The 58,079-nt window shown below is 44.4% G+C and overlaps 1 protein-coding gene across 1 annotated transcript; it reads right to left on the reverse strand.

Annotated features, from left to right (window-relative positions):
* Positions 1-10,782: 10,782 nt before the first annotated feature.
* On the reverse strand, positions 10,783-40,722 carry MTMR2 (myotubularin related protein 2). Its single transcript, XM_069759181.1, has 15 exons — positions 40,659-40,722; positions 37,631-37,740; positions 35,926-35,991; positions 34,673-34,767; positions 28,969-29,079; positions 28,775-28,876; positions 27,782-27,865; positions 27,516-27,665; positions 26,959-27,147; positions 18,705-18,890; positions 17,722-17,928; positions 17,543-17,635; positions 16,803-16,916; positions 15,573-15,749; positions 10,783-13,066 (listed from the first exon to the last, which is right to left on the reverse strand). Exons 3-15 carry the CDS (start codon positions 35,981-35,983, stop codon positions 12,917-12,919), a joined length of 1,716 nt encoding a protein of 571 aa, XP_069615282.1. The 5' UTR covers positions 35,984-35,991; positions 37,631-37,740; positions 40,659-40,722; the 3' UTR covers positions 10,783-12,916.
* Between the last annotated feature and the right edge of the window lie 17,357 nt (positions 40,723-58,079).

Consider the following 58,079-nt stretch of genomic DNA (forward strand, 5'->3'; position numbering starts at 1 on the left):
TGACATGTTACTACCACTCAGCGATGGGCGCCATGACGCCAGCAGCTGGCACACTTCTGCTGCAGCCAATCCATGTGGCACCACTGGCATCATGGCTGCCAAGCTGGATTCACCCACCTTTCCCAGAATGGAGGATGAGTGAAATGCTGCAATTTCATGGCAGATTGTATATATATATATATGTTATTATACATCAGTTTTTGTTTTTTTTCAGTGGGGGGATTTTTGCAGCAAATTCATCAAAACGGTGCACAATGTTTGGTGAAATTAGTGCAAATGCAGTGATGCTTTTTCTTTTTTACCCTTTTTTTGTTTTTTTTGTTTTTTTGTTTATTCAGGTGAAATGTCGCACAAGCCATTCGGCTTTAAAGTGTTCTAGCTTTTTAGTCTTTAATTGCACACAAAAAAAAATAAATAAAAATTTCTACTCCAATAAGGTACTGGAGGATAATTGCTCAAAAGTTTTGCGATATTTGGAAAAGTCAAAAAAGGATGAATTGGCCGAAAACTTAGATATGTTGAAAACCAAGACTAAAAAGGCCATGATGAACTTGGCACAAACAGAAAAGTGACTAAAATCCGTCCTTCTACTATCCCCTCCCCCCAAAACAGACCCGGTTGTAAGATTTTGCGCTTACCTGTTTTTCGGACCCCTGATGTCTTTCAAGTTCCACCCGTATTTAACAGAGGAAACTAAGACTCTGCTGGACGACTCTGGTGGCTGCTTATCTGCAGTTAGAACGAAGGATTGGACATGTTGAAATGGTTCTACCCGATCCTTCCTTTCTCCGACATCTAGGGGAGAATGGGGACACTCCTGTGCACAATATGTGGCTACTAGTTTGTTTGTTAAGGTACCATCACACTAAGCGACGCTGCAGCGATACCGACAACGATGTCGATCGCTGCAGCGTCGCTGTTTGGTCGCTGGAGAGCTGTCACACAGACAGCTCTCCAGCGACCAACGATCCCGAGGTCCCCGGTAACCAGGGTAAACATCGGGTTACTAAGCGCAGGGCCGCGCTTAGTAACCCGATGGTTACCAGCGTAAACGTTAAAAAAACAAACACTACATACTTACCTACCGCTGTCTGTCCTCCGGCGCTGTGCTTTCCTCTGCACTGTTAGCGCCGGTCAGCCGGAAAGCAGAGCACAGCGGTGACGTCACCGCTGTGCTTTCCGGCTGGCCGGCGCTGACACAGGATGCAGGAGGAGTGCAGAGAAGCAGAGCGCCGGGGACAGACAGCGGAAGGTAAGTATGTAGTGTTTGTTTTTTTAACGTTTACGCTGGTAACCAGGGTAAACATCGGGTTACTAAGCGCGGCCCTGCGCTTAGTAACCCGATGTTTACCCTGGTTACCAGTGAAGACATCGCTGGATCGGCGTCACACACGCCGATCCAGCGATGTCAGCGGGAGATCCAGCGACGAAATAAAGTTCTGGACTTTCCTCAGCAACCAACGATCTCCCAGCAGGGGCCTGATCGTTGGTCGCTGTCACACATAACGATTTCCTTAACGATATCGTTGCTACGTCACAAAAAGCAACAACATCGTTATGTGTGACGGTACCTTTAGGCAATCCCTCCATGTGTTGTGGCTGTCGAACAGCCGTGAGACATGCAGCCGCGGGGACTCGGACATATTAGTCGAGCGCACCGAAGTCACTCTGTTCGCACCCGAGCATGGCGGATAACACCTTATCCCAGGACGTTCGCTTATCACCGCTGGCTACCAAATCCCCCCAAAATTAGCGGATTTAGGCAACCTTAATCTATCTGTGGCCTCCTTCCCAACTGATGGTAAGAAAAACTGTAGGGGCATATTGGTAAGTGCCCTCCAGTGATCAGCTGATCGTAGTGGTCCCGATGCTGAGAACCTCCATCCCCCAGTGATTATCTAGAAAGAGGCGTGCAGCATAGACTCCCTAGAACAGGGGTCCCCAACTCCAGTCCTCAAGGCCCACCAACAGGTCATGTTTTCATGATTTCCTTAGTCTTGCCCAGGTAATAATTGCATCACCTGTGCAATGCAAAGGAAATCCTGAAAACATGACCTGTTGGTGGGCCTTGAGGACTGGAGTTGGGGACCCCTGCCCTAGAAGACCCTGCAGTTTCCACACAGTAAGCAACACAGATTTTGTAAAAGCAGTTTGCACCTATTAAACCGTGTAGAAGGACCCCTTTAGGAACGGGATCAGATGAGTGTACTGAATGGTTCGTTTAGGGACCCCAATGCCCGGACTGATCATGGGTGTCCCAGCTTCATACGCGTCTATGAGGCTGTACTCTCCGGTCTGAAGACCCTCAGTCATTCCAGGCATTGCTGACTATATACAGCACGTGAAATATGACCGCTGGCCTTCACGGATTTTTGAGTTGGAAAAAAAAATCTTCCATGTTTTGCTGTGTTCCTAATATAAATATCTGTCACTTACTAATGTGCGTGTATTACTGAAGATATCCCGAACTTCTGATATTCGTGCAGTGCGGGAGCTCTTATTTCTAGGAGAGTGTTTCCTACATCCACGGGTCATCAGTGGCTGACTGCTGGATTTTCTTACTCAGCCTGCCCCCTCTCTGTCTTGGCTGGGTCATAGAACGAGGCTGGCTAAGCTATTAAAATGAGCTAGCCTCCGTCATGTGAGCAAGTGCCAACGCACGGAGTACACCGCAGTCCCAGCACCTCCAGCTTTGGTCCTTTCATCTTAAAACAAAATATATGGGGAATCATATTATTTTATAGTCTGGACACATCTGAAAGATTTTTATTTTTTTTAACTGAGATATAATAAACACTAAGATCATACGAAGCATAAAGTTACAGATTTGTTAAAAATGTAATTTTACTGCTGGATATTTAAAATGGAATTATGTAAACTTTCTGGAATTTTCTAGTCATCATTTTCATGATGTTTGCTTTCACTGAATGTAAACTTTTTTATTTTTTTTTAAATTTTCATATTCCAAGGCTGGAACAGTCTTGGTGCTTTCTTCTTTCATCATCATCATCATCATCCCTGATGTAAGGTTCTCAGGATTAAGAATTCTACTTTGATGTGTCTGTATAACGCACTTTTCTTTTTTTCTTCCTGACATCCGATTCTATGTAATGTGTTCTGGCTTGCACTATGTAAATAAACCAATGTATGGATGAATGGTACATGCATAATATGCTGCTGTCCACTTAATCTTTCCTCCCTGACTATAAACTCCAAGTAGATCAGGCCAAGGGTGAAGTGTTTAGTGTCCATGTTGGTGCTTCATGGCAGTCATACCAGGGACCTGCAAATTTATTTGGCTGGTGTTTGAATTTCCACGTCCTGGGCCCTCTCCATAATATTCCAACCGCACACACTGCCCTTCTCCATAATAATCCCCCCCACATAACCACGCTGCCCCTCTCCATAATATTCCCACCGCACACTGCCCTTCTCCATAATATTCCCACCGCCCCTCCATAATATTCCCACTGCACACACACTGCCCCTCTCCATAATATTCCCACCGCACACTGCCTCTCTCCATAATATTCCCACCGCACACACACTTCCCCTCTCCATAATATTCCCACCGCACACACACTGCCCCTCTCCATAATATTCCCATTACACGATGCCCTGCTCCATATTCCCACCGCACACTGCCCCTCTCCATAATCTTCCCACCGCACACTGCCCCTCTCCATAATCTTCCCACCGCACACACTGCCCCTCTCCATATTCCCACTGCACACATACTGCCCCTCTCCATAATATTCCCACTGCACACACTGCCCTTCTCCATATTTCCACCGCGCACTCTGTCCCTCGCCATAATATTCCCACCGCGCACTCTGTCCCTCTCCATATTCCCACCGCGCACACTGCCCCTCTCCAAAATATTCCCACCGCGCACACTGCCCCTCTCCATAATATTCCCACGACGCACACTGCCCCTCTTCATAATAATCCCACTGCACACACACTGCCCCTCTCCATAATATTCCCACCTCACACACTGCCCTTCTCCATAATATTCCCCCCCACATAACCACACTGCCCCTCTCCATAATATTCCCACCACACACTGCCCTTCTCCATAATATTCCCACTGCACACACACTGCCCCTCTCCATAATATTCCCACTGCACACTGCCCCTCTCCATAATATTCCCACTGCACACACTGCCCCTCTCCATAATATTCCCACCGCACACACTTCCCCTCTCCATAATATTCCCACCGCACACACACTGCCTCTCCATAATATTCCCACTACACGATGCCCTGCTCCATATTCCCACCGCACACTGCCCCTCTCCATAATATTCCCACCGCACACACTGCCCCTCTCCATAATAATCCCACCACACACTGCCCTTCTCCATAATATTCCCACCGCACACTGCCCCTCTCCATAATATTCCCACCACACACACTGCCCCTCTCCATATTCCCACTGCACACATACTGCCCCTCTCCATAATATTCCCACCACATACACTGTCCCTCCATAATATTCCCACCGCACTCAATGCCCCTCTCCATGATATTCCACCCTACACAATGCCCGCTCTATATTCCCACCGCACATACTGCCCCTCTCCATGATATTCCACCCTACACACTGCCCCACTCCATATGCCCGCAGCACACACACTGCCCCTCTCCATATTCCCACCGCGCACACACTGCCCCTCTCCATAATATTCCCCCACACACACTACCCCTCCATAATTCCCCCACACTCACTGTCCCTCTCCATAATATTACACACACACTACCCCTCTCTATATTTCCCTCTCCATAACATTCCCCTCTCCATTTTATTCCCCACTCACGCACTGCCCCTTACTGAAGTCACAAGACCCCGTGATGTCATAAAACCTGTCCACAAGGCCTCATGCGCTGTAAAATACCTTCCTCATTGAATACAGTTGTGGTCAGTGATAATTGCATGGTGTACTTACCATTCAGAGATACCAATAAAGTGTTTAGTAAGACTGCTTGCATATACATACAGTCATGGTCGAAAGTGTTGGCACCCTTGAAGTTTTTCCTGGAAATGAAGCATTTCTTCCAGAAAATTATTACAATTACATATTGGTTATACATGTTTATTTCTTTTGTGTGTGATTTGACCATAATTTAACTCAAAACGGGATGCACTAAAGTGTTGGCACTCTCAACTTTATATCTAGTTGCACACATTTTAAGATAAATGCCTGCAATCAATCGCTTCCGATAACCACCAACAAGCTCCTTACACCTCGCAGCTGGAATTTTGACCACTCTTGTTTTCTAAACTGCTCCAGGTCGCTCATATGTGAAGGCGTCTTCTCCTAACTGCAATTTTAACATCTCTCCACAGACGTTTAATGGGATTTAGATCCAGACTCATTGCTGTCACTAAGACACTTAAGAACTTGCTTAAGAACTCTCGAGCGCTTTGTTTCCATCCATTTCTGGTGCTTCTTGAAATATATTGGGGTTCATTGTCCTGCTGGAAGAACCATGACCTAGGACACAAAATCAACTTTCTGACTATGGGCACTTCATTGTGACCCAACATCCTTTGATAATCATCAGATTTCATGATGCCTTGAACACACTCAAAGCACCCAGTGCCAGGAAAACAACCGCAAACATCTTTGAACCTCCACCATATTTGACTGTAGGTACTGTGATCTTTTCTTTGTAGGCCTCATTCTCTTAGCCTTCATTGGGGGACACAGACACCATGGGTAATATGCTGACACTAAGAATACATGCAAGTGCAGACAGCTGTATTATCGTTCCAAGTGCAATCCGACAAAAACATTGGATCGCACCTGGACCAATGTTATACTATGGGGCCGTGCATTTTTTTTTTGCAATGTAGCCCTTGGACCAAAAAACGTTGTGTACCCCTGATCTATACAATTAATATATTTCACGGTGTTGTGAATTCTATAAAGAGAAATCCTAATGATCAGCTAATAAAAAAAAACCCCTTATATACAAAAAAGGATTGGTAAAAGCAAACACCCCGTTTAATTAAAACCTTAACGCTGGGTCAGGTTAAAAATAACGAACGCAAATTGCAGTCAGACGGTAGTTTATTAAGGCTTCATCATCTCAAAAATCTACAATTGTAAGAAACACATTTCCTTATAAACGCCAGGTAAAACAGTTGAGTAACGTAGTAACAACCTCTAGAATATTACAGTAAAATCAGTGCAAAAACCTGCAATTAACCATTTGCATAGTGTTACTTAAATTCCTTAATAAATAAAGGTCATCTACGTGCAGACAGACCCGTTCACATGAGGGCGTTACGGGAACATCGTAGTATAGCGGCTGTAACCTGCCTAATGCTGATGGTCGGCTCACCCCAAAGTGTGATACATGCAGATCTGCAATATATGTTATAGGGGTTGTCCACTTATCATTTAAAAATTTTTTAACTTAAGTACATATACTTGGGGAATTTTTTTTTTGCATGTTCTTGTCATAAAAAATGCATCACGTTTTGCTTTTACAGGCTCTTGACTTCCTTGATGTGACCTTTGTGTCATAAATCGCTTCAGAAGAGCTCAGAAAATAACAGATAAGAGAGTTATAAACTCCCATTGTCAGAACGAGCTCACTGATAGATTCTCAGTCAACCCAGCAGTAACAGAAATTATAAAAGGCAAACTGTGCAAAATTAGTAATGAAATCGAATTGCGGAAATAATTTTTAGCCAAAAATACATGCATTCAAGAGATGAAAATTGTTGCCGAAAGTCAATGACGTGTCAGGAATTGCAGAACTAATAAGACGCTGTGGATATAATGGAAGCAAGAAGAGTATCACCCAAACAAAACGGTTTGCAGCACCCTGGACCAGCAGCCACGTCGGTAGTTAATGGTCGCCAAACACGAGCCCTGCAAACCGCCTATCAGGATCCCCGATGCCTCCACTGATCAGCTGCCCTGGTGTGACGCCATACCAAAATGATGACGCCATGCCAGTCCTAGTAATCAGAGGAGGAGACTGGGATGCCGGCAGGTTAGGAGGAAGCAGCCATAGACTACCGACATGGCTCCTGCACTCAGCGGGTGACTTTCACACCACACGGGCACCAAGCTTATTTCCACTTCTACGTACCTAAACGTGCACAGCAGGAAATAATATCCATATAGAAAATCAAGCCGTGGGGAATGTGGTGTGACCGTGCCCTCAGGATGTCAGATCTCCCACCAATCAGCAATTTGGGGTGCAATCTCCAGCATAGATTCATGTGGTCCGTGCGCATTCCTGTCCGTTTCTTTCATGCGTTGTTATGGCCGCCCTGATATAAATGGGTCTGTCCCTTTAATGCTTTTTTTAGTCATTAAATATGACACTCGTCTCGATAATGCCCTGCTGAGGGGAGCGCTCCCAATTTTTAAGGCACTTTTTAGTGATTCGGTCAATATAAGTGATTGGGAGTAAATGAGAGGAGCCATTATGGCACAGTCTGGGGTCGCACAGTTCTGTGAATATATCTTCATGACCAGTGACCGTTCAACCCTGCACCAACAAAGTGGCATGTAAAAGTTTGGGCACCCCTGGTTAAAACTCAAGATGACACATTTCCTTTGTATTTCAGGTAAAGTATTAGAGCTTGTAAATGCTTTTTGTAGTCAGACAGGAAGTTTTCAATTCTTGTTTGAGGGATTTTCATCCTTTCTTCCTTGGAAACTTCTTCCAGTTCTGTGAGATTCCTGGGTCGTCTTGCATGCACTGCTATTTTGAGGTCAATGATGTTCAGGTCAATGGACTGTGAGGGCCATTGTGAAACCTTCAGCTTGCACCTTTTGAGGTCGTCTATTGTGGATTTTGATGTGTGTTTAGGATCATTATCCATTTGTGGAAGCCATCCTCTTTTCAACTTCAGCTTTTTTTTTATAGATGGGTCATGTTTCGATCGAGAATTTGCTGACATTTCATTGAATCCATTCTTCCTTTTACCTGTGAAATGTTCCCTGTGCCATTGGCTGCAACACAACCCCAAAGCATGATTGATCCACCCCCATGCTTCATGGTTGGTGAGATGTTCTTTTCCTGAATTTCTGTGCCCTTTTCTCCGCACATACCTTGCCTTGTGGCCAAAGATTTCTATTTTACCCTCATCGGTCTACAGGACGTGTTTCCAAAATGCATCAGACCTGTTTAGATGTTCTTTTGCATAAATATGAAGCTGAATTTTATGGTGAGGATGCAGGAGAGGCTTTCTTCTGATGACTCTTCCATGAAAGCCATATTTGTCCAGGTGTCTCTGAACAGTAGAACAATGTACCACAGCTCCAGAGTCTGCTAAATCTTTTTGAAGGTCTTTTGCAGTCAAGCGGGGTGGGGCGGGGGGTGGTTCTGATTTGCCTTTCTAACAATCCTACAAGCAGCTGTCGCTGAAATTTTGCTTGGTCTTCTAGATCTTATCTTGATCTCCACTGTTCCTGTTAAGGTACCTTCACACTGAACAACTTTACAACGAGAACGACAACGATCCGTGACGTTGCAGCATCCTGGATAGCGATCTCGTTGTGTTTGACACGCAGCAGCGATCAGGATCCTGCTGTGACATCGCTGGTCGGAGCTGAAAGTCTGGAACTTTATTTGGTCGTCAGGTCGGCGTGATTTGTCATGTTTGACAGCAAAAGCAACGATGCCTGCAATGTTTCTTCATAGAGGGAACAACCAGCAAGAACGATAAGTACGTCACTGGATCGCTCCTGCATCGCTCTGGAGCTGCTGTGTTTGACGTCTCCTAGCGACCTAAACAGCGACGCTGCAGCAATCGGCTCGTTGTCTATATCGCTGCAGCATCGCTAAATGTGACAGTACCTTTAACTGCCATTTCTTAAATACATTTCGAATTGAGGAAAAGGCAACTTGAAAACACTTTGCTATCTTATTAAACCCATTTCCTGCTTTGTGGGCCTCCACCATTTTCAGATTACCAGGCAGCTGCATAGAAGAATCCTCGGCTGCTGTTTTTTGGCACAAGGTTAGAAGAGGTTGGGTTATTAAAAAGCTGGGGAATTTGCATCACCTCGCCTTTCCTATCGATGATACTACACAAGCCTAACAGGCTAAACCTTGGTCAAAATTATCTGAGTACACAAATCTTCAAGGGTGTCCACACTTTTGCATCAACTCATTTTCCTTTCCTGTAATTTTTAAAATGTAAAAGAGGAAAAAATATATATATTTTCCCCCTAAAATACAAAGGAAATGTGTCATCTTTAACTTTAGGCCTTTTAGAGATTATTTCATCTAAAACTTGCTTAACTGTTCACAATAACAGTAATTTTGACCAGGGGTGCCCATACTTTTACATGGCACTGTATGTTGTGCACACAGATGGTGGATTAATGAGGGCACCCCGGAAATCCAATGATCATTATCAGACATCATTTCGGCTCTGCTCGCTGCACATTTGGAGTCTACGATCGATCGGCATCTATGGCAGTAAAAGCCATTTAAGGCATCATTCAACTGTCTGAGGACAAATTAGTGTCTTTTGGGCTCCGTTGGGGGAGGGGAATAGAAGTCAGTATAACTTATTTTTTATACAAGTAGAAAAATATCCTTTTTTTATACAGCCGTTTTTTTTTGTTTTTTTTTTGGTACAATGGCATCCTATTAGCGCTGTATATGAACATATGCCTATTAGAATACAATTCAACCCAAAGTCAGGAGCTCGTTATAATGTGAGCTCCAATTGTGGCCAGAATGGAGCCGTATCTGGATGCAGATACCGGCTGAAGAGATAAAAACTGACTGATTTAAAGGGGTTATAGGAGACGGAAAAAGAAAGGATCAGCTTATTTTCTTATTTTCACATGGCGCAATACTGGAGCCGGCCATTAGACAAACGGGGGCGCTTTTTTCTGAAGAAAAGCAGATGCCATTTCCAATATCATATGAGCCCTTTAAAAGGTGCAGTCGTGTCGCAGGCAGCTTTTACCGCGCCGTGTGAACCCACTGATCAGACTGGTGTCGGTTTAGTAGATGCAGAGTGAGTAACGCCATCGTCTCCGAGATGCAGTAGTCAGGACACAATAAATAATGTAAGGCAGCAGCAGTCACAGATTATGTCACTACGTGGGTTAGAGAGCCGTGGCTGGGAGGTTCCCTGACGTGAGACCTCCCCCGCGGCTGTACATTACCATAAATAAGTGTTATATGAGAACCGGATCTTTGGCTATTATGTGTTAGTGTAGTTATTACACTTATATAAGGCACAAAGGGGCTTCTCCGGCTACGGAGTGTAAACACGGTGTCGAAAGGGCGGAACGTGGCACAGGCGAAACCACTATGTAGAGACCCTGTGAGTCACGCCGCGCCCCTCAGACCCTGCACGATGAGTCTGCTAATAACCTTCTGGGTCTACTGCTCCCATTTTGCAGAGTTTCAGTGTTATTACCATCTCCATTAATGAATATTGTTGGATAGGGCAAGCACTTTTGCAATTTACGGCTTCTTAAAATTTTCAGCCATTCTTGAGATGTTAACACTTTTCATTTCAGTTGTTTACAAACAGACCACCGAGGCACCGACCACCGATGCATACTACTCCAGCAATCCTGGTCAGCTTTAAAACAAGTACTTACAGGCTCAATAGAAAAGAGCGTGTAAGCGATGCGCATCTTCTGCTGGCTAACAGCAGTGGTCGGTCTCCGAGACAACAAGCTGTAAACAAAATATAAGTGTTAATATCTCAAGAATGGCTGAAAATGTTAATACATAATCGATTGCAAAAGAGCTTGGTTTTACAAGCGCTATCCGACAATATCCATCTATAAACATGGGAATGACCCATTCAAGGAATTGTCAGGTTCTTGAGCAGCAAATATTGATACCAAATATTGCTAATACCCTTTTTCCAGCGCAAATGCTCCTGCAGCCCTTCACCGTCTTCGTTTATAAGATGCTGGCAATGACTAATCAACACATGACCGCTGCAGCCAATCGCTGGCATGTCATACCAGAGGCTTTTACACAAAGACAGCAGTGGATCTGCTGGAAACTGGAGAAGTTTTTTTTTATGTGAGATCATAATATTTGCATCTTTTTTTTTTTTTAAAGAACCGACAACCACTTTAAGATAACGGCACCGAAAAAAAGATGGAGCAGCGTACTGCCTGCTGTAAACGTGTGTTATCTGTAGAATTCCTACACCACAATTTAGTGCAAAGAGACGCTGACTGACATCAGTCGCCCCGTGATTACAGGCATCGTCTTACTCAATCCTAGTAGCTGAACCTCTTGTCTGAGGGTCTTGGTGTTTGTAGGACCCCAGAAGTGACATCATAGCAGACTCACACCCACTATACACCTACCGGATGTCCTCACTAAAGGCGGTGTATAGGAATACTCTTGTCCACGGGCCGTGTCTGGTGTTGCAGCTCAGCGCCTATTAATGAGCTATTCCCAAAATATTAAGTGACCCTCTATCCACATTATAGGGGATAACTTACGATCACTGGGGGTCTGACAGCTGTACCCCCCCCCCTCCCAGAGATCCGAGTTCCGGAGCTCGAGTATCATCTTAAATGGAGCAGAGATAGTGATGCTGGACCTCCCCGACATTCATTGTCTATGGGACTTCTGAGTGCAGACCGCTGCCATCTCCGAAAGTCATATACACAATGGAGCAGAAGACATCTATCTGCTCTTCAGCTTCATTTAAGATGGTGCTTGTTATTTGAGCTCCAGAGCCCCAATCTTGAGATCACTGGGGGTGTAACAGGTGATCAGTAAGTTATCCTGTTGATAAGAAATAACATCATATTTTGGGAACACCCTTTTAATTAGAGGTACATAATTGGTGCTTGGCAGTTACCAGATCCATCAAGAGCAGCATGCTGATGCTTTCCATCTAACTTGATTTTTTCTTCTACACTGAAGAAAGTTGGAAATGCTGTGGATTTTAGCTGCACATGTAAAATCCACAATGATATACAGTAGAGGTCCAGTAGATTTCCCACCCAGAAATTGACCTGCAGTGCAGATTGTAAAATTCAACAAAGTGGGATAAAATCCAGGGCGAATCCACATATAACACTTGCAGGCTTTCATCCAGATGTGTAGACCCCTAAATGAAAACAACCACAAAAAAGGGTAGGAAATTATAAAATGTGGGTCATCACCCGAGACCCCCACAATGAGCCAGGGTGGAGAGTCGCTCTGTACGACTATAATGGCCGTCATGTCATACTACATTTTCCAGTAGAAATCCCTGTCCATGGCTTCCCCTGGAAAAATCAGCTGTTTGCTGGGGGAGCGGAAGCGAGAGCCAGGATGATCGCCCCAAGGGAGCATTTTAGGAGCATAGTCTCTGATAACTTTACAGAGTACCACCAACGATCTCCCGCCAGAAATGTAGAAATGATGGTGTGAGCCGCAGAGTGGCTTTTCAGGGGCGGACATAGTTGGCTATGTCATTAGAGATACCCTTTAATGACTGTTAAAGAAAAGGTGGAGCGCTACTTTATAGGGGACTTGGACCTCAGCGCCTTCTCTCTGCCCTGATCCTGTAGAATGACAGGTCTGTCCCTACACACACACACATAGTGAGAGACCGGTCAATCCTGCGGAGTGGGGTACGAGTCGCTGAGACCGGCCTCAAATGTTTTCTCATAGTAAAACTATCCAGCCGGGGTCGGCCTTGTGCAGCACAGTATAAGGTTTTATAGTAAACCTGCCAGCCAGCATTCCTGTAGTCTCAGCACTAGATATGGTTGGAACCAAGCTGCAATACCAAGCACGGCCCACCGACAAGAGTGGCGCTGTCTCTGGAATTTTTTTTTTCCTTCCAGTATCTTTAACAATGCCTATGTTAGTCTGCTATAAAATGTATGTATTTATGCTCTCAACCATGAGTAAGACTTTAGAAAACTCCTTACATCGAGCACCATAGTGGTATCAAACAACGGTCTGAGTGACGGACGCCACCGACCCTCCTCGCTCGGAGGACAGCGAGCGGTTGCTCATCTCTTGCTGAAGCTCTTCCAGTTTCTTCTGCAGCTCGGCACGTTTGGCGAGGATATCCTTGCAGCGGCCATTGGTGGTGTCCTATGGGGAAAAGAGACAACAATCAACCTATGGAAGTTAACCCTTTCCTGTCCGCAGCTGTTCAGAGCCATTTGCTGCTGAAACTGGTCAGGAATTTGTTGGTTTCCTGTTGGGTCTGCTGCAATTGCTGGTGCCGATTATCCTGGACTAGCTGCTTACTCAGCTCCTCCATGCTTCTAGGCCGTGTTTGCACTGCTGCAGCTGCCTTCACCCAAGAAATACAGTTTTAGGCCACATTCACACGTTCCTTTTTATCCTGCGGGTTCTCCCGCAGCGGATTTGATAAATCTGCAAAGCAAACCCGCTGCGGTTATCCCTGCAGATTTATCGCGGTTTGTCCTGCGGGTTCCGCTGCGGGATTTTACCCCTACTATTGATGCTGCATATGCAGCATCAATAGTAGTGTTAAAAATAATAAAATCATGATGATATACTCACCCTCTGACGTCGCGATCTCCTCGGCGCTGCAGGCGGCGGTCCGGTTCCAAAGATGCTGTGCGACCAGGACCTTCGGTGACGTCACGGTCATGTGACCGCGACGTCACCGAAGGTCCTGGTCGCATAGCAAACCTGAGACCGGACGGCCGCGTGCAGTGCTGAGACTTCAGAGGTGAGTATATCATGATTTTTTATTTTAATTCTTTTTTTTTTAATACAAATATGGTTCCCGGGGCCTGGAGGAGAGTCTCCTCTCCTCCACCCCGGGTACAATCCGCACATTATCCGCATTACTTCCCGCATGGTGGGCACAGCCCCAATGCGGGAAGTAAGCGGATCAATGCATTTCTATGGGTGCAGAATCGCTGCGATTCTGCACAAAGAAGTGACATGGTCCTTTTTTTCCGCAGCAATTCAGCGCGTTTTTTTTCAGGTTTTTCCGCATCATGTGCACTGCGGTTTCTGTTTTCCATAGGGTAACATTGTACTGTACCCTGCATGGAAAACAGCTGTGGACCCGCAGCAGCAAAATCGCTGCGGTTCCGCAGTAAAAACCGCATAGTGTGAACATGGCCTTACCCAGCAATCACCTGTGGTCATTGGGATTCCTGCCTGCTCTTCAAATACCAATTGTTGGGAATCCGCTCTTTGGCAGTCAGCAGCGTTCACACAGGCAAACAGTTTCTTGTGCAAGCAGGAAGGTTTATTGAGTCCATAATCATTCAACAGGAAGTAAAGCAATCTTTTCTCCAGTAAAAAAAAAATATTACATTACAATATGCCATCCCATAGAGGGTCCGGGCTCACCCAACTGAGTCTCAGTCCTGCGCTTCCAGCAGAGACTGAGCAGCAGATCACGTCTTTTCCCTTTCATTCTCAGACACAAGTATCTACTCCCAGGCACTTATAAAATGTCACATCTAAAGCGCCATGGAATAAATGGCGCTATAATAATAAATAATAATAATATCAGCAGCACCTGCAGGATTAGATGGTGGGAATGATAGTCTCGCCCATCTCTTCTAGTCGTTCCTAAAACCCCAAACCCATACTGGTCCTATTAAACCTTTCAGCACCTATAAGTATTGGAGTCTTATGTCTCCGAGACTTGGTGATACACACCTCTCATCCAGATTCTGCCAGCTGTTTGCCTACATCGGGCTTACAGGAGCACCAAAATGACACAGATAGAGGGCTTTCGAAATTCCCTCAAGCTGCCAAGGCAGATCATCGGCACCCCGAGATGTATTGAATAGATATGGGAGAATTGTTGCAGGGTTCATGGCACTTAAAAATTAAACCGACGGTTACACTTTATTTCATAAATCAATAGTGCACATGAAAATTAAAAAAAAAACCTAAACTTTATAATATATCTTATCAGAGAAATTTGATTCTTTCTCCTACTGGACTGATCTTTCTCCCTCACCTTATAGATAGAATCTGTAAAATCTGCTTTCAGTGGAGACGGATTCCGCATTACTGAGATAGGTGACCATTAGTGCTTATAAAATTCCATGGAGAGGGAGAAGCTAGAGAAAATGATTGTTATAGTTCTCCATTGAACGTTCTGCGCACTATCTGTCATTTCCTAGCTCAGTAATGGGAAAGTTTGCATTCACTGAAGACAAATTTTACCTGTGAACTGAGAATTTTGATAATGACTGATCAATTTTGGCACAGGACAAAAAAAGCAGATTTCTCTGATAAGATATATCACAAAATTGCTTATTTTCATGTGTACTATAGATTTAGGAAATGAAAAACCACGGTAGCGCTTCAAATGCCTCGGTTAGAGATTGATAGCAGTATTTAAGTTGCACGTTTTGGCTGTACAACACAGCCGGCACCTGCACTGTGTGGAGAAGGCTCAGCTCCTGCTCTATACACCTGCACCCTCCCCATTATGTTCTGGGGAGAAAAGCTGCTAATATAATATACGGCCACTTGCTGTGCAGGGAATTACAAAACAGCCCTTATAAAGTAATTTTTTCTATCTTATTCTATTGGGTAACATTGGGATTAAGTATCTACAGGTATCATAGATAAAATAAAGAAGGATACACACCGGAAGTTTAGTTCTGGGATTCCACCTTATGTAGTATCCAGTCCACAACTGCAGATGTCTAGTGCTGGTCACAGGATACAAGACGTGGTCAGAGTAATCCACAAAGAAAGGGTTGGCGAAGTCTTCAAGTTGGCTGTTGACATAGGACCACAAAGAAATCGTCTCTTGTAGTATAGACTAAAATAAGGAATCACAGAGAGGAAAAAAAATAAATCAGAAACTGATGGCAAAAACTACTGAAAAGTAATGAAAAATAAAGCAAAATAAAATAAAAAAGAAGAAAATTGCCAGGATCAATGTTTTATGCTAAATTTGGTCCCCAAAAGATACCAAAGTGGAACGAATGCAATCAAAACGTTGCAGGATTCATTTGTAAGTGACTTTTCTTTTGTGCCTTGGCTTGTGGTGTTTGTTGCTGTATTTTATTTTTTTTGGTGACACGTCCTTCAAAATCGCGCATGAGGGTTGATAAATTTTACACAAAATCACTCTTATTTTTTTGCGCTTTTTTAAATCAAAAAGAAGCACGACCCTTTTAAAACAAGACGCATTAGTCTTCAACTACGCAAAAATAAATTCTGATTTTGAAGGACGGAGAGAACATTTTTCAACATTTTGAAAGGTGTCAATTTATTAATTAGGTGAAAGCATCTGGATAAGAAATCCACGTTCATAAAGCAGATAAAAAAAAAAAAAAAAAACTGACAAAGCCAAGCAAAAGTTTACTCACCGTAAATAAAAGAGCAAATGAAATAATAGAAAAGGTGCAAATGGAACAGGCTGTATCAGGAGCTCATGTCAGGAGGCCCCCATACACATTAATTAGACTGTTGGCTGATTCCACCGAAATCAATGGGTTCGGCCGACTGTTATATAATGCGTATGGGGGCCTGTAAAATACTTCTAAACATTAAAGACAAAAGTTTATCTACATATTTCTTAATTTGGCTACATCATAGGAGCGGATCATCAAAATAACAGAAGTGCTGCTCCCCCTGCATGACATCACATGCGATCAGTAGATCAAATGACTTATAATTTTTGTTAAAAAAATACGAAACTGCAACTTAGCACCGCTTGCATCAGTGTAGTTCAAACAGATGTGGTGGAGTTTCTGGAGGAAAGCGGCCATGTTTTCACGTTTTGCTACTCTTGTACAACCGCCCCTTCTCTCTCCTGAAATAATTACACCGATCATTTACGGTTATCGGTGACGTGCACGGATCTCACCTCTTCCACTCTCTGTTGTTCGCCGTCACAGAGAAATGTCCCAAACAAGCAGCTGTAGAGATGATCCAGAATAGTCAGGAGGAAATGCTCGTTAAATTCGAAGGCGTGCGGGAACTGAGGACATAGAAGGAAGGTGTAAGGTTAACTCTGCCGAGTGGTGGCATGGACATTTCTCATGCCGTACAGAAATAGGTTTCCCATTTACTAAAGCGAGACATTGATAATAGAAAACGGAGGCTGTGTGTGTCGTTCACAGGTACCGGCTAAGTGTAGCCAGACGGCACCGAAAGCCCAAGGGAGGCCATCAGAGCGTCCAGTGACCAAAATTAGTCCCATAAATGTGGTGTATATTTACAATGGAACCCTATGTTCCACTGCGACAGCTTTTCCTTGTGAACACATCAAATGGAAGCTATTAATGAAACCCCCTGAAATCGAGGAAGAACTTGACGACCTCTTTATTAGAGATTAATAAATCCTTTCATAGGATCCGTTCCAGCAGCTGGGTCAGTATTTCATGGCTGCCAGATAGGAGCACGGCAAATCCGCCTCCTACATGATGATGTCTGATCCAAAAAGGTAGGTAAGAGGAGGCTGTCCCGTGGCCACGGGCTACTGACATGGCTACTGGACTGGGTCTTATGAATCGTCTTCCTCATCTCTACTCATTATACTTTAGAGTAAAGTTGAGCAAACTGCTGATATCAAGGAAACCAAGTGTTTTATCTCTGGCACCGTACCTGTCGTGTCATTTGCCACACACAGTCCATAAACTGCAGGAACACTGGGGATCTGTCGGCGTCTGGATGATTCTTGTTCCCATGTCCGACCCTCTACAATGACAGAAGAAGTTGTGAATCTGGGAAGAGAAGATGGGTTATACGCAAAGGAATTGCAAAATATTATAATGATCACTCACAAGGAAGAATTTATGCCCGAAGCTTAGCCATTCTTTCTCCACTAACACTTCGAATCCTCGGATAGTCCGATAGTAGCCATCAAGCATGAGCATAGCCAACGAGGTGAGCTGCGTGGTGCGATCCCAGCCGTCGCTGCAATGAACGACTACAGAGGTCTTCCCCGACTCCACTTTGTCAGCAATTCTCAGCGCACTGGACATTATGCACTACAGAAGAAACACATTAGATGGTCTTTTTCTTTTTATCTCATAGACTCCTGTTTGTGCCTGCAGCTGTCACCAGAAGGTGCTCACTGCACCACTGAGCACCTCGTCATATCAGCCTGGGGCCTGCAGCCATCGCCCGACTCCTGCCTCCGCTGCCACCATCGCCTGCCTCCGCTGACAGAAGCATCCAGCAGCAGCGACCCTGCTCCAACACAACCGGTAAACTCCACCGCAGCGATAATTCGGATTATAAGACGCACCCCAACTTTACTCCCAAATATTGGGGGAAAAAGGGCGTCTTATAATCCGACAAATACGGTAACTCATTCTGCAGCTAGCAATACACAATGCAACACTGAGGCTATATAAAGCAAATGTTGCAACATTTTTAATGAAACCCAATCGCAAAAATGAATTCTAGCCCCAAATACAGGCATTTAAGAGAAACAAAAAGCCCCAAAATCTGGGCAACCCCAAAATCTAGTGGTGCTTTTAAATTGGTGCAATTTTTTTATTCTTTCTAAATTACATGTTGGGCTTAGGGGAGGGTTTGGGATTTTGCATGGAAATATTTTTTTTTTTTCGTTAGATCATCTCTCGGTGATATATGTTGATTAAAAGGCGCACCTTTATTAAGCCCCCAGTAATTAGCAATGGTGGCACGTGTTTGACAGTGGGGGGGCTCCAGCAGCTGTATTCCAGCGATCATACATTTATCATATATTTTTTGGACATGTGATAAATATGGTTTATGGCACAACCCCTTTAATGCCCACCTTGATATGTTCCAGCCAGTGAGTGGACTCGAGGTTAGACAGCCAGTGAGATTCCTGAATGATGGGATATGAGATCTCCTTCAGCTTTCGCAGAGACTCCCTCATGACGTGAATATTGTGGATTTCTAGGAAGACCAGCTCTGCGTTCTGGTAGGCATCCTCGCTCTCAAATCCTCCACCTTTCGACTGCAGAACAGACAAAAACAATTTTTTTTTTTTTTAAGGAAATTATAAGAGTTAAATGTTTACCAGCAATTTCATTTTTCCACCAAAAATTACAAAACCAATTTTGGTAGGGAGCACATCACATTTGAAGTGACTTTGAGGGGTCTATATGACAGTAAATGGCTAAAAGTGACACCAGTCCAAAAACTGCTGTACAATTTCTCCCGAGTATACCGATACCGCATATGTGGGGGAAAACTACTGTTTGGACGCATGGCAGTGCCCAAAAATGAAAGAGTGATGTTTTGAAGTGCAGACCTTGTTAAAATCATTTGCTAGCGCCGTTTCGAATTTGCAGAGCCCTTGAGTTGCCAAAACAATAGAAACCACCCACCAGTTTGCTATTGATTTAGGGGTGTAATTCACGTATATGAATTTATAAGGTGGTGGTATATGTAAGTTGTGCAGAGTATAAGGCTGTGTGATGGCTTATTTTTTGCGCCTGAGCTGACATTTTTATTGATACCATTTTGGGGTAGATACAATGTTTTGATCGCCTCTTATTACATTTTATTGCAATGTTGCTGCAAAAAAATCCCCTAAATCCTAGCATTTAGATTTTTTTTTCTTATTACACCTTTGGACTGTTATGAACGCAGCAAAAGCCAATATTTGTGCTTTTTTTCTTTGTTTTATTTTTAATGGGGCAAAAGAGGGGTGATTAGCACTTTTGGACTTTGGTAAACTTTTTTCTCTCAATTTTTACCTGATTTAATAGTCCCCTTCGTGGACTTGGATCGTCTGATAGCACTGCTTTGTATGGCAAAAATTACAGTCTCCTATGAACACCAGCTAATTGATTGCTTTCGCAGGAGAGTTGTCAGGACAAGCATGAAGGTCTTCAGCAGACCCCCAGCTGTCATGGCAACTTATCGGCGCCACGCGATCACATTACTGAATATCAATGGGCATTTGGAATGAAGATCTCTCATGTCGGGACGTGTTACATGCCACTGTCAGAGATTGACAGCAGCATTTAACATGTTACCACTCGTGGCTTTTAGAGGCAGATGATGACTGAATAACTCAGCCATCATCTGCAGGGAAAGATGCAGGTTCGGCGTGAGAGCCGGCATCAAAGTCAGGGACACGATTTATGACGTAAATGTACGTCAACTGCAACTGCCAGGACAGGCATTATGACAGACTGCATGAAGCACCAGACAGATGCCCTAAATCTGTCAGGCTGACTGAGATGGACGTCTGTTCTCAGTCAGCTAAAGAAATAAGTTGCCCTTCTCCTTTAGTCTGGCTCCGCTCCACGAGCTGTCAGGTTGACTGAATGGAGCAATGTGCGTTTATGATGCCTGATGGGACGCTGCTCTGACGTGACCTCTGTCTCACTCTTCACCCTGCCATCCTACTCCTACTGACTGTCATCTAAAATCTAGGACAGGGTGTGATTGATGGTAGCTGCCATCTTGGAATCCTGACAGTAGATAAAGCATAACTTTTTGTTATGCAAAAGTATTTAGAAACAGTTTTTATATTTCAATGAGTATTACGGTATTTAATTTATCAGTGTGAAAAAACAAGATAATCTTGTAGTTATGATACCTTTTAATGGCTAACAAAAATAAAATAGATGATGTTACAACGCAAGCTTTTGGGACTTCTTAGGTCCCTCCTCAGGCATAGTATAACAAAGTTATACAAAGTTTCTGAAGAAACACAAATATATGCACAAACAGCAAAATATAAAAAAAATATATTTTAGCACATATCTCGGCTGCACATTGAAGCGGATGCTTCAAACATTGTGGTTCGTACTCAGACCATGAATGTCGGACATGTGTAATTGGCTTTCCTCAGAGATCAACGACGAGAGGTCAATTTATTTTTCCCCTTCCCGACATAGCATATACTGGTACGTACAATATCGGGGTGCCAATTTTTTTTTTATCTAAGCGCCGGAGCTGAGGATGGATATGTTACACAGCTATCATCTGCTGCTAACAGCATTCAGCAGAGTAGAGCTCCCCCCATTGCTGTAAACCCTTAAAAGACAAAATCAGTCTCCGACCCCGTATAAATATATAATAATTAACCTGATAAGTTAACGCTGTTGGAAAAAAAAGTTGAAAAGCCAAAACTACGTTTTTTTCCTGTGGTCATGACACCACAAAAAGAAAAATAATGCAATAATAAAGAACAAAAATCTTTGTATCTGGCGCATGCGCGGACTCTGGCAGCGGCGGACATGTCGCGCTAAGCTCCTCTGTCCGATGGTCCCGAAATAACCACTTCCAGCAACCAGGACACAGCGGAAACACCGCCTTCGGATCACCTACACTCCCGGGAGTGCGGCAGACGGTAATGCCTAAAAAAGGCAGTGCAACTCAGCCAGCAGGCCGCTCCATATCGGAGCTCCTCTCAAGCGGCAACGCTTCCAAAATGGCCGCCGCGGCCGCCCCATCTCCGGCTGAAGCCCTGATGACAGAGGGAGACGGAGAACAGAGAGAAGCAGCCGCAAACTCAGAGACCACAGTCTTCACAGCGACGCTTATAAAATCATTGCAGGAGACCTTCCGGACGGAGCTGTCCTCTGCCATGCAAGGTATAGCGACACAGCTACAGGACGTTCTGCAGCGCACAACCTGCCTAGAGGAGAAGGTGGAGGCTATAACTGATGCATTGGAGGAGGACCATGACACACTTAAGCGCCACACCGACCGCATCACTGAGTTAGAGCTTCGGTGTGAAGACTACGAAAACAGGTCACGCAGGGGCAACCTGAGATTAAGAGGCCTCCCTGAACATATAGTCGCCCTTGAGGATACAGCGACCGCTCTATTTAAAGCGCTCCTGCCTGACTTGGATCCAACTCTCCTCCATATCACTAGAATTCACAGGGCCCTGGGTAGGCCTCGTTCGAGTGAAATACCTAGAGACGTAATATTAAAACTACACTACGAGGAAACGCGAGACCTAATTCTAATGGCAGCCAGAAACCAGCCTGCATTGCCCGGCTTACCGGATACTGTCCATATTTATGCGGACATTGCGGCGGCCACGCTGGCCAGAAGGAGATCACTCAGACCCATCACAGCCTCCCTCCAGGGAGCTCAGATTAAATACCGATGGGGGTTCCCTTTCGCCCTAAATTTTACAACTAATTCATAATTGTATGTCTGCCGGTCATTGGAGGAGGGAAAACAGGCCCTAACTAAAGCGGGAATACCGATTTCCACCGACATCCCCCCTCTACCCCAAAGAAGATCCAGACCGATAAGGGAATGGAAGGACTCCCCCAGAACAAGAAGCCAAAATGCAAGGGAAATGAAAGGAAGTTGTGACTCGTTTCGCAATTGCGGTCTCTACAATACCTGAACTTGTCCTATCTATTATTTAACAGATCCAGATGAGTATACTAACAATCTGTGCCTGGTTTACATACCACAAGTTTATTATAATTATCCAAATTCCACCTACCCTCCCCTTCGCTTTTCCCTTCCCCCCCCCCCTTTTTTTTTTTTTTTTTTTTTTTTTTTTTTTTTTGTTGTTTTACTAACCTCCCACAGGGGTTGGGACCCTCGGAGTTATTACATGCTGCCTGAAATTGGTGACCACTGGTTTACTACTTATTATGGGAACCCAGATCACCATAATACTTGGACTTAGTGTCCTTTTGACTGTACTATCTGTTTTGTTTGTTGCTGTCTTCCCCATGTCTGTCTCCTTCCTTATGTTTTCCTTTAGAAATAGTCGTTATAATTTCAAAATAACCAAACGCAGTGATGGGATAGAGGCTATTGTGACCTTAGTTTACTACCTCACATTCATTAGCAATAGACACACATTTAAACATGTGTAGAGTCCTTTCTCACAATGTCCGGGGATTCAATTCGCCTATAAAGCGCAAGAAGGCTTTTCTAGATTATCAGAAACAGAAACCTGATATAATATGTTTGCAGGAGACTCATTTCACTAACTCCTCATTCCCAAAGTACTTTGACTCACACTTCTCACAACATTATTTGTCGTCCTGGGACCGCAAGAGGAGAGGTGTAGCTATCTTTATCAGAAATAACTTCCCATTTCACTGCACTAACACATACTCTGACCCAGAGGGTAGATTTGTCATCCTCCTTGGAACTTCCCAGGGCCTCAATATATGCATCATCAATAGTTACTCTCCAGCTGAGGCTCAGATCCACACCTTTCAACTAATCTTATCAAAACTCACCCCACTCACATACCAACACCTTATCTGGTGTGGCGATTTCAACCTTACTATAAACCCATCACTAGATAGCAGCTCCTTAAGGCGTACGGACATAACAAAAGCCAATAGGAAAAAGATCCTTCAACTGATGAAGGAAAATCATATTGCGGATGCTTGGAGGGAGCTAAATGGGCCCACACGGGGATACACCTACTACTCACCAGCGCAAAAATCCTACTCAAGAATAGACCTTCACCTAACTTCTGCTGCAACCCTCCCCTCGATCCTCTTTTCTAGGCATATCCCTTCATCATGGTCAGATCACGACGTTGTCCTATCAATGTTCAAATTTGACATTGTAACCTCTAGACTATTCAAATGGAGGTTGAATGAGTCCCTGCTTACTGACCCTACCATTTTAGCAGACATTAAAAAAGACCTAAATATCTATTTTGAGGCCAATAACACTGGGGATGTTTCACCTGGCTCTGTGTGGATGGCGCACAAAAAAATTCATAACCGGATCTCTAATTAAAATTGCCTCTACTAAAAAGAAACAAAGATCGGAACAACAGTTACAATTGGAAAACAAACTTTCTAAGTTGGAACAGGCAAACCAAACTAATATGTCGCTCTACTTAATCAAACAGATCCATGATGTTAAACTACAATTAAATACGCTATTAACAAACAGAACTGAAAAAACATTGACATGGATTAAATCATCTTTCTACAGATACGCCAACAAGCCCAGCAACATGCTGGCCCGTATGCTCAGGAAAAGGGAACTTTTAAATAATATTCCCTCCATCAAGGACCCGACTGGTCATATTACGGCCCACCCAGAAGTAATATATAATACATTTCACAAATACTACCAAACGCTATATACTGCCCCCCAACACCCCCCTCCGCGACATCTTCATTCTTTTCTAGAAAAATTGGCACTTCCTAAAATATCCACCCCAGCTGCTGCCTCCCTTCAGACCCCTGTCACTGTGGAGGAGGTAACACTAACAATTAAAAATCTAAAAAAAAATAAAGCCCCCGGGCCCGATGGCCTTACTGCGATCTATTATAAAAAATTTGGGGACGTACTTTCATCCCACATCCAACAATATTGTAATGCTCTACTAAATGGAAAGCAAATGCCATCTGAATTCTATACAGCTCATGTGACAATTATCCCTAAACCAAAGAAAGACCATCTATACCCCAAAAATTACAGACCCATCTCTCTATTGAATGTAGACTTAAAAATGTTCACGTCCATCATCACTACCAGGCTTAATACCATTCTACCTGGGCTAATACACCGCGACCAAGTAGGATTTATACCCAAAAGGCAAGGCCCAGATAATATCAGACGAAATCTTAACCTCATACACTCAGCTAACCACCTCAAACAATCCCTTTTGGTGTTAGCTCTCGATATAGAGAAGGCCTTTGATTCGATCTCCTGGTCCTACCTATTCGAAGTCCTGGCAAAATTTGGCATTCCACCAAACATTATATCAAGCCTTAAATTGTTATACGATAGTCCTACGGCCTATTTAAAACTACCCTCTAATAAACCTACTCCTATCAATATACAGCGAGGCACGAGACAAGGTTGCCCACTGTCCCCCGCCCTGTTTGCATTAGCTATGGAGCCCCTGGCAGAGGCAATCCAAGTTAACCCCAATATACATGGGCCACGAGACCTGGGCAAGCAGTATAAAACAAGCCTTTTTGCGGACGACCTACTTCTGACACTCACCAACCCAATTACCACACTCCCGAACCTATTCACAGTCCTACATGATTTTGAGATGATTTCAGGCCTCAAAATTAACATAGATAAGTCGGAGGCCCTATTCATCAATACCCCAAGAGAAGTGCAGAATAACATAGTTTCCCAATTTAAATTCACTAAAAAAGATCATTACCTAACCTATTTGGGAGTAAACTTGACCCCGCATAAGTCGTCCCTATTTAAATGGAACTACCTCCCGTTAATAAAGAGTCTCCAATCAGATCTTGCTAGATGGTCCTCCATGACGCTCTCTTGGCTCGGCAGGTTACATGCCATTAAGATGGTTTCCCTCCCAAAATTTTTATATCTCTTCCGGTCCCTACCCATTCCGATACCGTCTAGAACAATACATGAGATCCATATCATGATCTCAAAATTCCTTTTGGCAGGGAAAGAGACCCCGGATCAGACAAAAAACCCTATTTAGACACAGGAGGTTGGGTGGATTGTCGCTGCCCAACTTTATGCTGTATTACAAATCGGCTCAACTAGCCCAGCTAGCATCGTCCTGCACTGACAAAAACACTCAACCTAGATGGATTGAGTTGGAGTCCTTTTTGTTGACACCTTTTTCCCTTCCGGGCCTTCTTTGGACTATGCAAAAACTCCCAAAGGGTATACACATAGCAGCCCCATTCACTTTCCATTCCTTAATCATTTGGCGAAAAGAGAGATTTAAGCATAATCTCCAATCTAAATCCTCCCTGATGACGCACCTTTTCCATAATCCTGACTTTTTGCCAGGGCTGGACCCCCGCCCGTTCTCATGGTGGATCTCGAATGGCATCCTCGCTTTGAGGCAGCTTTGCACCCCTTTTCACACGTTGCTTACCCGACAAGAGTTTACTCAGAAATTCACCCCACCAGCAAGAGAGGCACTACGCTTATGTCAAATATTTCATTTTGCTAACCAGATATTACAACATAGGGTCCCTCCGCGCCCGACTAACTATGAACAAAGATGTATGATAGACCCCTTGGGAAGAGGAACCATTTCACTCATTTACTCATCCTTAAATGACACCCAGGGAGATGAAAAACTAAAATGCATGGAGCAGTGGGAGGCTGATCTGAATATATCGATGTTCTTAGAGGAATGGCGTAGAAGTTGTATTACACTTACCAGGGGAAGTTGTCAAACTTCGTTAATTGAGGCATCTATTAAGCTCTTGCACAGAACCTATCTAGTTCCAAGTAAATTGCACACCATATACCCTAACACATCAGATCGTTGTTTTCGGGGATGTGGGGCGCGGGGCGACCTAGAACATGTCTGGTGGGGATGTTCGGTGGTCTCGGCACTGTGGAGAGGGGTGCGATCTGTGGTGGAGAGAATGTCCGGCAAGAGAGTTTTATTAAACCCTACAGTGTTTCTTCTAGGGACTAAGATACCGGGTTCTTCCAATAAATTTCACAATTTGGTTGCCCAGCTCTGCATGGCAGCAAAACTACACATTGCATCGAAATGGAAGACTCCCTCGCTTTCGCTGACGGCGGTAATGGACAAGATGAACACCATACTTCTCTATGAGCGTATCCAGGCCACGAGAAACGACACATGGGACATTTTTTACCAGACTTGGCGACCTTGGATAGACCTGGATGTTAATAGTAACCTGGAGCAGACCTTATTATTATCCTTGTGATGGTTTTGATTCTGTTTGCACTCATTCCTGTTGCAAAATGCTCAATGGCTATTAACCCCCTCCCCCCCCATCCTTACGTGTTATCCTTCTTTGTCTATGTCTTATTGTTTTAATGATTACTTTGAATAAGTTAAGTTTAGTCGTTCTTATACGGCTCATGTCCTTATGTTACATGATTTACAATTGAATGATAATCCCTTGCAAGGGACAATTACTGTTAAATTTTATTGAGAAAATAAAAATCTATTGAAACTAAAAATCTTTGTATCTGTCCCAAAATGGTATCAATAAAGCAGTCAGGTCACCACGAAAAAACACAAGTTCCTGAACAGCTCCATCGGTGTAAAAATGTTTAAAAAAATGGTGACAAGCAAATTTTATGAATGTCTACATTTTTCTTTTAAATCTTGAGCTGTGACTTACCTTACTTGCGATGGCATTAGCACTAGGTCTTGCATCAAAAATAAATATTTTGTGGGACTGTGCGTTGGCGTCCATGATGGACTGCAGATACTTCTCATCCTCCTTGCACCTCTTCCCACTGCCTCCTGGCATGGGCTGGCTGCACCGCACGATTGAAGCCTGAGTCTCTGGATGAATCCATGATAGAACCTAAGAGAAGAAATCTTTATTATAAATATCAACCAACATGGGGCTTTAAGTAACTCCTAAAACAAATGTATGCTGTGTATAGTCTGAGACTACCAGTCAAAAGGGATACAGTGCGCTGTGCCTTGTGCTGGGGGGGGGGATCTCTGAGTTTGTAGTGGAAATTGACCTGTAATTTTATGTGCTGAAAATCATGGCAAATGCGCAGCAAATTCTGCATGTTAAATAGGTGGATTATGTAGGAGATTTTGTTGCAGATTCATCACAAAATCCACTGCAGAAAATGTGCAGCTGAAAATTTCAATCTTATCAACATAACCTCCTTCCTTATAACGCCCCCCCCCCACTCAGTTTTATACTTGTGTACACACAGGAATCCGATCCTTGGCCCTGAATGCGGCCACCCTCCGTAATTCGTCATCAGACATAGTCACTGGGACGACTAGTATTGCCGGATAGCTGTCACATAGCTCGTACCGATCGTTCAGTCTGGAAATTCTCCAGCTTTCGTTGGGCAGCCCCTGCAAGAACAGGTAGAAAATGATCACTAAAAAGTTCCAAAAAAAAAATGGAAATAAAGTTCTAAACATTATTCCATATTCCGCATACAAAGGTAAAGGCAATAATAACCACTCACCTGCCTTTTGTATTCTGTTATGGGGTCATAAACTTTCCAGCCATTTTCAGAGAAAGTTTCTCTATACTCGAAGGCAAACAAAGGCTGGAAAGGGAGAATAGTGACAGGTTATGGGAAAAGAGACATTATACTTTTTTTTTTTAACTTAAAGGGACCCATTTTTAGTCGGATATAAGGAGTTGTTCACTGCCTGCACAGCTCCTTTTTAAATATTGTAAAACCTCCCGCACTGGGACTGTTCCAGTGATCTTGTTGCCATTGTTATGCCATGTGAACCCTGCAGCCAATCAGTGGATGAAATTGGGTTTCTGCGCTCTCACGTCCTCCGTTTGAGGGAAGTGAGAGCGCATCAGACTGATAGCGTCCACTGATTGTTATGTAATGTGAGCAATGCAGCTAATGTCATGCAAATCCTGGCAAACCCGGCGCCGACATTCCTACAACGGTGCCGGTACAGAAGGTGAGCATTTTTATTTTTTTTTTAATTATTATTTTACAAGGGGGATTGCTTCATTTCTTAATTTATAAAGGGTTTGTCTAGGTAGTGGACAACCCCTGTAAGAAAAGTTGCAGCATGGGAAGTAGAGTGTCCTCTAATACCATGGTTCGGTTCCCATATAGCCTCACGTTACTGCCAGCATTTCCATGGGGCGATGCACTGCGGATACCGATGATTTTGATGCCGGCACAAATGACTCAAGTGCTCTGCTCATTCAATGGCTGTTTACATGGGCTGATAACCGGGACCGAATGCTTGTCTTGTCTATATACACATTATCTTTCCCCGGACAGCAGCCCTTGGGCGGCCATCTATGCAGGGGAGATGGTGTGAGTGAGACAGCTGCAATGCTGAACCAGCACGGCGGCCCCTTCATCCTCCAAATCAGTGCGGACCCCCAAATGTCAGACCTCCATCAGTTATATGCGTGACGGCATATCCTAGTGATGTGCCCTCTGTATACAGGAGTGACCTAAAGCCCACAGCAATCCTACCAATTCGTGACTTAAAGGGAAAGCGTAACCCAGGAGACTTTCAAACACAGATTTTCGAAGGCGTCCATCTTGCTTGTAAGCAAATCTCATGTTTCTTATGTCCTTTAAAAAAAAAAAAAAAAGTGTAAGAACTGGAAAAATATCTTTCCTGGATACAGTAACCTGTCGTTTATTGCAGAGGCAGAAGGTTTTACCTTGCAAATAATTTCAACCCCATGAGAGTTCTCTCCGCGTCCGGCAGATACGGCGATCTTTTCAATGCGACTTATGATTCCGAGAGGAGCGTCCAGTATCAAGCGATGGTCCTAGTGGGAAGATAATATTTACACGGCAGACTTTACTGCCACTTGCCAGGCAACGATTGAGCAACGATGAACCCTGTGCGTCCAGAACATAGGCTGGCATGGCTATAAAAGCAGAAATGATGGGGGTCCGGCAACAAGGACCCCAGAGCAAAGGTTGTCATTAAAAATCGCATCTTCAATACAGCAAAGCTGCAATGTACACACATCCAGTGGACAGGTATGGTGCCGTAGCAGCCATTGTTTTTAAACCCTTTAAAAAGGTGCCTATATAACAATCAGAAAGACACTCATTTGAGAAGTAAACACGTACGCTAGGCTTGGCAAAGCACGCATGTATTCAATGGGGAGACACTAGTTATTTCCTATAGGAACGTGATCAGGCATGTTGAAATTCAGCATTCTCTATCTACACCTGATCTGAATTTAATGACATGCTTGACGAACATTAAAGGTATATTCTGATCTCAGCATAGGCTTTAAGTCTCCTCACCTCGACATGCTTAGGCTACGTTCAGACTAGCGTTGTGCTAGTGTGCGTCGGGTTAGCGTCGGGCGACGCAGCGGCGACGCACGCGTCATGCGCCCCTATGTTTAACATGGGGGACGCATGCGTTTTTGTTTGTTGCGTTTTGCGACGCATGCGTCTTTTTTGCCGCAAGCGTCGGACCAAGAAAACGCAACAAGTTGCATTTTTCTTGCGTCCGATTTTCGGCAAAAAACGACGCACGCGTCGCAAAACGCAGCGTTTTTGCGTGCGTTGTGCGTTGCGTCGCCGACGCAGCGGCGCACAACGCTAGTCTGAACGTAGCCTAATCATGTCACTCTCCACAAGGAGAAACGATACTTCTTGGATCCCGGTCAGACGCCTCTCAATCAGCCAAACCAGATCTCCACTTTGCACTGATGAGGGGCAGTACCCCGAAATACAGTGTCTGCAAAATCTGTTTCTCGGAGCCTCCATTGGGGGACATAGGAACCATGGGTGTATGCTGCTGCCACTAGGAGGCTGACACTATGCACAAAAAAGTTAGATCTTCCTCTGTAGTGTACACCCCACCGACTGGCATTATACTCTTCAGTTAGTGAGAAAGCAGTAGGAGAAAAAACAATAAGGTTGAAACATAACCACAAACATGAGAACTGTAAACATGAGAACAGTCATAGAATACAGAACAGCGAAAATTAACATGGGAGGGAGCTGTGTCCCCCAATGGAGGCTCCGAGAAACAGATTTTTACGGTAAGCAACCAAAAATCCTGTTTTCTCTATCACCTCTCATTGGGGGACACAGGATCCATGGGACGTCCCAAAGCAGTCCCTGGGGTGGGAAAACAGACTTCCATCAGGTCAGAGGACTCACCACTGCCGCCTGCAAGATCCTTCTGCCTAGGCTGGGGTCCGCTGAAGCGTAGGTATGGACCCTGTAAAATTTGGCGAACGTGTGGATGGAAGACCAGGTTGCCGCTTTGCAAAGCTGTAGAGTGGAAGCCTTGTGGTGTACGCCCAGGAAGCGCCGACTGCCTGGGTAGAGTGAGCCTTTATCCCAGGAGGGGGCACTCTGTTCTTGACCCGGTCAGCCTCCAGAATAGCCGTTCTGATCCAGCGAGCAATAGTCGCCTTAGAAGCCGGTAGGCCTCTGCGTGTGCCATCAGAAATGACGAAAAGAGAATCTGTCTTCCAGAAGGCAGCCTTTCTAGTCAGGTAGATCCTCACTGCCCTGACGAGGTCCAGCTTGTTCAACGATCGCTCCAGAGGATGAGTCGGAGCTGGACAAAAGGAAGGTAGAACGATGTCCTCGTTGAGGTGGAAACCACCTTAGGAAGGAAGGAAGGCGGAGGCCTGAGGACCACCTGGTCCTGGTGGATGACCAAGAAAACGAGGTCGGCAAGAAAGGGCCGCCAACTCGGAGACGCGGCGGACAGAAGTGATGGCCAGAAGAAAGGCCACCTTCCAAAATAGAAGTGACAGGGAAACCTCCCTGAGAGGCTTAAAGGGGGCACCCCTCAGAACGTCCAGCACAAGATTTAAATCCCATGAATCCACTGGGGCCCTGTACGGAGGGACAGCATGGGCTACTCCTTGAACAAAGGTCTTAACCTGTGGCCGAGAAGATAACATCTTCTGAAAAAGGATGAAGAGCGCAGAAACCTGGCCCTTTAGGGAACTAAGAGCAAGGCCCGAATCCAGTCCTGCCTGCAGGAAGGCCAAAATGGAAGGCAGGGAAAAGGACATGGGTGAAACGTTGTTGGACTCACACCAACAGAAGACTTCCAGGTACGATAGTAGATCCTGGAAGACAAAGGCTTCCTAGCATGGATCATAGTGTGAATCACCCGGTCCGAAAGGTGGGACGCTCTTAGAACTGCGGTCTAAACAGCCACGCCGTTAAACTGAGCGACCGAGAATTCGGGTGACAGATCGGACCCTGAGACAGCAGATCGGGTCTGCCTGGAAGGCGCCAGGGGGCGTCCGCGAGAAGGTTGACAATCTCCGCAAACCAAGATCTCCTGGGCCAATCCGGGGCGATGAGAATGACCGGCACCCCTTCCACCTTGATCTTTTTCAGCTTGCGAAGCAATGGAAGGGGTGGGAACAGATAGGGGAGCGCGAACTGCGACCAAGGAATGGCCAGAGCGTCGACGCCCACTGCGAGAGGGTCGCGCGATCTGGAGACGAACCAAGGTACCTTCCTGTTCATTCGGGATGCCGTGAGATCCACATCTGGAGTCCCCCATCGAAGACAAATCTGATGGAAGACCTGTTGATGCAAGGACCATTCCCCTGCCACGAGGCCCACGCGGCTGAGGAAGTTGGCGGCCCAATTGTCCACGCCAGGGATATGCACCGCGAATATCACCGGAACCGTTGCCTCTGCCCAGAGGAGGATCTTGGATACCTCGGCAAGGGCCAAGGAACTCCGAGTCCCCCCCTGATGGCTGACTTAAGCCACAGCTGTGGCGTTGTCCGTCTGGATTCGGATTGGAAGGCCCCTGAGAATCCTTTCCCAGTGACGAAGGGACAGAAAAATGTCCCGGATCTCGAGGACATTGATCGGCAGAGTTGACTCCTGCGCCGACCAACGGCCCTGAGTAGTCAGGTGGCGAAATACTGCACCCCGTCGTCACGTACTGCTGGCGTCCGTCGTCACTACTTGCCAGTGAACTGGAAGGAAGGACCTGCCCTGGGAGATGAGAGGTGACGTCAGCCACCAGTTGAGAGACCGTTTGACTCAGAGAGAGAGTCGGATCGGACGATCCAGGGAGAAGACAGACATGCCCCACTGAGACAGAATGGCTTGCTGAAGAGGTCGCAAATGAAATTGGGCGAAGATAATCGCTTCCAATGTTGCTAACATCTTCCCCAGAACCTTCATGGCCGATCGGAAGGAGGGAGGCCGAGGACCGTGGAGCAAGCGTATGTCCCGACGAAGGATGGATTTCTTGTCTTCGGGAAGGAAGACTTTGGTGTGACGAGTGTCGAAGAGCATGCCCAGAAAGACGATGCGCTTAGAAGGAATAAGGCAGGACTTCTTCCGGTTGACCAGCCACCCGAAGCGGGCTAGGGTGTTGAGGACGATGGACAGGCTCTCGTGAGCCTGAGAAAAGGACGGAGCCTTGATGAGGATATCGTCGAGGTATGGAAACAGAACCAGGCCTCTGACCCTCAAGATGGCCATCAGTGCCGCCATGATCTTCGTGAAAACCCTGGGAGCGGTTGCAAGACCGAACGGCAGGGCGACGAACTGAAAGTGTTCCTGGAGCACCGCAAAGCACAGGAATTGGTGATGTCCCGGGAATATTAGAACATGGAGGTAGGCGTCCTGAATATCTATGGAACACAGAAATTCCTGAGCCTCCATGGAAGCAATTACTGAACGAAGGGATTCCATCCTGAAGTGATTCAGACGAACTCTCCTGTTCAGCAATTTGAGATCCAGAATGGGACGAACCTTGCCATCTTTTTTCGGCACCACAAAGAGGTTTGAATAGAAACCTGTGAACCGTTCTTTTTCTGGGACGGGAACGATGACCCCGGCTTTGAGGAGAGAAGCAATGGCTGCGAAGAAACCCGGAATTAGAGCGGGGTCTCTTGGAGGTCGGGATTCGAAGAAACGATCCCGAGGTCGTGAAACAAACTCTATTTTGTATCCCGAGGATACAACTTCCCTGACCCACGCGTCCTCTACTGAGGAGATCCAGACGTCCCTGAAGAAGAGGAGGCGGTCGCCCAGCCTGGGTAGAGGACTGGGGTCTTGTCGCGAGTCATGCGGAGGTGGATCTTCCGGTCCTGGAAGATCTACCCAGGGAGTAGCGGGGACGCCAGGAAGGAGTGTGTCTAAAGGATACCAACTTCTTCTCTTGACGTGCCTGTGGCCTCTGCTGCTGTTGGTAAAAGAAGTTGGACGTCCCGAGGCGTCGAAAAGGCCGAAAGGACCGAAATTGCCGTCTAGGAGGAGGGCGATGAGGTTTGGACTGGGGAAGAAGGGAACTTGTGCCCCTGGTGGCGTCCTTAATGATTTGGTCTAGCTTGGAACCAAAAAGTCGTGAACCCTGAAAAGGCAGGCTGGTAAGGGACTTTTTAGAAGACAAATCCGCCTGCCAGGCCTTGAGCCGGACCGGACTTCTAAGCACGCTTGTGTGCTAGGATCATGGTCCTGCTGAGGGATCTATGAGGATACGGGGTGGCAGTACACGCCATACTTATAGTCCGCATAGTGGGACTGTTCACTCTGTATTCCTCCGGAGAACCTAAAAGAAAAACGACGCACGTTGAGGTAGATAGGGGTCTAATAAAAGACCCGTGTCCACCTCCTACTGACACTAAGCTAAACTGAAGAGTATAATGCCAGTCGGTGGGGTGTACACTGCAGAGGAGGAGCTAACTTTTTTTTGTGCATAGTGTCAGCCTCCTAGTGGCAGCAGCATACACCCATGGTTCTTGTGTCCCCCAATGAGAGGCGATAGAGAAATTGAGATTCTGGTTCGGCTATTATCCTAAGTCATGTGACAAGGCTCGTTAAAGGGTCGACATTGACTGTTAGGATTGCTACTTCCAATAGGTGGCACTAGAGTTCTAGTCCTCTTCCACTCTGAAGAGATAATTTGCAGATCTCAGCAAATATTTCACTATGTTATATGGGTTTTTTTTTTTCACCATTTTCAAGGGAAACCTATATTTACTATGAGGGCATAAAACTCTTGGTCGTGTGATGGACATGAGACTGCTCAGCACAGCTTCCTGCATGGTACCTTTGGTAGCGACACAAACCTTGAGGCCATAGATTGCTGTATGCCCCCGCTACATCGCAGCACCGTACAAGTGAATGGGGTCCATTGTGACTTGCAACATACTGCGACTTTTACAAGCAAATCACAAACAAAGTCAACCCATTCTGACTTTTCGCTGGTGGCAATGCAACCCAACTCTCTTGCGTTCTGCTGCAATGTAGACGGGACATTCAGCGATGAGACGTGCGTTGCTGCTCAAGTCGCCGCGTAGCCCCAGCCTGAAGGTAGCGGAGAAAGTAGCAATCAGACGGGGTTTGCACCGAGCCGCTGCTTCACATTTTTCATTTTTACCCCTATAGACGCACCCGTTCCAAACTCTTGAAATACATTCTGTAGTTGGTGACGGTGAAGCTTCCCCGTATGGCCCCCGTGAACGGACAGATGTAAGAGATGTCCTTCGCTGTCAGAGAGAAGGAAAGGAGCAGAAGTCAATACCAAAATGCAACTTGAAGGGGTTGTCCACTTTATGGAATAGATTTTCTTACTTAAATGCATGTATTTGGAGCTACGAAAAAAACATTTTTTACAATTGCGTTAAATAACATTTTTGTCCACCACTTCCATCTATAGCCTCAGTGTTGCTCTGCTTATTGCTGGCTGCAGAATGAGTTATCTGAGACTCTACCAGTGAGCTCGTTCACAGGGTCTGACAGGACAGCTTCTAACTCTTTTATCTGTCTTTTTCTAACCTGCTCTCAGCTGATTTAGGACCACATGAAAGGTGAACATGCCGGGAAACAAAAAGCCTGTAAAAGCCAAATGGTGCAACATTATTAATGCAAACCATCTGAAAAAAATATTTTTATCCCCAAATACATGCATTTTGGCAACAACCCCTTTCCTAGATAAATAATCCAAAATTCAATATACCGTTTCATGCACACAGTAAAGCAAAATAAACAGACCCTGTACGGCTGCACCTGTGGACCCTCGAGGTCTGCGTAACGCACCAGTGAGAGTACAGGCATCCAGTATGGAAATTACAGGTGTCACATTATGGATCTTTATAACACTGCAGGCATGAGCCCTATAGGTGACCCCACTGAGACAGGACCTAATGTATACGGCCTTGTTCCGAGTCTCCCTGATGGTAGATGTTGGATTATAGAAGGATTGGGCATGCTGGATTTCAACATGTCCAATCCTTTGTTCTCCATTTACACATGCATGATCGGTATGGGGCTGGGAGTAATGGCCGAGGCCAAATGTGCGCTCAGCTGCCTGCAGTGTATGGACACAATTAAGGTGAGCAAGCAGGATTTTTGTCATTTGTGCCAAAGTAGAATTAGGCTGGGGCTACACGGTGACTTTCGGCGCAACATAGGTTGCCCGGTCAAAGATCTATATGTGAATTGGGTCGCCTTGGGTACCTCAACAAGTCATAATCAGACCCGGCTGGACTTTTTACCGCTGGCTTGTCATGGTACCCCGAGGATAACAATGTGACCCCTTCACTTGTATTGTGCTGGAATGTAGCAGTGACACAGTCATCTATGTCCATGCGACCTGTGTCAGGGCCAAAGTGGCCGTGTAGAGCCCTAGCGTGACAAATACTGACCCATATCTTTAACCACCTCTCCCGGTAGCAGCAGCAGCTCCTCCATCCCGGCAAGCATGACGACAGCTGAAAATACATCAAAAACATATCTGATATCTAACTATAAAGCTGATACAGGAGAGAAAAACCTAAAATCCATCTTCCGCTGAACCCCTGCCAATCAAAGCACCTTCTGCAGCCAGAAGTAAACAGTGTATAGAGCATGACACGGTGCGCCGTGTAGTGGCCATTCTTGGGTACTGCAGCTCAGGTCACATTCACTTCAATAGGAGTAGTGTATGGAGCAGTGGTGTCCCGACTCTGAACACTATGTATGTTAGTGATGCTAACCGCTGATTTTTTTTTTTTGTGGAGCCAGAAGTACCATTTTCCCTTGGGGATCTAATCTTGATCCTAAAGATAGGTGGTCAATTTGTCAGTCCTGGACACCCCCTTTAACCCCTTACCGGCATCGGACGTACTATACCGTCCGATGCCGGCTCCCCTGCTTTGATGCAGGGCTCCGCGGTGAGCCCGCACCAAAGCCGGGACATGTCAGCTGTTTTGAACAGCTGACATGTGCCCGTAATAGGCGCGGGCAGAATCGCGATCTGCCCGCACCTATTAACTAGTTAAATGCCGCTGTCAAACGCAGACAGCGGCATTTAACTACCGCTTCCGGCCAGGCGGCCGGAAATGACGTCATCGCCGACCCCCGTCACATGATCGGGGGTCGGCGATGCTTGTGAATGGTAACCATAGAGGTCCTTGAGACCTCTATGGTTACTGATTGCCCGTCGCTGTGAGCGCCACCCTGTGGTCGGCGCTCACAGCACACGTGCAATTCTGCTACATAGCAGCGATCAGCAGATCGCTGCTATGTAGCAGAGCTGATCGTGCTATGCCTGCTTCTAGCCTCTCATGGATGCTATTGAAGCATGGCAAAAGTTAAAAAAAAAAGTTTAAAAAAATGTGAAAAAAATAAAAAAAACATAAAAGTTTAAATCACCCCCCTTTCGCCCCAATCAAAATAAATCAATAAAAAAAATATCAAATCTACACATATTTGGTATCGCCGCGCTCAGAATCGCCCGATCTATCAATTAAAAAAAAGTATTAACCTGATCGCTAAACAGCGTAGCGGGAAAAAAATTCGAAACGCCAGAATTACGTTTTTTTGGTCGCCGCGACATTGCATTAAAATGCAATAACAGGCGATCAAAAGAACGTATCTGCACCGAAATGCTATCATTAAAAACGTCATCTCGGCACGCAAAAAATAAGCCCTCAACCGACCCCAGATCACGAAAAATGGAGACGCTATGAGTATCGGAAAATGGCGCAATTTTTTTTTTTTTTTTTTTTTTAGCAAAGTTTGGAATTTTTTTTCACCACTTAGATAAAAAATAACCTAGTCATGTTTGGTGTCTATGAACTCGTACTGACCTGGAGAATCATAATGGCAGGTCATTTTTAGAATTTAGTGAACCTAGCAAAAAAGCCAAACAAAAAACAAGTGTGGGATTGCACTTTTTTTGCAATTTCACCGCACTTGGAATTTTTTTCCCGTGTTCTAGTACACGACATGCTAAAACCAATGATGCTAAAATCCCCCGGTCATGAAGGGGTTAAAGAATGGCTGATGCCTACAGGACTGTGATGTGTGCTTGCGCTGCCCCAGCCAACTCTCGCTATGAGTTGAGGACATCCCCTTTAACATTCTCACCTTTGTAGGTATATGGCACTGTGGTATCTCTGTGCAGAAATCTCGTATCTGGGACCCGGGTGCAGTCGCATAGTTCTGGACAGTCACATCCTCCTCCTCCTTCTTCGGTTCTGTTGACAGTAAACGTGTTATTATGGCTTCTTACCGTCACACAACCCCGCACTCACACATTTCTGCTCGCTGAACCGGTTTCGGTTGTCAGGCTTTCTTCCTCGGTGATGCACAGAAGACACTTGTGGTTTGTTGTCCCCGAGAGATAATGCTGAACGTAGCAGAGCAGACGTATATTTATAAAGGGTGTGATTGCCTGCAACTAACCCAACCCTGACATTTCCCAAGGTGATCACCACCAGCTTCACAGGACCAGAGACGATGATCTCCAGCTGGTGTAGAACTACAACTCCCAGCATGCTGCTGCTTGTATTTCACAGCATCTATAGGGTTTATAATTTGCACTGACAGTTCGCTCCCTATAGAGAGACCTGTCACTCCATGTGGGCAGCGAGTGGGGATAAGCTGCTGGCGACCCACCCAGCCAACCAGTCTCTTTTTAAGTATGTTTTTCTCTGAAACTCCGAAGTGTCACACATGCCCCCCATAAATCACTCTGCACCTATCAGCTGCCAGGTTCTCTTTAACCCCCCAAAACGGTCCGCACCTTTCTTCCAAGAGCCATAACTTTTTTTATTATTATTATTTTTACAACCTCAAGACCATATCAGGACTTGTTTGTTTTTTTGTTTGTGGGATGAGTTGTAGTTCTCAGTGACACCATAAAAAGAACTGAAAAAAAGGGGTAAAAAAAATAGTGGAGGAAAAAGATCCACAACTGTATTTTTTCGGATTTTATTTTTATAACTTTTATTGTGTGGTAAAAACGGCGCGGTAACTTGATTCCCCAGATCAGTACAATTACCGTGACCGCTAATTTGTATCCTTTTTTATTATTATTTTAAATGGTAAAAAAAAAAAATCTGAACTTTGTAAAAAAAAAAAAAATATTTGCTTCCATCACAGTTTTCTGAGACCTGTAATTTTTTATTTTCAGTCAATGGGCCACTATAAGGCCTTTTTTTTTTTGCATGGCGAGCTGGGTTTTGATTGATAATGTTTTCGGGATGTCTGATCTTGCTTTTTATTACATTTTTGCTGGAGGTGCCTTAACAAAAAAAAAAAAAAAAAAAAAAAGCAATTAAAGCAATTTATTTTCTGGACATGATTTATTTCATGTAGTTTTATACCTTCGTAATATGAGCTCTTATGATGCAGCAGTACCAAATATGCTGTTTTTTAATTTCTTTATTTCTTGAACAGAAAAACAAAAAAAAAACAATAGAGATTTAGACTGCTATTTTTCCTTAATTTTGTAAAAAAAAACCACAATAAATATATATATACATAATTGTCTAAGGGTCACTTCCGTCTGTCTGTCCTTCTGTCACGGTTATTGATTCGCTGATTGGTCTCGGCAGCTGCCTGTCATGGCTGCCGCGACCAATCAGCGACGGCCACAGTCCGATTAGTCCCTCCCCTACTCCCCTGCACTCACTGCCCGGCGCCCGCTCCATACTCCCCTCCACTCACCGCTCACACAGGGTTAATGGTAACGGCCCGCGGTGTAACACGCTCCGTTACCGCTGCTATTAACCCTGTGTGTCCCCAACTATTTACTATTGATGCTGCCTACGCAGCATCAATAGTAAAAATATGTCATGTTAAAAATAATAATAATTAAAAAAAAAACTGCTATACTCACCCTCCGCCGCCTTTCCCGCTCGCCACGCTCCCGGGACCGCGCCATTGCAAGCGGCAGCTTCCGCTCCCAGGCCTGGTGTGCGACATGCGACGTCATCATAGGTCCTGCTCACACCAGCCCTGGGACCGTCGGAAGCTGCCGCTTGTAATGGAGCGGTCCCGGGAGCGTGGCGAGCGGGAAAGGCGGCGGAGGGTGAGTATAGCAGGACTTCAACGGGCCTTCAGAAGGTGAGTATAGGTTTTTTTATTTTTTTTTAAGTCTCTATACTACGTGGCTCTGTGCTGTATACTATTTGACTGGGCATTATACTACATGGACATGCATATTCTAGAATACCCGACGCGTTAGAATCGGGCCACCATCATATATATATATATATATACACATACACATATATATACACACACACAACAAACATTCTTTTTACATCTAGACTGTGAGCCCCAATGGGGACAGTGCTGACAATGTCTGTAAAACCCTGGAATTAATGGTGCTATTTACGTGACTCAAAATAAACAAGTTTTCACTATTTTTTTTTTTTTACACCCCATGGGACTTGAATGAGCGATTGCTTGTGCTATATAATGCAGTGCTACAACATATACAGTGAAATTGTGAGATTTGTCCCGTACATTAGTAAATATCTGATTAACACTGGACACTGTCAAGACTGCGTAGTATAATATATATATTAACGGTGTAGATCCTACTGGTCAGTGTAGTCCAGCAGGTCCAGGAGGGATAATTGCGGAACAGCACAGTGCAGAGGTCTTAGAATTGCTTTTTTGGGGGTGGTTTATGGGGGAACGACAAATAGCAGTGGTAAAAATGACAAATCAGTAGTGATGACGGGTTCTCCGAAAAGCGCAAATCTTCCAATTCACTGACAGCAAACAGAGGTCTAATAATTCTCCAATATTTCAGGATTTAGCTTTATTTACACCAACATAACATTCAATATATATATATATATATACACACACACACTACAAGTCCTACAACCCCTAGCACAGTGTGAATGTGAGTGTGTGTGTGTACACACACACACTCATATATGTACTACAAGTCCCACAACCCCTAGGACTCGCAGAGGCCGCTGGGACATGTAGTCCAATCACAGCACACGAGCGGCGGCTCTCCAAAACTACAAAGAAACTACGACTCCTATCATCAGACAGAGCTCCGGAGCGCCCTTCTCTCCCACCCACAGACACAAGGACAAACCCTCCCCGGCTCCCGTCCCCTCCTCACCGGCTCCCGTCCCCTCCTCACCCGCACTGCCAAGTAGGAGGATTCGCCCGGCGGCTCTTCACCACTTCCTGAAACAAATCTCGCGAGATTCTGGGATGTGCCTGATCAAAGAAAGGAGGACTGACGCTAGAGGGCGCCACACACGTCCTGCGCGTAGCAACCAATCACAGCGTACATTTTAATTGGAATCCTGCTCTTGAAATGTGAAAGCTGCGCTCTGATTGGTTGCTATGGGCAGCAAAACCCTGTTTTTTATTTTACACTGTTGATATTGACCATAATACACATTTTGCTTATAAAATAAAATCCAAAACTCACTGAATTATTTCTTCAGCGATATGTATCTCGCTATTTTCTGGTTACAAATGTAACCGCATTTAATTTCATTATGTGGCAATACTTTGTGGCGCCATAACACACGACGCATGTCTCAGCCAAAGTGTGGCATTTAACCCGCTACTTGCCCAAATATGCGGATACACTAATAATAAAAAGCAACTGTTGGTGCTATATAAATAAAATTATGCATTATTATTCAAAGCAATTACCACTTTTACTATTAATACTTTAGTATTAATTAGTATTATCTAGTATTAATTATTAATACTTATTATAATGCACAATTACATTATTTTTAAATCGTTCGGTCAGTCGGATTGTGGACGGGCGCCGCCTGTGAGGACAGAATTATCATCGATGTCATTGTAGGGCACATAAGTACAGGGTGGGCCATGTACATGGATACACCTAAATAAAATGGCAATGCTTGGTGATAACTTCCAGTTTGTGACACATTAGTATATGAATGGGGGAAATCTATTCAAGATGTGTGGTGACCGTGGCGGCCATTTTGAAGTCGGCCATTTTTTAATGCAACTTTATAAATGGCCCACCCAGGTGTATCCATATAAATGGCCCACCCTGTATATGACAGCACAAAAATACCGCCTGTAGTGCAAAATTATTAAAATTGGAGCCAATGCTCTGCTCCAAAATCCAAATACAAAAGGCTTTAAATATTCTTTTACTTGATTGCAATGGGAAAACACGTCTATTATAATAATAATAATAATTATTATTTATATAATAATTGTTGATTACATGGTGCTTTTTATGTCATTTTTTTGAGGCAACATGTCATGTTTTGCTACAAATTTGACTTACAAATCAATTTACGTTAAAAAAAACTGCAAAAAAAATTTTTTTTTAAGTGATTTTTTTAATGTTCACTTTCAGTCTGTAAAAGGTACGTTAAAAAAGCATAACCCGATGTTGTATTGGAATGGCGCGGCGAAATTGAGATTTATTGACCCATTTACCCTCCAATCCCCTCCCCCCACAAAAAAAAAGAAATAAAATGTCTCTGTTTTTTAGAAAATTGCACAATAAAATTAAGCAGTTTTTGCAAATATGTGCGATATATCCTGATGGTAGAGCTCGACGTGGACTTAGGCTAGAGCAACATGTCGAATTTGGTCGTGACACAGAGCCAAAGATTCCTGTATAGTGCAAGTGAATGGGATCGTGTTGCCTAGTTATAAGCGAGCACGCTCGAGCGCTAGTCAAACATTTCGGCGTGCTCGAATACTATGATGGAGTCCCCGCGGCTGTTCGACAGCCGCAACGCATGCAGGGATTGCCTAACAAACAGGTGACATAGGACATCAATATCTTCTGACCGGACAACCCCGCTAATAAGTGTCTAATATTTGATGCACCATGTGCCTATCTGCAAATTGAGCAAAATGTTATACTTAGTATTTATTAGCATGTGTGTTGTTTCGCCAACCTGTCCAAGAAAATATCTTCTGCCGCCTAACTTTTTAGACGCGTAGCGGTATTCAATCCATGCATCACTATATTAATAATAACACTGATAAGAGAGCGGTCACATACTTTACTGTAAAGGTAAATACTTTGCCGATAATGTTTATCTAAAATTCTGGACGCTCCTTCAAAGGCTTCACAGAAATTCGAAGCATTGCTGTGTAACCTGCGCATAAACATCATTAGGAGCATTTCTTCTGCTTGCAAACTTTTTTTTTGTGTGTAACAGTCATGTCTACTGCCAAAAAGTAACTGTCCTGGAAAAATATTCCTTACAGCAGGAAATATACTAATAGTACCCCTCAAAATTAGATGAAGCAGCTGTTTGCCCAGGTTTAGTTTCTGAGACCTCCGGTGACCTGCTGTTACTGCTCACAGGAATTGTGGCTATCCTCACCTATAGTATTAAAGGGAACCTGTCACCCCCAAAATCGATGGTGAGGTAAGCTCACCGTCATCAGGGGCTTATCTGCAGCATTCTGTAATGCATTCTGTAATGCTGTAGATAAGTCGCCGATGTAACCTGAAAGAGCAGAAAAAGACATTAGATTATACTCACCCTAGTCAAATGGGTGTCTCAGGTCCGCTCCGGCGCCTCCCATCTTCATTCCATGACGTCCTCTTCTGGTCTTCACGCCACGGCTCCAGCGCAGGCGTACTTTGTCTGCCCTGTTGAGGGCAGAGGAAAGTACTGCAGTGCGCAGGCACCGGAAAGGTCAGAGAGGTCCAGCGCCTGCGCACTGCAGTACTTTGCTCTGTCCTCAACAGGGCAGACAAAGTACGCCTGCGCCGGAGCCGTGGCGTGAAGACCAGAAGAGGACGTCATGGAATGAAGATGGGAGGCGCCGGAGTGGACCTGAGACACCCATTTGACCAGACCGCAGCGGGACCGCCCCTGGGTGAGTATAATCTAACGTCTTTTTCTCCTCTTTCAGAATACATAGGGGGCTTATGTACAGCACTACAGAATGCTGTAGATAAGCCCCTGATGACGGTGAGCTTATTGATGATGCGTATGCAGCATCAATAGTAAAAAAATCTAATGTTACAAATAATAATAATAAAAACGTTACTCTCACCCTCCGACGTGGCGTCCTGTCCTCGGCAGTGCAAATGGCAGGTTCCGGTGCTAAGGATGCTATGCGAGAAGGACCTGCCATGACGTCATGGTCATGTGACCGTGACGTCATCACAGGTCCTGCGCTCATACCAACCCTGGGACCGGAAGCTGCCGCCTGCACCGCACACAGGCGACAGGACTACAAGGGGCCTTCGGATGGTGAGTATATGTTTATTTTTCATTTTTTAACCTGTTACATACGTGGCTGGGCAATATACTACGTGACTGGGCAATGTACTACGTGACTGGGCAATACACTATGTGGCTGAGCAATATACTACGTCACTGGGCAATATACTATGTGGCTGGCCAATATACTACGTCACTGGGCAATATACTACGTGACTGGGCAATATACTACGTGACTGGGCAATATACTATGCAGCTGGCCAATATACTACGTCACTGGGCAATATACTACGTGACTGGGCAATATACTACGTGACTGGGCAATATACTATGTAGCTGGCCAATATACTACGTCACTGGGCAATATACTACGTCACTGGGCAATATACTATGTGACTGGGCAATATACTATGTGGCTGGGCAATATACTACGTGACTGGGCAATATACTATGTAGCTGGGCAATATACTACGTCACTGGGCAATATACTACGTGGCTCTGTGCTGTATACTATGTAGCTGGGCAATATACTACGTGGCTGGGCAATATACTACGTCACTGGGCAATATACTACGTGGCTCTGTGCTGTATACTATGTAGCTGGGCAATATACTACGTGGCTGGGCAATATACTACGTCACTGGGCAATATACTACGTGGCTCTGTGCTGTATACTATGTAGCTGGGCAATATACTACGTGGCTGGGCAATATACTACGTCACTGGGCAATATACTACGTGGCTCTGTGCTGTATACTATGTAGCTGGGCAATATACTACGTGGCTGGGAAATATACTACGTGGCTGGGCAATATACTACGTGGACATGCATATTCTAGAATACCCGATGCGTTAGAATCGGGCCACCATCTAGTGTATATATATGTGTCTCACTGACTTTATATATATATATATGTATATATATATATATATATATATGACTGTATATATGTTTTTACGAATACTTGAGCTCATGGATCCATTCTATGTGCATTTTGCAAGCTGGCGAGAAAAACTTGCCATACGGATGACACACGGATCATTTTTGGAGAAAAAAAAAAACGGATCATTTTTGGAGAAAAAAAAAATCGCATCCTCGCATTGAATAAGGATCACTGTTCAGGAAATTTTCTGGGTATCTCGGCCATCAAAAACGGACCGTATTTTTATACGTTGTGTGTGACTCCGGCCTTACTAATATTTTGTTTTTACTTTTATTATCTGTGTCTTTGTCTGTGGGATATGCTATGTCTCGCTTTCCAACCTCCAGTATTATATGTGACCAGATGTTCACCGGTATATACTTTGTATGCTCGCCATTGCTTACTTTGTACATACATGTCCTATTGTTAAGGTTTTTTGTTCTTTTTTTTTTACCATCAGGGTTTCTACACCAATTTGTCTGTACGTTGGGATTTTTGCATCTTCTCTCAATATTCTGGTACCTAACAAAGTTTTAATAATTTTAATATTTTCATGATTTCAGTCCCGGCACGTGTTTTTATTTTTTGTTTCTTGCAGTAGTGGCCGGGAACCTTGACAATGAGCAGTAAAAAATAAAAATCTGAAGAGGATTTTTAATAAGAGGTAGATTGGAAAGTTGCTTGTTTTTTTCACAAACATTTTAGATAAGATAAACCCTTTAAAATGGCTGATAGAAGCAGTGTATGGACCCGCAGTCCAGGGTCAGTGTGCCCCACATGTGTATGAGCCCTTATTGAGTGAGACACAGTTTAGTGGGCTCGATATCCCATTTTAATTTTTTTTCATAAGTCTAAATAATCAATTTGTATATAATAGGCTTCTATAAGGTGGATACGTGATAATGAAATGCGGAGGGTTAATCCAGAACATACCTCAGGCCGACATTCTCCAAGTTCGGGCCAGACTGTCTTACGGATTATGTGTAACGTCCGGCTCTTTGATCGAATCCCTGACAAGTGTTTAATGTAGCTGATTAGTTATGTGGCCGGTGATAAAGCTCAGCCGCTTTCCTGTGTGGCGGGCATTGTGTAATAGTCACATGTAGAGCCAGAAAAAAAAAATCCTGGTCTAGCCATTTTTCCATCGTGAAGAGGAAGTGGTATTTAAAGCAATAACAAGGTCTCCGGGAGTACGTAGTTCTTCACAAGGTCGTATAAAAATAATGCTTTCAGACAACTAATTCTATAAGAAATTCAGTAACTGGTGTAAGTTTAGCCCATTAAAAAGACTCTCCCATTTGGGCCATGATGGACCAATCGGCACACTACTTCCGTGAGCCAATACGGGCCCGGACTGGCCGACAGGAAAACAGGAGAATCCTCCGGTGGGCCCCCATGTGGGAACGAGCTCTATTCTCCACTCCACCTATATGAGAAGTAATTGGCACAATACATTTGTTTCAGAAAAGGGCGTCATCTCAACCTTCATTTAACAAACTACCCCGCTTATCATTATATACAAACATAAGCAATTTTTGTGAATGTGATATTTCATGCAGCTGAACAGTCAATGTTACTGGTGGGCCCTTGGCACCCCAGTCCGGCACTGCTCTGGCCTATAGGCGTCCCACCACTGGTGGCGCAATTAAATCACCGTATCGCTGCACCTGAACTTGTACTCTTACAGGAGGAAAAGTCTCGGCCGGTGAGCTTGTCAGAGACGTGGGGTGAACATAATTATTTTATGGGGAAACTCAGCGGGAATGAGAAATTATTCAGTGCGACATTATTACTTTTTTGGGACCAATTTTAAAACATCAATACGTGTTAAAGGGGCACTCAGGGGGGTATTACTTTATGTCAGTAAGTGGGCACTTAAGGGAAATCACTACTATATACAAGGGTACACTAGGGGCATTACTACTATAAAGGGGTACACTAGGGGCATTATTACTATAAAAGGGTACACTAGGAGCACTACTACTTTACAAGGGGGCGCTCATGGTATTACTACTATAAAGGGGTACACTACGGGCAATACTACTATACAGGGGTACACTAGAGGCAATACTACTATACAAGGGTACACTAGGGCCATTACTACTATAAAAGGGTACACTAGGGGCATTACTACCATAAAGGGGTACGCTAGGGGCATTATTACTATAAAAGGGTACACTAGGGGAATTACTACTATTAAGGGGTACACTAGGAGCATTACTACTATAAAAGGGTACACTAGGGGCAATACTACTATACAAGGATACACTAGGGGCAGTACTACTTTACAAGGGTACACTAGAGGCATTACTACTATACAAGGATACACTAGGGGCAGTACTACTTTACAAGGGTACACTAGGGGCAATACTACTATATAAGGGTACACTAGAGGCATTACTACTATATAAGGATACACTAGGGGCAGTACTACTATATAAGGGTACACTAGGGGCAGTACTACTTTACAAGGGTACACTAGGGGCAATACTACTATATAAGGGTACACTAGGGCCATTACTACTATACAAGGGGACACTCATGGTATTACTTTAAAGGACAGTTGGTGGAATTATAGCTGTCAAGTGGGCACACATGGGGAATTATTACCATCTAGAAGTCAAAAAGAGGGCAGTGCAAAGACACTAATATTTAGGAAGTACGGTATTTAGGGTATGGCATAATACAGCAGGGGTGGCAATAGGCATGGCATTGGGGGTATTAGCAGGATGGAGAGTTTATTGGGAATTGGTGTTAGAAATGTGAAAAGTAAAATGTGTTTGTTGTTGAGTCGTGGCTGGAGAAGTTGTCATGGCGGTCCGGGCTGGATGGAGAAAATGGGAAAAGTGAAAGAACTTGCAGAACTTTACTGTGATCACTAGTATCTATCTCCATTTGGTTACTACATGTGGCTAATATTAATACCGGTCATTCTTTTTTTTACTGAAATGCATGGATATGGAGCTAAAAATAATTTTTGTTAATAGGTTTCATTAAAGATTTGGCAGCGTTTGGCTCTTGCAGGTTCTTTGTTTCGCCGTGCATTCAACTTTGATGCGGTCAATGTTTTTAAATCAGCTGAAAGGAGCTCAGAATAAAAAGGCATGAAACAGTTACAGACTCCCCATCAGAACATCATTGAGGGCAACTGATGGTTTCTCCGTTAACTCTTTCTGCAGCCAGCAACACAAAATGCAACACAGACAATTTGGAAGTCAAATGGTGCAGAATTGTAAATGAAGCTTCCCTCCAGAGAAGGCAGATGGGGCCATCTTGGACTAGGGATGCCACGTATTTGATGCTACATACATGGCACATGTGCCTTGCCTATCATCAATTGGGACTGATGGGTAGGACTCGTTATAAACTGGTCCTGATTGGCCAGTCAGACCCTAAAGATGGATCCCCCCCTATGGAGCCGACAATGCAATGATATGATCACACATAGAACCAAACGTGGAGGTTTAAAACATATTATTTTTATTATATGTTCACTTTTATGCTTGTGTTAATATAAAATAAGTCGGTTTATAGTGGAAACAGTATTTACAGAAATACATAAAGTAAAAAAAAAAAAAGATTAGAGCCCAATGATATAGTGAGTACAATACTGTATACTGGAACACATGATATAATGCAATAGATGCCAGGAGCAGAGCCTGTAATCACCCTAAATATTAATACACATTGCTGTACAAAAGTAATAATAAATGTAAGACTGAGTGTTTGATAGGACAGATGGCGCTTATGAAGACCATTATGATAAGTGAGTTAAAATTAATACATAATTAATCCAGGAAATACTTATAAATACAAAATGACACAAGTATGATACAATTGCTGGAATTTACTTAAAGAGGTTCTGCCATTTGCCATTTTCGTTACCCTATGTAAGCGCCGCTGTTCCCCTGAATCCGGCGATGTTTTTCTTTTCTTCCTACGCCTCTCCGTTCCTGAGATATGGCCTCCCCCTTTCTGTATATAATTTTAGTCTTTTTTTGTCAACTGGGCGTGGTAATGAAGAGGAGAGTTGAGGACGACGCCCACTTGTCTATGAAGATTAGATTTATAAGCAGATGAAGAGGAGGCCATATCTCAGGAACGGAGAGGAGTAGGAACAAGAGGAAAACAACGCCGGATTCAGGAGAACAGCGGCGTTTACACCGGGTTAAAAAAAAAAAACAACATATTTATGAGAAGCAATTTTTTAAAAAGATTTTACCAGCTGGAAAATTTATGGAATATCAAACAGTACATGCAATAACTGTCCAACAGATGAGTGTCCCATCTATCTCAAAAACCGGACCGCGGCACTATGAGGAATGGAGAGGTGGATGCTCCATTCATTTCTATGGGAGCTCCAAGTGTGCAATAGACAGAGCCATGCAAGGAAGAACAATGTAAAAGCCATGCAAGTGCAGTCATGAAAGCACACACAGGAATGGGACCTGCATCTATCGGATGTTTATGGCACTATCACTATCTTATCATTATGCCATAATATCCAAGATGGGAGCGCCCCTTTAAGGTGACCTTACATATTAGCCCCTTTAAGGTGACCTTACATATTATTGGCAGACTATTTTATGCGTATAGGGTCTGGCGACTGTCCCCTGAAGGCACATTTTGGAAGAAATAAAGGATTGAGGATGTTGGATTTTAGCCTGTTCTCCCCGGAGATAATCTGCCGCCCGAGGCCCTTGCCAGCAGCTCAGTCCTTGTTCCCCTGCGTGCTCAGGTGAGTGTACATGGGATAGTTAGGGGAAATACTTTGTTGTAAAGTTTACATGTGAGTCGTGATGGTCACGACATGACAGACAGAAGAGGCTGCTGTGCAGGGACAGTGTTCAGGCCAATCGCTCACCCCAATACGCCCCTTTATGAGCGTGTGACAGGAGCGGCTTGCTGAATAGGGGGTGAACGCGGGACCTTTTTATGACGGTACGTCCGCCCCTGGGACAACCACCACAAGGGATCTGAAAGAAGAGGCTGCGGGATTTGGAGAAGGATCACATTCACATTGCAAAATGATCACAAGTTTGCGTTACATAATACCCAGCCATTGTTTAGTTCTGCGATGCTCAATTATAATACTCCACAGCACTTTGCAGACATCATCGCTATCCCCATCGGGGCTCACAATCTACACGCCCTACCACAGTGTTCCCCAACAGGTCATATTTTCAGGATTTCCTTAGTATTACACAGGTGATACGATGACCAAGAATCCCATCACCTGTGCGATACTAAGGAAATCCTGAAAATATGACCTGTTGGTGGCTCTTGAGGGCCGGAGTTGGACAACACTGCCCTACCAGTATGTCTTTGGGGTGTGGGAGGAAACTGGAGACCCCACGGGGAGAACATACAAACGCCTTGCATACGTTATCCTTGGTGGGATTTGAACCCAGGACCTCTGCAAAGCAACAGTACTAACCACTGAGCCACTGTGCTAACCACTGAGCCACTGTGCTAACCACTGAGCCGTTGTGCTAACCACTGAGCCACCATCCTAATCACCAAGCCTCCGTGCAAACTACTGAGCCACCATGCTAATCACTGAGGCACCGTGCTAACCGCTGATTCACCGTGCTAATCACTGAGCCACCGTGCTAACCACTGAACCACCATACTAACCACTGAGCAACCGTGCTAATCGCTGAGCCACTGTGCTAATCACTGAGCCACCGTGCTAACCACTGAGCCACCGTGCTAACCGCTGATTCACCATGCTAATCACTGAACCACCGTGCTAACCACTGAGCCACTGTGCTAACCACTGAGCCACCGTGCTAACCACTGAGCCACCGTGCTAACCACTGAGCCACCGTGCTAACCACTGAGCCACCGTGCTAACCACTGAGCCAGCGTGCTAACCAGTGAGCCACCATGCTAATCACTGAGCCACCATGCTAACCACTGAGCCACCATGCTAACCACTGAGCCACCGTGCTAATCACTGAGCCACCGTGCTAATCACTGAGCCACCATGCTAACCACTGAGCCACCATGCTAACCACTGAGCCACCGTGCTAACCACTGAGCCACCGTGCTAATCACTGAGCCACCATGCTAACCACTGAGCCAGCGTGCTAACCAGTGAGCCACCGTGCTAATCACTGAGCCACCGTGCTAATCACTGAGCCACCATGCTAACCACTGAGCCACCATCCTAACCACTTATCCACATTGCTAAATACTGAGCCACTGTGCTGCCCATGGGTACAGACTATAAACTAACAAGAGGAATTACTGGGACTGCTGGAACAAACCACACAGGGTTCGTTTGCATGCCGTAGCCTTTTAACATAGGCCTGCAAAGGAGGTGAAAACAGAAAACAGTAGCAGATTTTTAATAAAGATTTAAATGGTTTAAAAAGAAAGTATTTTTTACACTGCTATATCTGAATGTTAATAAATAATGAGATAGATTTTTTTACTTTACGCATTAGGCGGCCTGGGTGCAGTTCTGCACTTCTACCACCAGACGGCAGTGTAAACCACAGCTCTGGGTCTCTTCCCCTTTGCACTAGTGACTTTAGCAGATCTTCCCATTTGGAGGATGTGGTTTTTTGGTTTTGTTTGTTGTGTATGCTACTTTGGGATTACAAACCAAGAACACACTGCTCTGCTGGTAAAAATCAGAGCTGAGTTTAATAGTTTGTATACTGCACGAGAAAAGATTATTTTAGCAGCGTGCGGTTAAATCTAGCGGCTCTTGTAAGGGGGGGAGGAAATAAAATGCGGCGTTCCATAGTCTGTGGGAATTTTACGGCTCATAGACTACAAATTTGGGTTAAAATAAGAGATGGTCGGTTTGTAAATTGTTCTATTTTTAATTATTTCAGCACTGTCTCTGGATGAGCCGTCAAAAAATGGTGAGGGCAAAAGAGGACCTGTTTACTTCCTTAAGATATTTGTTAATAAATCATTGAATTTCCCTCAAAATAGTAATTTTAGAACTTTAAATAGTGTTATTCCTCAGTAATTCCTCCTGCAACAGGGTGTTGCCGTTCCCCTAATCAATGGCGCGTCAGCACACACCGACACTGTAAGCAGTGCTGCCGCCATTGATCGGATCAACAACTACCCGGTCAGGGGAAGATGGAGGAGGGCTCAGGATCTGATCTACAGGAACGTCCCACTTCCCATAATAATCTACATCAAAGCTTGGGTGCTAGCGCGAGACAATCAGGGTCACATGGCTCCCGAAAGGAGTCTGTCCCCCCACAAAGTGCAAATTAAACTGCAGATACCTTTATATAGGAGACTTGGCCCCTATGCGAAGGAGTGACGTCCGTGCGTCCTTGACGTGGCCTATAGCCTGGTGCATGGTGACGTCCTCTGATTTGCATATTATGGCCTGTCCCTTGTCTCGATTGACAGTGCGCTCTTGGTTAAGATTGATCACTGTCCTTGTTTCAGCGTTTGCGCACTGACACTGCAGGAGCCCAGTGGTTGTGCACGTGTTCCGATTTCTGGCTTCTGCCTGTGTGCACCCGCCGCTTGATACACAGCGGCTTCACAGAAGAGGAGTGTGCGTTGAAGACTTGTGATACGCTGCTGCCGACAGAGGACACCTGCAGCCACATTGTGTGCGCCACTGGGCTCCTACAGTGTCAGTGTGCAAGCATAGAAACTGGGATTGATTTTAGACAACATTTGCTCTAATTAAGCGAGCACTTTCAATCAAGACAAGGGACTGGCTGTAATGTGCAAATTGGGGGGAGTAACAGTTCATCAACGCTATCTATAGGCCATGCCAAGCCTGCACCAGGGCACAGGATGTCCTTATTTACATGTTAAACCACCACTCCAGTGCTACTACCCAAGTTCCCTACCTCTAGTCTCATACCCACCAGCGAGTGGCGTACCACCAATGGCAACAGGCCATGCGACTGCTATGGGGCCTGCGTGCCGGAGAGGCCCAATGCCAGCGCTGGCACTGGCATTTCCCCACTGGTCATCTCATGTTCAACTGTATTGGCATCCCTTCGATGTCTGACATAGTGCAGCAGGTGTGATGATGTCACTACATGATGCCTACTGCCCTGAGATGTGTGGGTGCTTCAGAATGCTCGTTGCAGAGACCAGAGCACCAAGGGAACGAGGAGGAAAGGTGAGTATTGTATTTTTTAAAATCAGTGAGTACATTGCAGTGGCCAGAATACCATATGGAGGACTATCAGGAGTGCATTATACTGTATGGAGGACTATGGGGAGTGCATTATACTGTATGGAGGACTATGGGGTACAATATATTGTATGAATGACTATGGGGTGCATTATACTATATGAAGGACTATCGGGTGCATTATACTGAATGGATAATGGGGAGCACTATACTGTATGGAGGACTATGGGGAGTGCATTATACTATATGGAGGACTATGGGGTGCATTATACTGTTTGGAGGACTATGGTGTGCATTATACTGTTTGGAGGACTATGAGGAGTGCATTATACTATATGGAGGACTATGGGGTGCATTATACCGAATGGATAACTATGGGGTGATTATACAGTATGGAGGACTATGGGGTGTGCATTATACTGTAAGGAGGACTATGGTGTGCAGTATACTATTATTATTATTATTTATTATTATAGAGCCATTTACTCCATGGCGATTTACATGTGAGGAGGGGGATACATAACAAAAAACAAGACCAATAATCTTAAACAATAAAAGTCATGACTGGTACACAAGGAGAGTGGACCTTGCCCACGAGGGCTCCCAATCTACAAGATGGAGGACTATGTGGTGCATTATACTGTATAGAGGATTATGGGGAGTGCATTATACTATATGGGTGACTTTGGGGTGCATTATATTGTATGTATGAAGGACTATGGGGTGCATTATACTATATGGAGGACTATGGGGAGTTCATTATATTGTATGGAGGACTAAGGTGAATGAATTATACTGTATGGAGGACTAGTGTGCATTATACTGTATGGAGGACTAAGATGAGTGAATTATACTGTATGGAGGACTATGGTGTGCATTATACTGTATGGAGGACTATGGGTTGCATTATACTGTATGAAGGACCATGGGGAGTGTATAATACAGTATGGAGGACCATGGGACGTGCAATAACTGTACGGAAGACTATGGGGTGCATTATACTGTATTGATGACTATGGGGTGCAGTATACTATATGGAGAACTATCAGTTGCATCATAATATATGGAGGACTATGGGGGTGCATTATACTATATGAAGGACTTTAGGATGCAGTATACTAAATGGAGGACTATCGGGTGCACTATACTGTATGGAGGACTAAGAGGTGCATTATACTATATGGAGGACTATGGAGTGCATTATACTGTATGAAGGACAATGGAGAGTGCATTATACAGTATGGAGGACCATGGGGCATGCATTATACTGTACAGAAGACTATGGGGTGCATTGTACTGTATTGAGGACTATGGGGTGCAGTATACTATATGGAGGACTTTAGGGTGCAGTATACTAAATGGAGGACTATCCGATGCCTTATACTATATGGAGGACTATGGGGTGCAGTATATTATATTATTATTATTATTATTTATTATTATTATAGAGCCATTTATTCCATGGTGCTTTACATGTGAAGAGGGGTATACATAAAAAAAAAATGAGCACAATAGTCTTAAGCAATAAAAGTCATGACTGGTACACGAAAAGAGAGGACCTTGCCCCCGAGGGCTCAGATTCTACAAGATGGAGGACTATGTGGTGCATTATCCTGTATGGATGACTATGGGGATTGCATTATACTATATGAAGGACTTTGGGGCGCATTATATTGTATGGAAGTCTATGGGGTGCATTATACTACATGGAGGACTATGCAGAGTGCATTATATTGTATGGAAAACAATAGGGTGCATTATACTGTATGGAGGACCATGGGGAGTGCATTATACAATATGGAGGATCATGGGGTGTGCATTATACTGCACAGAAGACTATGGGGTGCATTATACGGAATGGAAGACTATGCGGTGCAGTATACTATATGGAGGACTATCAGGTGCATCATAATATATGGAGGACTATGGGGGTGCATTATACTATATGAAGGACTTTAGGGTGAAGTATACTATATGGAGGACTATGGGGTTCATAATACTATATGGAGGACTATGGGGTGCACTATAGTATATGGAGGACCATGGGGTGCATTATACTCTATGAAGGACTACGGGGAGTGCATTATACTGTACGGAGGACTATGGGGCACATTAAACTGTTTGGAGGACTATGGCAAGTGCATTATACTGTATGGCAGACTATGGGGTGTATTATACTGTATGGAGGACTATGGGGCGTGCATTATACAGTATGGAGGACTATGGGGTATGCATTATACTGTATGCAAGACTATAGGGAGTGCATTATACTATACAAAGGACTATGGGGTGCATTATACTGTACAGAGGACTATGGCAAGAGCATTATACTGTATAGAGGACTATGGGGTGTTCATTATACTATATGGAGGACCATGGCGGGTGCATTGTACTATATGGAGGACTATGGTGTGCATTATACTATATGGAGAACTATGTGGTGTGCATTATATTACATGGAGGACTATGGGATGTGCATTATACTATATGGAGGACTATGCAGTGCATTATACTATACGGAGGACTATTGGGTGCATTATACTGTATTGAAGACTATAGCGTTGCATCATACTGTATAGAGGACTATGGGGTGTTCATTATACTATATGGAGGACTATGGAGTGCACTGTACTATATGGAGGACTATGGGGAGTGCAATATACTATATGGAAGACTATGGGAAGTGCATTATACTATTTAGAGGACTATGGTGTGCATTATACTATATGAAGGACTATGGGAAGTGCATTATACTGTATGGAGGACAATGAGGTGCAGTATACTATAAGGAGGACAATAGTGCTCATTATCCTGTATGGAGGGCTACGTGGGGGCTATTAAAATATTTGGAGGGCTATGTGGGGATCATAACAATATTTTGAGGGCTATGTGGGGGCCATTATATTTGGAGGGCTATATGGGAGCCTTTATACTTTATGGAAGGCTATGTAAGGTCCATCATACTGTATGCAAGTAATTATACCTTGTGAAGGTTTCTGTGGGGTCCATCATACTGTGCAGGGGCCATTATACTCTTTGGAGGGCTAGTGACAGCCATTATACAGTTTGGAGAGGTGTGGGGACATTATACTGGAGGGATGTGTGGGAGTCACAGTTAGGGGATCCTACTCTGTTTGGGTCACCATACTTTGCCAGGAGAGTTGAGGTGGGGTACAGTAGGGTCATTATATTGTGCGTGTGGAGGAATTCACTATATCATACTTGTGTGTCTTTGGGGGGCACTTTTTTGGACACAATACTTTATGGGTTCAGCGAAAGGGGAATCTAGGGGTTCAGTAGGAGGAAAGTTGCTTTGTAAGGAATGCAAAGTTGTGAGGCATGCTCTTCTGTGACCCCGAAGAATATATATATATATATATATATATATATATATATATATATATATCTTTTTTTTGGGGGGGTGGGGGGGACAATTAAAACTTCTGCTATGGGGCACCATAAGTTCTATGTACGTCCCCGTTACCAGCCGTCGTCTTTTTCTGTTTCTGTGTCGATCTCCAGCAGGTTGTGACCTGCTGAATCATTTCAGTATTAATTTTCAATGTAAGTCTATAAGAGCCAGAATGAGGGTCTCATAGACTTACACTGAGAGCGTGTGAACGTTACTTCTGACTTCTGGTCAGTCAGAAGTTCAAGTCACAAGATGGCGGAGTAGGACCGGAGTTTTACCAGGAAGAGCTGAAGACAGTGGCTGGTGAGTATATTACTAGGGAAACTTACATTTGTAGCACAACTCCGGTGCTGAAATAAAAAAAACGGAGTGGTGCTTTAAATAGGAGTAGATTTTTCTGTAAATTTAAAGGTAAAATGTATATGACTGGTATGATTTATATCATGCCTAAGTCCCCTATATAAATGTGTAAGCAGTTTAATTTGCACTTTGGAGGGTGGGGGGACAGACTCTCTGAAAGGTAAAGAAACTTTAGAGGACTGACACTTTAATTGTGTTTTGCTTGTTTCTTAACAATTTTTGGCTTCATGTGTTTCTTACAAAATTAGAATATCATCAAAAAGTTAATTCATTTCAGTTCTTCAATCCAAAAAGTGAAACCGATCTATCATATACAGTCATTACAAACAAAGTGATCTATTTCACGTGTTTATTTCTGTTAATGTCGATGATTATGGCTTACAGCCAATGAAAACCCAAAAGTCATTATCTCAGTAAATTAGAATACTTTATAACACCAGCTTGAAAAATGATTTTAAAATCCAAAATGTTGGCTGTTATGAAAGGCAATTCAGAATCACAATGGACATGGAGGTCAGAGCACATACAGTGAACTAACAATAACCCAAAATAATAGAATGAGCTCTGAGACGTGGGAACTCTGCAGACCGCAATCCCTAAGCCTATCAAACCACACTAAAGGTAGCCGTGGAGCGCTCCTGACCAGAACCTAGGCGCCTCGTCACAGCCTGAGAAACTAGCTAATCCTGAAGATAGAAAAATAAGCCTACCTTGCCTCAGAGAAATTCCCCAAAGGAAAAGGCAGCCCCCCACATATAATGACTGTGAGTAAGATGAAAATACAAACATAGAGATGAAACAGATTTAGCAAAGTGAGGCCCGACTAGCTGAACAGAACGAGGATAGGGAAGATAACTTTGCGGTCAGCACAAAAACCTATAAAAAACCACGCAGAGGGGACAAAAAGACCCTCCGCACCGACTAACGGTACGGAGGTGGTCCCTCTGCGTCTCAGAGCTTCCAGCAGGCGAGAAAAACCAATAAAGCAAGCTGGACAGAAAAATAGCAACAAAATAACATAAGCAAAACTTACAGAGCAGCAGGCCACAGGAATGATCCAGGGAAAAAACAAGTCCCACACTGAAACATTGACAGGAAGCATAGATCAAAGCATCAGGTGGAGTTAAGTAGAGAAGAAGCTAACGAGCTCACCAGATCACCTGAGGGAGGAAACTCAGAAGCTGCAGTACCACTTTCCTCCACAAACGGAAGATCCCAGAGAGAATCAGCCGAAGTACCACTTGTGACCACAGGAGTGAACTCTGCCACAGAATTCACAACAGTTGGCCTACTGAAATGTTTGTTCAGTAAGTGCACTCAATACTTGGTCAGGGCTCCTTTTGCATCAATTACTGCATCAATGTGGCGTCGCATGGAGGCGATCAGTCTGTGGCACTGCTGAGGGGTTATGGAAGCCCAGGTTGCTTTGATAGCAGCCTTCAGCTCGTCTGCATTGTTTGGTCTGGTGATTCTGGAGAATTAAATTTCAATCTCCAAAAAGCTTGTCGGCAGAGGGAAGCGTGAAGTGCTCTAAAAT

Source organism: Ranitomeya imitator, chromosome 3 (assembly GCF_032444005.1).
Source record: "Ranitomeya imitator isolate aRanImi1 chromosome 3, aRanImi1.pri, whole genome shotgun sequence".
Lineage (NCBI taxonomy): Eukaryota > Metazoa > Chordata > Amphibia > Anura > Dendrobatidae > Ranitomeya > Ranitomeya imitator.

Bases quoted from the DNA above. Each gene is read 5' to 3' on its own strand.
- MTMR2 (XM_069759181.1), bottom strand. From the start codon at position 35,983: ATGCTTGCCGGGATGGAGGAGCTGCTGCTGCTACCGGGAGAGGTGGTT. The intron at 29,080-34,672 runs GTGCGTCTATAG...TCTTCCCACTAG, and splicing joins ATTTCAAGAGTTTGGAACGG to GACCATCGCTTGATACTGGA. The intron at 27,148-27,515 runs GTGTGTACACAA...TTCTTCTCTTAG, and splicing joins GGGCCAAGGATCGGATTCCT to GTTCTATCATGGATTCATCC.